Source organism: Pinus tabuliformis, chromosome Q (assembly GCF_031772625.1).
Source record: "Pinus tabuliformis cultivar Carrire ecotype Pingquan chromosome Q, CPIR1, whole genome shotgun sequence".
NCBI lineage: Eukaryota > Viridiplantae > Streptophyta > Pinopsida > Pinales > Pinaceae > Pinus > Pinus tabuliformis.
Window position 1 is genome coordinate 261,726,331 of NC_142296.1, and position 72,089 is coordinate 261,798,419.

The window sequence follows — 72,089 nt, forward strand, 5'->3', positions numbered from 1 at the left end:
CCAGAAGCCACGGAAATCATTTGCAGCAGCTATTCTTGCCTTGAAAGGGCAGAAAAGGGGCGATTTGACAGTTTCAAACACGCCGAGGGAGAGAAAATGGCCCAATTCAAGTGTCAAAGAGTATCAGAGGAAAGATGAAGCCTTGATTAAATTAAAGAGTATCAGATCGAAGCAGGCGAACATTAAAAGCCCCCAAGCAAAGTCAAAGAAAGCGGTACAACCATTTAAAGGCTCTCAGATCATAGTTAATACACATCAAAGCCACTCAAGAGCAGGGGATCAAAGCCCAAAGCACAGTTATGGCTGAATGAACTGCATAGAGCCATAAGGATAGATTTCCACTCATTTTTGAGGCAGCTGCCCCAGTGCGGCACTTAGATATATTCTTGCATTTATTTCATGACAATATTAGATTAAAGAACCCGTTTCCCTCAGATCTGTTTAAGATCTGCTAAAATGAATATTTTTAGATATTTTCCCTATATAAACCACCCTAATTCATTGTTTAAAGGGTTGGTTGGTTGAGTTTCCCCACGAGAGACTCGCTCTGTATATCTGATATGTTTTCTTTAATCAAAGACTGTTTAAAAGCTTGGAGGATGGACTGTATGATGTGTTGTTACTGTTCTGAAGAATGAATATGGAATTCTTGTGCCGCAACATGATCCAATAAGTGTCTCTTATCTCTGTCTTAAATTCATACATGTTTTTATCATACATATATCGCTACCTAAATAGCAGATAAAAAGATTAGTTTAGAATTTGCTTGACTGCACTCTATGCTCAATTTCTGTTGTTTCTTCATGTTTTCCTCTGAATTGGTAATGAATATGAATTCCCTTTCGCTCATATTTCTCCTAATTCATCCATGTTTGACAGTTATCTAGGAATTCTTTGCTGCTCCTAGATAGAGCTCATTCGCCTTCCCTCTGTTAAGTTGAAAGAGAGATTCTTAACTGCCTCTCATTCCTTAGCCTTCAATCCATCTCCATTTACCTTGAAAGTTGTTTCATGTGTAGCTATCTTGCTCCATATTTCTCTTGTGACCAAGAAAACGCGTCAGCAGTCCTAATCCTTGACTCCACGCCCAATGGTTTGAAACTCTCACACTATACTTACCTCTCTACTTGGAAGCTTCATCCATCCCACCAAAATCAAACAAAACCCCTTGAACTCAATAACTAGCCTAAAATCACCATCAACAAAGCTAAATCATAAAGAGAGAGCCCTCTCTGACTGCTGGTAGGCTAGGACATGCAGTCCAAAGATTGGTTTGTGGTTACCTCGGTCGTATCCTTTAAGGAGCTTTAAGGACAACCTGAGTGATAACATGTCCTTCTATCTCTAGAGTTTGAGGAGTGGTAATTTCTTCTAATCCTTTACAAGATATGGTCGGATTCATTTCTTGATGCTCGATGTGATCTTTCACTTCTTGAACATTTTTCTTCTTGATATGTCCTTCTATCTTGATAGTTTGAGGAGTGGTAATTTCGACCAATGAATTACAAGATATGGTTGGATTCATTTCTTCTTTATCGATGTGATCTTTCACTTCTTGCACCTTTGTCTTCTTGATATGTCCTTCTATCTTGAGAGTTTGAGGAGTGGTAATTCTTTCCAATGCTTTACAAGATATGGTCTGATTCATTTCTTTTTTTTCTGGGGTGGGGTCCTGGTGTATATCCTCTTCTTTTGATGTTTCTTGATCCTTTTCTTCCTCCTCTTCATATTCTATGTAAAATAACTTCTTCTCAGCACACTTATGACCTTTAGTGCATTTGTTATCACAATTGTAACAAGGCCCTTTTTCTCTTTTTTCTTCCAATTGTTGTGGTGTAACCCTTGTAGGTTGTGGAAGGTTGGGAGAAACAACACTTCCATCTTTATAGTTGTGAGAGGTATGCTTCCAAGTTTTCATAATTTTGCTTTCCACTATGTCACAAAGCCCTTTTACTCTTTCCAATTGTTGTGGTGTTTCTCTAAAGAAGGTGTTGCTCTTTGTATCCTCATAATGTGCTATCATTTCCTCCATGAAAATTGACCACGTAACAAGTTGTTTACGAGAACAAAGCCCTTCATACCATAAAAATTGATCCAGTTCTAAATATGAAGATGCAATACATACCTTTTGTAATAGTGGTACACCATGTAGATCAAAATATTGCTCCATCTGAAGTATCCAATTTACTGGATCCTTGCCATCAAACTTCCTCATCTTGCTTTTTCTTGATTTTAGGAGCTCGATCTTGAAACGACTGTAACTCTATACTTTCTGATCTTTAAGTTATGAAATTACGACCTGTAGTAGCCCTTTGTGTCCTCTTTCCAATGCCACTAATCTGATCCAAATTGGATTCTCCAAGAAAGAGTTATGCACAATCTCCCAAGATGACTTGATTATAGACCTTTCCAGAATAGTGAACTTATATGAAGTGCCACGTGTCACCGCTTTGACCTTTGGCTCTGAAAAATATATAAAAGCAACCACAGTCCGTCCTCTTTTTGTACCTTCTTACGAAATTTCAATCTGATGCCCAGAGAGAAAGTTATGACTATTTTCCCCAAGTCACCTGTTTGGAATGTAATTCAGGAGTCTGCAAAAAGACCAACTTCCTCAGATCATATCTCCGCAACCATAGCGCGAAAAGCTCTAAAATTCGGACCCGAGCTTCAGTGCGATCTTGTCTCAAATGGGTTTTTTTTTAGCTTCTGAAACGTTGTAGAAAAAAAATTATAGTGAAAATGCCACGATGACCTGTTTGGAGCAGCGAAACCCTAGAATCCAAAGCTCTGATACCAAATGTTATGAAACCAGGTCACAAAAGATAGAAAAGAGAGATCCACGCCTTAGAATTCAGCCTCTTCGAGGGGGAAACCTCCTTTAAATTACATAAATGAGCAATTCTTCGATGATACAAATGAAAATACCTCCTTTCCATATATAGGAGTCTAAGGGGTCATAACATAATCAGAGCCGACATAACAATAATAATGTAAGGGCACAATAATAACAATAGTGGGCTTCTATGGGGCACAATAGTAACAATATGGGCACTACATGGGTACATCAATATAATAAGTGGGTTGTACTAATAACAATAAGGGGTTACACTAGTAGTATAGGGGCCTAATAGTAATATGATGACAAAATCCTTGTATTGTGTTAAAGCTCAGACCCGCGAACTGCCAATGTATGATGGACTAACAGAAGTGGATGAATTCCTGGTTAAATTCGAAAGCATGGTACCAGAGTACCAACAGTTTGATGCACTAAAATGGGCATTACGTATGACACCGGCGCGATGGTGGGGTACCCATGAAGGAACCTTTGAAGATTGGCGAATCTGCAGGTGCATGATGCAGATAAGATTTGGGAAGTCAACGCTACGAATAATGGAGAAATATGATGGACGAGAGAATCCGTGGATACACCTGAGCAAATGGACCAAAGCTTATGGTATGGAGCCTCAACCAAAATGGGTGCACTTATTTTATCATACCTTGGATGTCATTCCAAGGAATTGGTATACGGAAACAGAGCTTCGACATGGCACCAACGAGTGGAATATCCTATGCGAAGGGTTCCTGTCGACATTTCTCTTTAAAGATCAGTGGATGGATACCGTGGATGACACATTACAGTTAGTAAAAATCGCCATCTTTAGAACAACCGCCAGAACCAGAAGAAGTCGTGCCATCAGACTGGCCTTGCCAGTTGAGCCAGGCCTTAGAATGTTACAATGTACAAGTAGAAGATGATGAGGATAACTCGCGTAACATCAATATACCAAAACCCAAAAGTAGTCATGAGGTGCATGGCCCCAAGATAGAAGATCCAGACATCACGACGCCATTGACAACAAAGCAGGTAAATATCGGAACAGAGGAAGAGCAGAAGTATGCTACACTCGGGGAATACTGGGATGATGCCACAATGGAAAAGGTCGTCGAGTTGCTCCGCGAATACCAAAATTTATTCCCTACAAAAATTACGGAGCTGAAAGGGATTCTAGGAGACTTAGGGATGATGAAAATAATTTTGAAGCCAGATGCAAAGCCAGTGAAACAACAACCCTACCGACTGAATCCAAAATACAAAGCAAAGGTCCACGAAGAATTGGACAAAATGCTGGTAGAAGGAATTATTGAACCAGTCGAGGAGTCTGATTGGGTAAGTCCTATGGTCATGCAGGAGAAGAAACAGAAGGGTGAGATTCACATCTGCGTAGATCTGCGGAAACTCAATGATGCTTGTGTTAACGATCTGTTTCCAACACCCTTTACATATGAGGAACTAGAAAATGTGGGCGAACAGGAAGCCTACTCCTTCACGGACAGATTCTCTGGGTACCATCAGATCAAGATCGCGCCAAAGGATCTGTTAGCACTTGAAATTTCACCTCAGGCTGAGAAAGGTAAACCTCAAGGCAACATCAAACCACTTAGCCTCGTAGCTAGCCCTACGGGGTAGGAGAGGGCTCTCTCCGGTCTATCTCGATAAAGATCTTCAATGGGCGAGATAACCAATAGGGTAACACTGATTTTAGGCTAGTAAACTGATCAAAAGGGTTGATTTGGGATTTTTAGGGTTTTTGGTGGAAAATTGGGGAAATCGCAATTGTAGGTGCGGGGATTGGACAAAGTTTTCGCAGGGGGTTCTTTGGGGCGAGGTAGGAAACAGTATTGATGCCTTTAATAGAGGTGAATGGATGAGAAAGATAGGTGAGGAGCTAAGGAGAGCAAACAATAACTTTGAATTCTCCTTAAACAGTTGAAAACATTGATATTAAGCAAACTTAAAAGCAGAGCATGACAGTCATGAATTCTACTTTAACACTTCATTTGCCTAATTTGCAGAAGGAAACGTAAGGAAATGATTCACATAACACACTTACAGTACAAAGAGAAACACACCATCAATACATGTAACCACAAGAATCCCAAAAAGGACTGCAAAACCCTGGTCTTCCTTTGCCAAAAATTGTAGAGATACAGTGAATAATACAATAAGAGCTTCTCCCTCAAGAGTCCAACCATGAAAATGAGAAACAGAGTACATAATATAGATCATCTAACATCTTTCCTTGCCTCTAGGGGTCGAGCTCACTATCCTAGGAGCTGTTTCAACCAATTCTAAACTAAGCACTGAAAACTAGGCAGTCAAAACAACTTGCCTCTATAAACTAGGAAACCAATTCATTCATTTAATTTTCACCTATCTCATGAATGAATCTTCCAGAAGAGATACATAAGTGTAAAAGTGTCATAAATTTACATCATTTACAACAAGAAGGATAAAAATCAACTCCAAAAAGTCAAACACAGTCAAAACTGCGTTTTGCTGAGCTGTAGGCTGAAATCCTGAGCAATTTGCCTGACGGGTCGCGCGCCAAATCCTGACGGGTCGTGCGCCTTTGAGAGCACTTTTGGGGCACTTTCATGTGTCCAAATGAGGCAAGAGTGGGCTTGTTGGAAAGTTCTGTGAGACTACTTTCCAACCCAACTAGAATTTCTGAATTTGGTTGTCATTTGCCCCTCCAAAATTGCAATCTCCCAAGACTGCTTTCTGTGTGTCAAAAAAGTGGCAGAAAGTCATTTTTTGCTTGTTTTTTGACTTTCAGGAGGCCCAAAACTTCATAAAATCTCTTGGCAATGGGTGAGCATGTGTAAATTTTCATGCCAAATCCAGAAATGCTGAGTTTTTTGAAAATAGAGTTTCCAAGTGAAAGGGTCGCGCGGGGGGTGAGACCCATCAAGCGGAAAAACCTGTTTTTTGCCTTAAAAACAAAAAATCACCCAAAATGCTCAAAATTTCTTGGAATTTGTGCTGGGGCTGAGCTATTTAGTGCCATGCTCCTTCAAGGAAGCCTCGGCCAAGATTTGGAGGGGATCGGGCCTTTTTCTCCGTTTTTGTGCTTTGGCCAACCGCCTTTGGAGCACTTTCATCTTCGCCTTGCACACGTGCATCCGTGCCCAATAATGATTTTTCATGTTTCTAAGCAATTTTTATCTTGGTTGGCCTTGGCCAACAACCTCTCGAAATGAGCATTGAGCCGGAGAAGCATAGCCTCTCGATCAACTGGCACTAAATCACCGGGTCTTCTTCGATTCAAGTTGCGGTCACTACGAATCCTCCACAACTCATCAAGAGTTTGCTCATCCTCCAACTGCTTGTTGCGCTGCTCTAAATAGGTGATCGTCCACTGTGCCATCTCTAACTTCTACTGCAACAAGCGGTTCTCAGCCTCCTTTTGCTGAATGATCTCATGAAGCTCCGTGGTAGGAGAGCGGGTGTCAAGATCAATGATATCAATGTCGGGATCACCCGACAGTCCCTCCTCAACCATGGGCTGCTTGCCCCTCTGTAATGCCTGTGCTACTGAACAAGGCGAGGCCCCTTCCACCTGATGTGGAGATAGCACTCGCTGAGCTGATGAAGAAGGCGAGAACCCTTCCACCTGCTGTGGAGAAAATACTCGCCGAGCTGCTGCAAATAAGGCCCTTTGGTCTCTCTGATAAGTGACCAATGGAGGAGAGCTGACATATCTGGTCTCAGGGATATCATGCTGCTGTGATGGTCCTCCCTCCTCATGAACAATCTCAGGGGGTGATGATGGCGCTGTGAAAAACTCACGAGAGATAAACTCCTCCCATGGGATGCCCTGCTGTTTTGACTGTTTGAGATGCTGTTTCAAGGGGACAAATAACACAAGGGAGAAGTTAGGGAGGGGGACTTTTGAGGGGACTTAGGGAAAATATACGTAAGAGGGAATTTAGGGAAGAAATTATGACATATACAACATCACATAATCATAATATGCAAGAGTTTTATGGGAAGTAGGGTTTAGGGTTATGTTATTGATTTTTAGGGGTAGGGGTAGGGTTTTAGGGCTTTTAGTATTTTTGGTAGGGAGATTGGGTAAAAATGATAAGGGAGGTGGTAATAGGATGTGGGGAAAAAGTGGGGATGAAAAGGATGACCTTGAGCACAGCAAAACAAAACCCTAGCTTTACTTGCACTTTGACCTTTTTAAGCACAATACACATGAATTTCCCATTTCATCTTGATGGCATTTGACACATCTTCCATGCTCATTTTTTCTTTACCAAGCAAAATCACCATGATTTAGAGGCCTACCTGAAGAAATTTAGGAGAAAGAAGTTGATTTGTGGTTCACTGGAAAATTTCTGTAGGTGAATCCTGATGGGTCGCGCGCACTACCCAATGGGTCGCGTGCCCTCATTGGGTCGCACCAGTGTAATTTTTGCACTGGCAAAGGCACCCTGATGGGTCGCGCGCCTTCAATGGGTCGCGCGCCAGGTTCAACGGGTCCCGTTTTGCTGAAGGCTTTTGGAGGCCTTCCCTGTGTCAAAATTGGGCGCAGGATAGCTCGTTGGAAAGGTCTTTGAGTCTACTTTCCAACGCAACTTGAATTTTTTAATTTGGAGTTCATTTTCCCTGTCAAAAATCAAATATCCCAAGATTGGTCAAAATGTGCCAAATGAGGCTGCCTCAAGGAAGAGTGCTGTTGCAGTCAACTTTTGAATGCCTTCCTCAACCCCAAATTGAGCTCATGATAGCTCATTGGAAATATATTTGTGTCTAGTTATCATTTTACCCACCATGAAAATCATTTGGCCAACCAAGCTAGGAGAAAACTTGATTTTCCCAAGGTCATTTCAGAGGTGCCTTTGATTCTCCTGAGGCAACGGTATTCTTGGCATTTCTCTCAAACCATGACACTTCTGTAAAAAGTGAAGGAGGTTTTTCTTCCTTGGCATTTTCTAAACAAAAACCTCTCTCAGTTTTCCAAAATTCATCTTTGATTTCTCTGAAACATCGTTTGAGTGAAACTTATCCCGATGTGTGGAACAAGGGATTTTGTCGAAATGAAGCGAAATGAAGGGGATAAGGGGCTTCTAAATTTTTGGGGAAATTTTTGGAAGTAGTGAGGGATGTTAGGAAGCAGGGGAAAGTGGAATCTCAGAGATTGAGTGAGGGGAAGGGGTCCAAAAGGGCAAAACACAGGCCCAACCTAGAAAATTGCCAGGTTGTAGCAAGAAACTAGGGTTTGTGCGACAATGAGGATTTTGGGGGATCTCAGTGATGGGAAGCATTTGATAAGGTACATTAAGGATAGGGAAAGGTGTATGGACATCAGGAAACAAGTTTTGCTGATGATTTGACTGTCCAAAAGAAATTGCCTTCAAAACCCTAGGAGAGGGAAATGACCTTACCTAGGCGCAACTGAAGCATGAACAAGGTGTAAAATGACCCAATGGAAGCTGATATGACGATGACAACCCTATGAATGATGATGGACTCAGCTGAATAGTGACATAGACTGACATTTGGGCAACTTTGAAAAGATTAAAAGCAAACCCTAGACCTAATGCCTAGTGACCAAATTTTGCTTGAAGACTCACTGAAATGACAAAATTTGACCTTGACACTCTGAGATCACTTTGTAAGAGCATATTTGATCACTGGAGGAAGGCTGGAAAGACTGACACTAACATTGGCTCCAATGGGGATGGTAGCTCCTTGGAGGTGCCAAGAACCTCAGACCTCTGGGAGAGCAGACCAGTGCTTTCAACCATTGGGCGATGGAGTCAAAAACTCAAGCTGAAATGCATGACTGAAAACTGATGACTTGACAACAGAAATTGACTCTCACTCAACTAAAACCTGACTCAATACTTAAATACAACTGACAAACTGGAAATGATGCTCAAAGGGGAGCTTATTCATCACAACCTACTCTAACAGTTTCATTCATCACCTGATCAAGTGAAATCAAACAACCAATGCAACCAAGTAAGTATCCCATTTGCTGTTCGAATTCTCCGCAAGTGCTCACTTATGAACAACAAGAGAGAACTAATGAACGACAACTCCCATGATAACTTAGAAACAGATCCATTGAATGATATGAATTCTCTATCCACCTCCAAAAACACTGCATAAGGATCTTGAAATTCAAGCACACTGGAACTTAGCTCATCCAATGGATTACTTCTCTTTTCCTCATACCATGAATGCAAACTTTGATCTGAGCCTTGTGACGAGACCTCTGCTGAAAATGACAAAGAAACCGGCTGCCGGATCAAATTCATATCAGCACATGTTTCAAGCTCACATGTAGTCAATGGAGAAAGACTTTGACTGCAAACCTCATCCAAAACATCAGCTATTGGATCATGAAAAACTTGAAAAGACTGCTGCAATGTATCCATTGAAAATGTATGACATCCTTCTAGCTGTTCATCTTGTTCTTGAGAGATTTTACGAGAATTCTTCCTTATAAACTGAAATGCTTCGAAACAAAAGGGTATAGAATCTTCCTGCATCATCAAATCATGTATTTCGGCTGCCATACCTTCATCTGTAATCTGCCCTTCAAGTTCATTTGGTGGCTGCAAATCTGATGCTACAGGCTGCTCAAGAATTTTGTTATCTGTCTCATCCTCAACATTAACACTGAGAGATTGTTGATTTGTGATAGGCTGTTCATTTGAAGATTTACTATGCAATCTACCCTTCAAAAACTGAAATGATTCAAAACAGAATGGTACGGAGTCACCTTGAATCATTATATCATGTGTGTCCACTTCTAAGTCTTCAGCTGCAACTTGACAATCAATGGCTTTCGGGGGTTGCAAATCTGAATATGAGAAGTCTTGAACAAAATCTTCATTGCTCTCAAGATGATTCAAATCAAGACTTGTTGACATTTGATTTCTGATTGCATGGTAGTTATCTCTGATGAACTGAAATGAATCAAAACAAAAAGGCAAAGATCCTTCACTTACTTCAAACTTTGCTGTACTTTCCTCGTCACTGTCATAGCTGATATGTGATGGTTGAACATTGTTTTCAAACTGCTGAAAATGAACTTCTTCCTCCCACAAACTAGCTGCTGATTTGTCTGTAAGATTAGCTTCTTTTTGGAGAACATAATCATCATCATACTGATCATACTGAGGCAAATCATCGGTATAAAACATATCATCAAGCATGCAGGTCATGTCAACAGTTCTTTCTTCGCCAAGGTGATCTACAAAACAATCATTATCAGATCTATGACGACTAGGATAAGAAACAAAATGTTTTGGATTAGCAACTTGTTCTTCTTCAATCAGCGAGCCATGAGCTTGAACATCATAAGCATTTCCTGCGGTGATCTTGTCCATCATCTTTTCTACTGCACTTACCAAAATGTCAAGCTTCACCTCTAGAGATGTCGATTTTTCCGGATTTATGTTTTTCATCTCTTCTTCCTTCAACCTTGCCCGTCGGATCAGCAGATGTGCCTCTATGTTTACTGCACTGTTTTGCATCTCGTGAAGTGTTGCAATATCCCTTTCTCTCAGCTGAAACTCCATCTCCGGATCAAAAGCACCCGGATAGTGCAAGAGAGCAGATCTAGGAGTAGGCCTTATATCAACTGGAATTGAATAATAAACTTGATTAAATCTAGCTGAAAACTGTTGTACTGTCTCCCCTGGCAATATTTTCAGTTGGTTATACTCTTCTACAATCAAGAAAAGGTTCTGCCCGATCATCCACCTGTCGAGAAAAACTTTGACAAACTGCTGGAAATCTGAAATGCTTGCGTCAGGCAGGGCTTTGAACCAACTCTTCACTTTGGCTTGCAAAGAAAGAGCAAAAAGCCTTATACTAACATCTTCTTCATCAACTTCAAAAAGATCTAGAAAATTCTCAAAATTCTGCACATGTTGCTCAGCGTTGACATTCTTACTTTCACCATCGAACCTCGGCAAGTATAGATCATAGTTTTTGGGGAAAGCATGAAGAACAGAAGGTAAAACAAGAGGTTTATACCGATCTGGAATTTTACAAGGTATAGGGGTATGTACAGCAGGTATAGAATCAGTCTTGGTCTTTTGAGGTTCATCAATCTGAAGATAGTCATCACAGAATTCGGAAAAAGGATCTTGATCAAGCTCAAAGGCATGCAAATCTTTGGTATTCACAATCTTCAAAGGGAAAGAATCAACTGCAGGCCTAGGATCTTTTCTCAAGCATAGTATACTTTGCAAAGAAGTTTTGACATTCTTGCAAAAAGAGAAGAAATAATTTATGACAAAGAACAAAATGTCTTGGATGAAATTCCAACTTGAGTACCTGATCTTGCCATATTCTCCTTTCATGTTTTTGCTGGTCGGGATCATCTTCCAGTGGAGTCTTTGGATCTGATCTCGAAACTGATTTAGAGTCGCCAAGTGAATGATTTCAGCCTTGTCAGTGTCTGATCGTTGTCCACTATCAACAATCAGATCTGAACTTGATACATGTACTGGGGTGAAAGGCAAATGAAGTGCTGTATTCACAAGCTCACGGAGATTGACTGAAGCAGCGTTTATCTACTTCCGCTAATGCAAAGCAAAAGCGTTTCGAAGGCTACCTGGCATAACTTCAGGCTCCGTCTAAGACTTCTGAAACAAACACATCAATCAACAGACAAGCTTGTTCTCCCCAGTATGGTCGCCAATATGTTAGCGCTTGAAATTTCACCTCAGGCTGAGAAAGGTAAACCTCAAGGCAACATCAAACCACTTAGCCTCGTAGCTAGCCCTACGGGGCAGGAGAGGGCTCTCTCCGGTCTATCTCGATAAAGATCTTCAATGGGCGAGATAACCAATAGGGTAACACTGATTTTAGGCTAGTAAACTGATCAAAAGGGTTGATTTGGGATTTTTAGGGTTTTTGGTGGAAAATTGGGGAAATGGCAATTTTAGGTGCGGGGATTGGACACAGTTTTCGCAGGGGGTTCTTTGGGGCGAGGTAGGAAACAATATTGATGCCTTTAATAGAGGTGAATGGATGAGAAAGACAGGTGAGGAGCTAAGGAGAGCAAACAATAACTTTGAATTCTCCTTAAACAGTTGAAAACATTGATATTAAGCAAACTTAAAAGCAGAGCATGACAGTCATGAATTCTACTTTAACACTTCATTTGCCTAATTTGCAGAAGGAAAAGTAAGGAAATGATTCACATAACACACTTACAAGTACAAAGAGAAACACACCATCAATACATGTAACCACAAGAATCCCAAAAAGGACTGCAAAACCCTGGTCTTCCTTTGCCAAAAATTGCAGAGATACAGTGAATAATACAATAAGAGCTTCTCCCTCAAGAGTCCAACCATGAAAATGAGCAAGAGAGTACATAATATAGATCATCTAACATCTTTCCCTGCCTCTAGGGGTCGAGCTCACTATCCTAGGAGCTGTTTCAACCAATTCTAAACTAAGCACTGAAAACTAGGCAGTCAAAACAACTTGCCTCTATAAACTAGGAAACCAATTCATTCATTTAATTTTCACCTATCTCATGAATGAATCTTCCAGAAGAGATACATAAGTGTAAAAGTGTCATAAATTTACATCATTTACAACAGGAAGGATAAAAATCAACTCCAAAAAGTCAAACACAGACAAAATTGCGTTTTGCTGAGCTGTAGGCTGAAATCCTGAGCAATTTGCCTGACGGGTCGCGCGCCTTTGAGAGCACTTTTGGGGCACTTTCAGGTGTCCAAATGAGGCAAGAGTAGGCTTGTTGGAAAGGTCTGCGAGTCTACTTTCCAAACCAACTGGAATTTCTGAATTGGGTTGTCATTTGCCCCTCCAAAATTGCAATCTCCCAAGACTGCTTTCTGTGTGTCAAAAATGTGGCAGAAAGTCATTTTTTGCTTGTTTTTTGACTTTCAGGAGGCCCAAAACTTCATAAAATCTCTTGGCAATGGGTGAGCATGTGTAACTTTTCATGCCAAATCCAGAAATGCTGAGTTTTTTGAAAATAGAGTTGCCAAGTGAAAGGGTCGCGCGGGGGGTGAGACCCGTCAAGCGGAAAAACCTGTTTTTTGCCTTAAAAACCAAAAATCACCCAAAATGCTCAAAATTTCTTGGAATTTGTGCTGGGGCTGAGCTATTTAGTGCCATGCTCCTTCAAGGAAGCCTCGGCCAAGATGTGGAGGGGATCGGGCCTTTTTCTCCGTTTTTGTGCTTTGGCCAACCGCCTTTGGAGCACTTTCATCTTCGCCTTGCACACGTGCATCCGTGCCCAATAATGATTTTTCATGTTTCTAAGCAATTTTTTATCTTGGTTGGCCTTGGCCAACAGCCTCTCCAAATGAGCATTGAGCCGGAGAAGCATAGCCTCTCGCTCAACTGGCACTAAATCACCGGGTCTTCTTCGATTCAAGTTGCGGTCACTACGAATCCTCCACAACTCATCAAGAGTTTGCTCATCCTCCAACTGCTTGTTGCGCTGCTCTAAATAGGTGATCGTCCATTGTGCCATCTCTAACTTCTGCTGCAACAAGCGGTTCTCAGCCTCCTTTTGCTGAATGACCTCATGAAGCTCCGTGCTAGGAGAGCGGATGTCAAGATCAATGATATCAATGTCGGGATCACCTGACAGTCCCTCCTCGATCATGGGCTGCTTGCCCCTCTGTAATGCCTGTGCTGCTGAAGAAGGCGAGGCCCCTTCCACCTGATGTGGAGATAACACTCGCTGAGCTGATGAAGAAGGCGAGACCCCTTCCACCTGCTGTGGAGAAAATACTCGCCGAGCTGCTGCAAATAAGGCCCTGTGGCCTCTCTGATAAGTGACCAATGGAGGAGAGCTGACATATCTGGTCTCAGGGATATCATGCTGCTGTGATGGTCCTCCCTCCTCATGAACAATCTCAGGGGGTGATGATGGCGCTGTGAAAAACTCATGAGAGATAAACTCCTCCCATGGGATGCCCTGCTGTTTTTACTGTTTGAGATGCTGTTTCAAGGGGACAAATAACACAAGGGAGAAGTTAGGGAGGGGGACTTTTGAGGGGACTTAGGGAAAATATACGTAAGAGGGAATTTAGGGAAGAAATTATGACATATACAACATCACATAATCATAATATGCAAGGGTTTTATGGGAAGTAGGGTTTAGGGTTATGTTATTGATTTTTAGGGGTAGGGGTAGGGTTTTAGGGCTTTTAGTATTTTTGGTAGGGAGATTGGGTAAAAATGATAAGGGAGGTGGTAATAGGATGTGGGGAAAAAGTGGGGATGAAAAGGATGACCTTGAGCACAGCAAAACAAAACCCTAGCTTTACTTGCACTTTGACCTTTTTAAGCACAATACACATGAATTTCCCATTTCATCTTGATGGCATTTGACACATCTTCCATGCTCATTTTTTCTTTACCAAGCAAAATCACCATGATTTAGAGGCCTACCTGAAGAAATTTAGGAGAAAGAAGTTGATTTGTGGCTCACTGGAAAATTTCTGTAGGTGAATCCTGATGGGTCGCGCACACTGCCCAACGGGTCGCGCGCCCTCAATGGGTCGCACCAGTGTAATTTTTGCACTGGCAAAGGCACCCTGATGGGTCGTGCGCCTTCAATGGGTCGCGCGCCAGGCTCAACGGGTCGTGTTTTTCAGGAGGCTTTTGGAGGCCTTCCCGGTGTCGAAATCGGGCGCAGGATAGCTCGTTGGAAAGGTCTTTGAGTCTAATTTCCAACCCAACTGGAACTTTTCATTTTGGAGTTCATTTTCCCTGTCAAAAATCAAATCTCCCAAGACTGGTCAAAATGTGCCAAATGAGGCTGCCTCAAAGAAGAGTGTTGTTGCAGTCAACTTTTGAATGCCTTCCTCAACCCCAAATTGAGCTCATGATAGCTCATTGGAAATCTATTTATGTCTAGTTATCATTTTACCCACCAAGAAAATCATTTGGCCAACCAAGCTAGGAGAAAACTTGATTTTCCCAAGGTCATTTCAGAGGTGCCTTTGATTCTCCTGAGGCAACGGTATTCTTGACATTTCTCTCAAACCATGACACCTGTGTAAAAAGTGAAGGAGGTTTTTCTTCCTTGGCATGTTTTAAACAAAAACCTCTCTAAATTTTCTAAAATTCATCTTTTATTGCTCTGAAACATCGTTTGAGTGAAACTTATCCCGATGTGTGGAACAAGGGATTTTGTCGAAATGAAGCGAAATGAAGGGGATAAGGGGATTCTAAATTTTTGGGGAAATTTTTGGAAGTAGGGAGGGATGTTAGGAAGCAGGGGAAAGTGGAATCTCAGAGATTGAGTGAGGGGAAGGGGTCCAAAAGGGAAAAACACAGGCCCAACCTAGAAAATTGCCAGGTTGTAGCAAGAAACTAGGGTTTGTGCGACAATGAGGATTTTGGGGGATCTCAGTGATGGGAAGCATTTGATAAGGTACATTAAGGATAGGGAAAGGTGTATGGACATCAGGAAACAAGTTTTGCTGATGATTTGACTGTCCAAAAGAAATTGCCTTCAAAACCCTAAGAGAGGGAAATGACCTTACCTAGGCGCAACTGAAGCATGAACAAGGTGTAAAATGACCCAATGGAAGCTGATATGACGATGACAACCCTATGAATGATGATGGACTCAGCTGAATAGTGACATAGACTGACATTTGGGCAACTTTGAAAAGAGTAAAAGCAAACCCTAGACCTAATGCCTAGTGACCAAATTTTGCTTGAAGACTCACTGAAATGACAAAATTTGACCTTGACACTCTGAGATCACTTTGTAAGAGCATATTTGATCACTGGAGGAAGGCTGGAAAGACTGACACTAACAGGATCGAAGCAAGACAATTTTTGCTACCGAATGGGGTTGTTTTTAGTATACGGTAATGCCCTTTGGGCTGAAGAATGCGCCGGCGATATTTTCCCGTATTGTGGTAGCTGCATTCAAAGAATTTATCCACAAGTTCTTAGAAGTCTACCTGGATGACTGGACCGTATTTGGCTTGGTTAAGAAACATGTCGTGAGTTTACGATTGATGCTGGATACCTGCCGCTAGCACCAGATTGCGTTCAATCTAAAGAAGTGTACTTTCCTCGTCCCTTTTGGGAACTTGCTAGGCCATGTGGTTTGTATGCAAGGACTGATGGTAGATCCGGCAAAAATCATTGTCATACTAAATTTGCAAGCATCACAAAGTGTAAAGCAGTTACACGCTACATTGGGACACACGGGCTACTACAGGAAGTTTATAAAAAACTACGCGCAGATCACGGTTCCAATGGAACAGTTACTGAAGAAGGATGCTACGTATTGCTAGAACAAGGAATGTAACAAAAACCTAGAAACGCTTAAGGAAAAGATGGCATCTGCCCCTATCTTGGTCTTCCCAAAGTGGGACATTGAATTTCATGTACATGTCGACATGTCGTGTATCGCGTTGGGTGCGGTACTCACTCAAGAAGGCGCAGAAGGAATTGATCACCCGATTGCGTTCGCAAGTCACAGGTTGTCCAAAGTAGAAAAGAATTACTCTACTACTGAGTGAGAGGGATTGGCAATGGTATATGCACTCCAAAAGTTACATCACTATCTACTCAGCGGACATTTTAAGATGTATACTGATCACTCTGTGCTCAAATACATAGTGAATAAGCCTGTGTTCGGGGGGTGCATATGTCGATGGTTGCTACTATTTCAAGAATATGACTTTGAGGTTGTTGTAAAGCCGGGACGTCTGAATGCAGGTCCGGATCACCTGTCCTGAATTGAGACTGGCAAAGAACCAACAAATCTAGAGGAGGGACTCCCAGACGCCTAGTTATACGACGTGCGTGTTTCAAATGGCCACTTTGAAAATATTATCCACTTTTTAACTACGGGCACTGCGCCGCAGGGGTATTCTATCCAGCAAAAGAAATAATTAGTGATACGCGCATCAGATTTTACCATAATTGCAGGCCACCTCTACAAGATGGGCAACAACGAAATATTGCGTCAATATGCACCAAAATTCGAGCGTGGATAGATCCTAGCCAAAGCACATGGGGGGGTTGCTGGCGAACATTATGCGGGCTGCGCCATAGCCCAGAAGATTCTTCGCACCAGATTATGGTGGCCTACTCTACATCAAGATTCGAAAGCATACTGTTGGGCCTGTGATGTATGTCAACGGACGGGCAAAACGTCGTGAAGGGATGAAATGCCACTTCAGCCACAGATAATGCTATAGCCATTTGAGAAATGGGTGATCGACTTCGTCGGGCCTATTGAACCGTGAGGAAAGACGGGCACGTGTTATATCATCACTGCGATTGAATATTTGACCCAATGGGTTGAGGTGCAACCAGTTAAGGATTGCACGGCTGTGACAACAGCAAAATTTTTGTTCAAGAATGTCCTGACCAGGTTTGGCTGCCCCAAAATTCTCATGAGTGATAGGGGAACACATTTTCTGAGTAAAACGATTAGCGCACTCACGGAGGAATTTCAGATATATCACCAACAAAGTACGCCCTACCATCCGCAAGAAAATTTGACTGTCGAGGCCTTCAACAAAATTTTGGAGATCGCGTTGACTAAGGTCTATAATGCACGATGCAATGACTAGGACTTGCGTATCCCTGTTGTGCTATGGGCATACCAAATGACATGTAAGAAGCTAATAGGCCAGACACAGTTTCGCTTAGTCTATGGCAAGGAGGCTGTTATGCCTATGGAATATATTGTGCCTAGTCTACGGATCGCGGCAACCATAGGTATGGCATACCGCGGGGCCTTGGTAGAGAGGCTCGCACAACTAGAAGAACTGGAGGAGGAACGATTTTTGGTTAGATTCCATCAGCAGGTACAGAAACAACGCGAGAAAGCGTGGCACGGTCGCCATATCAAGGTGCGCATGTTCAAGGAGAACGATCTAGTATTGCTTTATGACAGTAAGTTCGAAAAATTCCTAAGAAAACTCTGCATGCACTGGTTGGGACCCTATGTCGTTAAAGAAATCACCGACGGGGGCACGGTTCAATTGGATAAACTCAACGGAGACCCCTTCCTGGAAAGAGTGAATGGCAGTCGCCTCAAGCTCTACACGTGCGAGCTGACCGTCTGACTAGCCGTTCAGAAGATAGTCTCACTGCTCCACCCAGTTGCAAGAGAGTGAGGAATGATAAAGCAGCCTGGGGGATAGATGTGTGAGTACTATGGTGCATGTACATTTGACCAAACACAAGGGTCGCGGTTGCACGAGAAGGCTCATACGAACGCGCTAATAAAAGGAATGATGACCGTTGATATCACTATTCATGAAAAGATGTCTGCATCATGGCAAAAGGGAGCGGGCGGCAGGCAATTAAGAGAAACAGTACGAACCAGATATGGAACAAGCTGCCACAGGTTTTACACAAAAATTTTACACGAACTGGAGCAGCGGGCAATCAGTGCATTCGAAAATTGCATGGCTTATAAATCACCAAGGGGAATCCACTGGGTGGCCTACACTTCGGAAACATAGATGGAGTTGTTCATTATCTCTGCACAAGGCATGCACCTAAAGGTATTAATCTAGCCAACAGAGCAGCAAGACTTTCTAAGAAGTATGGGGGTGATAGCTGCGGGCATCCCACAAGCTGCAGCATCACTAGTAGGGGATGTACCGGAAAAGAGGGAATATGAAGTAGAATTGGTACGGATGTCGTCACCTCGCCTAGGGGAAAGATGGCGCACTACAATAGAACAATGAAAGGATAGACAAATGGCGACCACGGGTAGATATGTAGTTAATAAGTCTTCTCTGATGTCCCTTGAAGATTGGGATCTTGCGGACAATAGCCAGGGTCTTGCAAAATTGCAACACAAGTTGCGGCAGACAGTGTGAAGAGAAGATACGACGGTCGGAAGTGGCTGCGGTGGTACCAGGAGGTCCCGTATGCGGCTCCCCCACTCGTGTTAGAATACTATGAAGGGGTGTTCTATGTTAACCAAGCAGAGCAGAATGAGCATCATCGGTTGCGAGATGTGGTAGAAACACCAAAGTAGGAGCCGGACGAAGCATTGCAGGAAACAATAAAGGAGCAGCAAGACAACAAGTGCCACTCACAGGGAGGCAAACTGCGAAGCCAAGGCAGAGCATCTAGCCGCGTCAACGAGTGACTTGGGATGAGTCACGATGATTGTGTTGGGGGACTATTGGGTAGCGGAAGCCCCATCCAACGATTAGAGAACACAAAGCCGAACATTTTGGGTAAAGACTCAGCTGAAAGCGTGGAGCACGAATTATAATAGGTTGAGTCAAAGGGTAGTCCACCCGAAAATAATGTAACGAAACATAAATAGGGTCAGCCCGCACAGGGGTCGCGGGCCAAGGAAGGGTATAAATAGAGCGAGGCTCTATGGGTAGAGAGGGTAGAGTTTTGATAATATGAAATGTAATGGGTTCGTGAAGAAGATAATTGGAAAGCGTCTGGAAGTCCGAGTTGAGGGATTGGGGTAGTAGGTAGAGGCCCTGAAGCTGTGTGTGCAGAACCCTGTAGCTGAGTGCACAGGGTGGATCTAGATGTATTAAGGACAAAGTGGAAATAAAGATAAGTTTCTTCTGGAATTCTGTGTTTCTTTTGAACTGTCATAATATCTGTTTAATCTTACCTGCTTATGGTTGGAATGAGTATAAATCTGCGTTTATTTTAATACGCGAATCAATGGTGTTGGTTAAATGTTTGCTTAAATACCTTGGTAATTAATAACCACATCATCTAATAGAATAAGTGCACTAACAAGAAATATATACTCAAGCTGGATCTATGCGAATATCGAGCAGTGCGATGCTGTAAACCAGTGTACGAAACCTCTAGACCACACCAAGACATCCCTAGGGTGCAAAAACCTAGTTCCAGCACCCTCCCCTGCTACCTTGGGTGAGACCTTAGTTTGCGCCCCGCGGGCTGTTGCCGAAAGGGCCGGTAGCTACGGGATTTGTTTGGTTAAATAACTCTTCCAAACATGGGTTAGCCCCATATAAGCCAACACCACCTTTCACTCCTTCCCAATGAATGGCATTATGATCCATCTGGTTACCAAGCTAGCACAATGACTTCCATCCTGACATCACAAGGTACTTTCCTAGGCATACATAAAGTATTATGGTTCCAAAGGGTGAAAAAGCAACTTTGTCAAGGTTATAAACACCTGTGGGCAACAGAGCTCTGCTGATGGTATTGGAGTCATGTGTTTCAAACATCAATAGTAATTATAAACCCTTTTCTTATATCTTTGTCTTTATTTCAAAAGAGATTATGTTCCCAATTCCTTTTGAACCTTTATGCATGAAATATCGTTTAAAAAGTCAATCATAATGGTTTAATTGGAATAAATGACTGCTTAGAATTTTACCCACGTCAAATGTCCTTTTCCATTTTCAAATTATTCCATGTTATCTCTATATTTATTCATAATTCTCATGCTATGCATCGATTTTAGCAACTCGATATTTTTTGTGATCTTGTCATAAATATGTACATCTTACCATTTTTACCGTTGTACGACTGTCGTCATTATGTTGTTCCTACATTTAACCGGTCGAAGGCGACCTATCATTTTTTAGGGGGGCACGGGTGACTTCCAAAGCACTTTTGCATATGTGTCAGTCTTTTATTTGGTTGTACTAGGCTGCATGATATCCCATAATAGCAAGCTTTAACGGTATCTATGTTATTAAAAAGGTATTATCTGATATTTACAGTTTGTTGTTCCATTGTTGGCTCTGTGCATTGCTGTGTAAAAATAACAGTGTGCAAAATTCAGACAAAATGGGAGGATGATTAGTACGCAACGAGCCATAGACACTAGCAGTTCCGGATGCCGCATGAGAAATTCTAGTAAGGGATGGATGGGTCGCATATTTTACACGACTCCAACAACCCAATGAAACCATGGCTATCAAATTTTTACACAATTTGCAGGATGATCATTCTATAGTAAGAGGAAGACGAATAACAGTGAAGGATACAGTAATAGCTGAGGTATCTAGACTACCAGTAGTCGGACCCATATGGAATTCGTTTGTGAACTTGTAATGAGGTTAAATTCATGGTTGTCTTTCGGGATGAGGGACAAAACCTGATTGTCAAAGGTAAAGGAGTCTAGCCTTCATCTCTGCGAGAACCATGGACAGAGTTGGCTAGAGTAGTTCAGAGCTACATTACATGTGACAGAAGAAAGGATGTGGTAAGACCACGCCACCTTAAATTACTAGCAATTTAAAATAGAAATGTTCTGTAAACTTGTCTGCATATTTGAATTTTTTGTTGCATGACGCTACTCAAAGCATAAAGAAATCTCAGCATATAGATACAGTTTTAAGTCATCACTGTCTAATTCGGTTGATAGTAAGCTACAATCTTATCCAGCAGCAAACCAGTTTGGAAGATCTAGTGTTTGCTATAGATGGGGGGTTAGCCTTACCTACCCCCAAAAAAGGACCACCAGCATAGCAAACAGACCACAAAAACATAGACACTCTTCCAGATTTAGAACAAGCATGGGAACAGCTGAAAACCTCCAGGGTAGTAGCAGCCAACCCTTAGAATTATCTAGCCCTGAAAATGAGCAACCCTTACAACTGGAAGGAAGAGACAACCAAGAATCAGAAGTTGAGGAGGAAACAGACATACTAGTGAAGAAGAGAGGGATGAAGTAGAACTTCCCCTAACTCCCAGCACAAGTCCACCGTAAGACCCATTATATGAGGAGGAATTGGCCTAGATTTTGGCCAATATGAGTGAATATATTTAGCCCGAAAGTCCGCTCAACCTCAATGTTGATGTTGGACACCTAATCCTAAATGGGTTAGTGTGGAATTCGAATGGACAAAAGCAGTCCAAGAGACCTTGGGATCTGAAACCCAAGAGTCACATATTGTACTATAAATGTATATCTGATGTTAATAAAAAATGTACTCACTGATTTATCTTTCCTATTCTTTGTTGTCCATGTGTGTTTAACATGGTATCAGAGCAGGCGATCTCCTACCCTGCTCAAACATGAGCCACTTGTTTTCTGTGGCCTTTCTTACATGTCAGTCCTGTACATTCATATAATTGTCAGTACTGCTATATTAGGAGGTGCCTGACAGTCCCTGCGATTCTTGACCTACCACTCTGCTGTTTACCAAATATGCATCTGTTAGCGTGCATGCAATTCTGAAATTACTCAGAAATTTGTGGCGACCATAACGCATCTGCCATAACGCTCTGGCGCATCAGCGCTGTCATCTTCCATAACCGCTCCTGCATGAAATCATTTGCTGTCGGTCTGTCCACTGTTCTGCTCCGTCTCTGGGCTCTGTCCACTAACGCATCTGCCACGCCTGTGCTGCCCTAACGCTCTCTCACCTAACGTTCTCTCACCTAACGCTCTCACCGGTCTGAGAGACTCCATACGCAGTTGGATTGTTGAACGCTGCCTGACAAAGAATTGTGGAAGAGCTTTTGGGTCATATTTCTCATCTGGGTGTTCTGGATAATCAGTCTTAATTACAATTCCCACTCGAACAGTATCAAATGTGAGATTGCTGTAAAATATTTCTCGCACATAACCCCCTCTTCCAGGACTAGTTTTGATCCTCATGCCACGTCTTGACTGCCAAACATGAACATTATCAACCGTGACATTGGAGACTCCTCCAGACATTTCACTCCAAATTGATACTGCTGCACTTACTCTGCTTCGAAGCACGAGATTCCGGATAAAAATGTTTGCAGATGGCCGAGCATATGCTATTCCATATTGATCCCAACCACTCTTTATTGCTATGCAATCATCGCCAACGCTTATGTAGCAGTTTTCAATAGTAACATTTTGACAAGAATCTGGATCAATTCCATCCGTATTTGGAGCATCAAGTGGGGCCAAGATAGTCAGCCCACTAATACGAACATTTTGACAGTCATATGGGTGAAGTGTCCAAAATGGAGAATTGCGCAGTGTGATGTTTGAAATCTCAATGTCGCTGCACCACATGAACTGTAGAAGAAGCCCTCTAATGTGTGTTTAACATCTTGAAGCTTTGGTCTACCACCGCTAGCATAACGTTTCCTACATTGCCTCAATGCTTCAGTTTTTTCCTACACGTTGTAACCTCCAACACCTCCCCGTCGACGTCACGGGTTCGAACCACCGCGCTTCGGTTTTCCTGCCGTCGTCTTTGGGTCCCTACTGAATATTGTGTTGGTTGAAATTCTCAAGTGGTAAAACTCAAATTCAAGGTTCGAGCTTCTAAAGTGCTACTTTGAAGAAATCATCGATGCTTTTGAGGACCAACAACGGAACATGCAACCTTCCTTTGCAAGCGTAACTCCTATCTACTGTCATTTTTCTGTTAAAATATGTCCCTGCGAACCAACAGAAGTTTAATGCATACAGTTCTATTTGCAATGAACGTTGAATGTACACTGGTGAAGCCGACTTGGGACAATCGAATTCGTGCGACGGTGTTGGGGATGTGCAGTGCTTCATGAGGCCCTGGTAAGGATTTTCAAGGGCCGATTTGGTGAGTCCACCCCTCCAAAAGGCATATCAAGTGATCTTCTTTCATGTCAACATCAAGAAGTTGCAAGTTCTTCATTTTGTAGCACTTCAGTCTTTCAGAAGTTTTCTCTGCAACGAAGGTATAGAGATTGCTGCCGCTGCGTTGGAGGTCTCTAAGTTTAGTGTGCGTTGAATAGTTTGTGTTGAGGAAGAGAATTGTTGGTCATTTCTATTCAAGTCATTTTGAATAGTTTGTGTTGACAAAGAGCATTTGTGCGTCGTTTATGTTCAAGTCATTCTGTGCTGAGGAAGAGCATCATATCATGTTGAAGTGATTGGCCAGCAACGAATCACCATGAGGCTGAGAATAGCAGCGTAGGTATGTTGAGCTTATTCCCTGGACTGGCCAAGATCTCCTGAAGACAAAGAAACTGAACATTATTCTGGGGTGGTGTGACTTGTCTGAACATAGTTCGCTGGAGTAGATCGTGATCCTTCTGAGATAGGCATCTGAAGTGGTGTGAGTTATCGGTAGCTGCAGTACACTTCTAAAACTGATATCGGTTGATTCTGTGGTCAACATTTTTGTCAAATCTTGAAACCATGCGACTATCATCGACGGTTGCATAGAACGATCTTCTGAGTAGTGCTGGGCATTGGTTGATTTCGCGGGTCCATGCTCTGGTCAACTATTCTTTGTGGAAGCGTGGAACAATTTTGTGTGCATTTTGTAAATCAATCGATCTAACTTGTTTAGTGTTCCTGGAGCTGACTTAACTGTAGAATGACTATTCTCTGTGGCTGCAGCATGAAGCAACTCGGAAGCTGCACTGATTGATTGTTGAAGCAGTCTGACCTCCTTGGTAGCGATTCTAGAGTAGATTAATTGCAGATCGAATGCACGTTGGAGCTGTCATTGTCGTGAGGCACAAGCACAAAACCGAACTGGATAAATGTACAATGATCCTATGTTTCAAATGAATGAAGAGGGACAACAAATCTGATATGAAGGAGACCATCGTCGTATATATAGGTTCACATGCACCAGATTTGAGTATTCTGCCATAATTCTGTAGCAGACTGCCTATACAGAAGATTGAGTTTATTTCAGTGGCGTATGCAATCAGCTTGTTCAATTTCTTAATAGAAGGAGCCTATACTAGGTGTACTCCTCCAATAGCTTTGTAACTTCCTGGCCTAAAGCAATCTTTCTAAAGTTGGTTTGTGACCTGCATAGGCCAACTTTGTATTTTCTACAGCGACTTCCATAAAGAATGATCTAGCCCCAAGGCTACAAACTTGTATTTTCTGTGGTTGTTTCAGTTGAGCAGCATATCACTGTACCTGTGCTTGAAATCTTAATGAGTATAGACTATTGGAAGTGATGTTTGGTGATGTACCTCTGCTATAAAGGATCCCAAACTTCCTCATCTCATTGGATGTGTGGCTGCGAATATATTGAAGACACTCCATATTTATTTCCCTGTCTTGGAGCTGAATACGTTGCATATATTATCACTGTGGTGTCTTCTCTGTAATGATGGAGCTTCTTTGATGTTATAACACTTATCTACAGCCACTGTTCTTCCTAACATTTGCTGGTATATTCTACTTCAGATCTCTGTTATTATTAGAGTTGATATATCAGAGGTATATGTAATCCATTCCTGTAGTTGAAGTTCGAATTTCAAAGAAGGAAGAAGTCATTTAGTTGTGCATCCATACAAAGCGTATCTTGGTATACCTGAGCATTTTAAGGGTGAAACATATCTATTGTATCTGTGTTGGAAGGACTTTGAGCCTCTCATTCTTGCTGGACACAAATCTGTTTGTGGTTGGCTAAATTCTTAGCTGGAATTAGTTGAGTGTTCATTTCTTTGTTGAGACAATGGCTAGATTTCATGATGTATTAGAGTTACTGAATACACTAATACACTCCACTATTGGTGGGAAGGTAAATGTTAGAAAAGACACTCTTTGTGACATTCAGACCTGCCTGCATGATGCACAAGAAAAGATTGATTTTTTGCAGCTTGAATCACAACTACAGCAAGAAGAGTTACATCAAAATAGACATCATTCTGAACTTGTTTTTGTTCAGAACATTGATACAATCACCCATCAGCAGCAAGTCAATAATGTTACTGTTCATTCAAATAAAGCAACAGTTGTACATGCAGATGCAGAAACTTAGTCTGCACTTCCCAAGCCCATCATCAGACCTTGGGAATAGCTTGTCCACAACAAGCACAGAACTGGTCTTGGATATGACAAGGACTTGTCCTTTCATATTCCAGACTATGCCAAGCCCATTCAGTTTCAGAGTGCCGGATTCATTGATGACAGTTCAGCTGCTCCTCATGACAGTTCAGCTTCAGCTGTTCCAGACTCTGCCCCTCTTCTACAGCAACAACAACAACAACAAAAACAACAGATCGTGAAATGCCAACACTGTGATCGAGTTGGCCATCTGAAAGATCACTGTTTTGATCTTCATCCATGTGAGCACTGTCATAAAACCAGCCATTCTTCACACAGATGCTTCAAAAAAAAACGTCCTGCAAGAACAAAGATTCATCTTGGATGGATCGCTTCTTGGCAATGGGCATCAACAGCCAAGAAGATATTCCAAACACATGTCAGAACTTGTTCCAGAATATTGAACAGTCTTGCAGTTGAGTTTTCTCCATCTTCTCACCTTGTACCTGACAAGGGGGGGAATGATGGTCATCTACAAGCTTCAAAGCCATATCAAGCGAGCCTGAGCCACAACCTGCCACACCAGTTTCAGAGTTGTAGCCAGAGACAAAGATGCCCTTGAACATGCCTTCAATTGGCAATCTGGGACACTTCCTCTAGTAGAAGACTTCAGCTTCTTGCCAGTTTTGGAAGCATTCCAGGAATTGTAGAGTTGTTGGTCATCCTTAAACCATCACAGATTAAGAACACTTCCTCTAGCAGAAGACTCCAGCTTCTCGCCAGTTTTGGAAGAGTTCCAGGAATTGCATTAAGCATTCCAGAGTTGTTGGTTATCCTTAAACCATCACAGGTTGAGACTTCCCTTTTCAGGTTGAAGTTTTACCTTTTATGTGGGGTGAGACCTCCCTTTTATGGTTGAAGGTTTCCCTCTTTAAAACAATAGGATCACTTCCTCTAGCAGAAAACTTCAGTTTCTTGCCAGTTTTGGAAGAGTTCCGGGAACTGTGCTAAGCGTTCCAGTGTTGGTGGTCATCCTTAAACCACTGCCCTTATACCAACATTTCATAGAGCACATTCAGCCTAGTGCTGCCATGCATTTTTTGCACATTTTGTATTACAACTCTCTTCTTGGACTCATACATAACCCTTCGGATTAAGGGGGGGAATGTTGGACACCTAATCCTAAATGGGTTAGTGTGGAATTCGAATGGACAAAAGCAGTCCAAGAGACCTTGGGATCTGAAACCCAAGAGTCACATATTGTACTATAAATGTATATCTGATGTTAATAAAAAATGTACTCACTGATTTATCTTTCCTATTCTTTGTTGTCCATGTGTGTTTAACAGTTGAAGTAGAACAATCAAAAGAAAACTATCCCCATAATAGGAGTATATCAGAAGAAATAGTTGGTGAAGTAGAAATAGGGGCAGAAACCACTCAGGAAAAGGCAGACCAAACTAGGGTTACCTCTCCTGAAGAACCTAGTCAAGTCGATGTAAGCACAAAAGATGTGGGCCAAATAGAGGAAAATGGAAACTAGTCAGGGCAAAGACACAACCCTTGGAGAACAAAACCCAACTGAGCAACCAAGCTCAGTAAGAGTAGAAGCGATTAGTGAAATAGTTGTTCCTACCAAGAAGAAGAAAAGCGAAATTAAGAGGTTGCAAAAGGAATAGCAAAAGCTACAGAGCTTAGTGAAAAGACTTAGACAAGATATAAGAATATTAAAAAGGATAAAAATCACAAATAGAACCCCGAAAATGGTGAATGAAGCCATTCAAACTGAATTCCATGATACAAGGTCTATGGAGACTCAATCCGAGTCCATACTCATTCAAAACGATAAGGAACAACATACACCCATTATAGAAGTGGTTGCCCAAATAGAGACTGCACATTTCTGCAATACAGTTGTTCAAATGGAGGCAATACCCTCCAATAGTGTAGACACCCAGATAGATATCCAAGCCAATGATTTTTTGATAAGCAGTGATCCTGGTATAACAAATCTTTAAGAGAAGCTGGCATAGGCTCAGCTAACTATAGAAAGGCTTGAGGAAGAAACTATTCCCCAACAAGGGTACCAGGAATTACAAAGGCAATTCCGGAATATCAACGCGTCAAAAAGTGAGGCCTTTGAGAAATGTCAAAGGGCAAAAGAAAGAACTGAAAAGATAAAGAGAAGACTGGAAACAATCATGTGTCAGATGGATACTCTCTGTTCCCTTTACACAGATATTTTAGCATGCAGGTCCCCTGCCAAGAACTATGCTTTATTTTTGTTAGAAAGTTATTTACAGTTAAAAATTAAGGATGTTAGGGCAGGGAAACCCATAGAATTAAAAACTGTGGAAGATTTCATAAATTGTTGTAAACACCATGGAGTGAAAGTTCAATGATTACTCTGCGAATTTTATTTGCATAATTTTGTATTGGAAGAAGAAATGGAGAAGAACTGCAGCCCTTTTTTGGGCGATGTACAATTTCAAGCATTCATTTCATTTGTTGTTAACCAGTTGAAGTGTTTCAAAGTCCATAACACTTTCCAGAGGTAAGAAAATGGGTTGGACCTTTGGGTCAAGGGTGAACCGAAAAACCAATTACAATTGCTGACCAAACATAAGAGTCTAATGCAAAAGGAAGGAGTAATCTAGACCTTGGGACCCATCCACAAAGGAATTGTCCAGTAGGGGGTAGAGTATTTTCTCTCTATCAAAGACAACTCCTTTGCAATAGCTAAATTCAGATGGAAAGTTTCCAATTGTAATGTGCAGGACAAAGAACCATTCAAATACAAAAACTTGAAATTGGCCGCATATTGCTTTGTTACTTATAGAAACCTCATCTTGAGGGAAGGTCCATATTGGTTAGGCTATAGATTTCGTAGTCCTATTGTCTGGTATCCTGCAGAAGACTATAAAGCTATATATGAATTACCTGAAAGACAGACAGGACACATTTTTGAAACTTTGGCTAAAAATCATGGTTTTAGACCACCTCATGACATCCCTTCTCCAGCCTATTCTTTGACTGCTTTGCACACAAACTACATGGTTTTCATGAGGGCATGAAAAAGGGTAAGTAGGGGAGTGTGTTGAGCTATGAAAAAGGTATGAATTTTCCATTTATTTCATCATCCTTTCCTTTAATTATATCCCCTTTATGTTCTAAAGATATTCATATATCAAAGCATTATAGTAAAAACTAGGGAACTATTTATTATTACAATTTAGCTAATTATTGTCTTTTCTCATGTAGGAAAAAGATGAAATGAGAAAACTACCATTCCCTACCCGAGAGAAGGAAAAAGACAAAGTGGAGTAACTACTATTCCTTCACTAGGAAGCAACGTACAAGCAACAAGCCAAGAATGGAGCATGTAGTTATGGATAAGGACAAAGGAGATCACAACATCAGCGCAAAAGACAAGAAGTTAACTAAAGATGGAAGATTGCACGAATCCCTCAGGATCTCTTGATCCTGAGGGATCACTATTACTATTTTACCCTTCTTATCACTTAGCCATTATAAAGGGACAACGATTGTAAAGAAGGGGGAGAGGAGAGATTATTCAGAAATTACTTTTGTATTTTTACTTTGATCATCGACTCTCGTTGTTGAAACAGAGTACGAATTGGCTATAACCTTTTGCATATGATTAATATATAATATAGTTGCTATTCCTTCTTTCATACTGAAGTAATCTGGTGGTGTTGACTAGTGACTAAAGGCCAGACCCTGGTAGATTCACTTGTTGTTCTTGTATCATCCCTTTACGATTTCTGCCATGTGATGGTTTGGTTTCATTTCTATCTATTGTAGTTGCATCACTTTACTGTTTCATATTTTCAGGTCTAATGAATTGATCTATTTTATATGCTGTAATTGAATTGTGTTGTTGTTCATTTCCCTCATAACAAGATCATTTCTTTTTGCAAGTATATTGTTGTGTTGTTCATTTTACTTACAGAGCTTCATTGTTCATTTCAGTAACTTAGCTTTGTTGTTCATTGCAGTTACATAAGTTTTGTTGTTAATTTCTATTATATAGCATTGCTGCTCATTTACTTTCTGCAATCATTTAGGTTTTCCTTTTAGCATTCTTACAGTTAGCATAATTATCTCATTTTGATCAGTGGCAGTAGCATTATTGATTTAATTCATTTCCATTTCCAATTGGTTATTTAGTGTGGTGTGTGTGAGATCAACAACTGTAAAGAACATTGGCTATTACTGTTAAAGCTCTCAGATTGAGGATCTTATTTATGCTTGATTTAGTTTACATCAGTTAAACAAGGAATAAGTTATTGCTACTGTATCCTTGACTGATAATTGTTGTTACTTTGTCGAATAAATAATTTAGTTTCAGAGCATTGAGTTTCCTTTAATTGCAAGTAAGTTTTATTTAAAGCATCTGTTTAGTCTTGTAGTTGAAAGCATTGTACTGCAACTTAGAAACATTACTCTTGAGTAAATAGCCGCCACAAACTGTGTACACTCTTGAAATAGAAAATCTTGCCCAGATTGATAACTTATGTGAAGATAATTAGGAGTTAAAAAGACACCTATTATACCTCAACAGTTGTGTACAACCAAGATGTGGTGTTCAGAGAGGTGAAAGATGTTATTAAACATGAATTCCAACCAAAGGAACCTGATAAGATAGATTTTGAGCTTAAGGAGGAAGAATCAGACTCTACAATAGAGGAGGAATCAGAAGATGAAGAGCCACAAACTCCGGGTGTGAGAAGATCAGTTCAAGAAAGAAGGCAACCATAAAGGTATAGTCCATCTACTTTCTATTCAAATTTTGCTTTATCTATTACTGATGATGATCCAAGAACTGTGAAGGAAGCAGTAGATTCAGAGGATGGAAAACTTTGGAAAGAGGCCATGGTTGATGAAATGGCATCTTTGCACAAAAATGAGGCTTGGGATCTGGTGGAGTTGTCGGTTGGAGGGAAACCCATTGGCAGCAAATGGGTGTTCAAGAAGAAGACAAATGCAGAAGGAAAGGTGGAGAAATACAATGCTCAGTTGGTAGAAAAAGGTTATTCCCATGTGCCGGGAATTGATTTTGGTGATATTTTTTCTCCTGTTGCCAAGGTAACTTCTATTAGATTACTTTTATCTATTTTTGCTGCTTTTGATTTTGAGGTAGAAAAGATGGATGTGAAGACATCATTTCTTCATGGGGATATGGAAGAGGAAATCTACATGAAGCAACCTGAAGGCTTTGCAGTGAAGGGTAAGAAAGAACTAGTATGCAAGTTAAAGAAGTCTCTATATGGGTTAAAACAGTCACCAAGAATGTGGTATCAGAAATTTGATACATTTATACGGGGACTTGGCTTCACAAGAAGCAAAGCAGATCACTGTGTGTATTTTAAATTAATTGGTGACCATGTTATTTATCTGGTCTTGTATGTGGATGATATATTGCTGGTTGGACATGACAAAGAAATTATCCAGGATTTGAAGACCCAATTGTCCTCCAAATTCGACATGAAAGATCTTGGTGTTGCAAACTATATTTTGGGCATGGAAATTAAAAGAGACCGGGAAAAGAGGAAGCTCTGGTTAAACCAGAGGATGTTGAGAAAATACTACAGAGGTTTAATATGTAGGATACTAAACCGGTGAAGGTTCCTATTCCTATAGGTGTGAGGTTGTTTGTTGAACAGTGTCCCAAGACACAAGAAGAGGAAGAGAACATGTCCCGTGTTCCATACGCAAGTGCAGTTGGTAGCCTGATGTATGCAATGGTCTGTACTAGACCAGACATTTCACATGTAGTGGGAGTATTGAGTAGGTTTATGTCAAAACCAGGGAAGGAGCATTGGACAGTAGTGAAGCGAGTTTTCAGGTATTTGCGTGGCACTAATGATTATGGTTTGTGCTACCAAGGAAGACCAAGATTGGACAAAGTGTTCGATATTCGTGGCTTTGTTGATGTAGACTAGGCTGGAGATCTAGATCAGAGAAGATCTACAAGTGGGTATGTGTTTAACCTCTTTGGAGGTGCAGTTAGTTGGATGAGTAAGAAACAATCTGTAGTGGCACTATCAACTGCAGATGCAAAATACATGGCAGCCACTCATGCAAGCAAGGAAGCAGTTTGTTTGCAAAGATTGTGTTCAAGTATGGGGTTGGTACAGGGAGCTATAAGGATAGATTGTGACAGCCAAAGTGCAATTTTCTTGGCAAAGAACCTTGCATATCATTCAAAGACAAAACACATTGAAGGTCAGTATCACTTTGTGAGGGATATGATAGAAGGAAAAAAGGTGTTGCTGGTAAAGGTGGACACTTTGAAGAATACTGCAAATACATTAACAAAATCTGTGAGCTATGAGAAGTTCTCTTGGTGTAGAGAAACAATGGGTGTTGCAGGGCTGGATAAATGACTAAGCTCTCCTATGGCCCACTGTGGAAAGAAAACAACAAGTGGGAGAATGTTGGGTTGTGTTATATTCTTTCCACGACTAGCTAACGTAGTTAACCAGGGGGTTAGAAGGGGAGATGATCCCCCCTTCGTTGCGTCGATTGTGTAGCGAGGGGGGTCACAAGGGGTTTGAGGGTTTGGACCCTATATTAGGTTGGGCGGACCTACCTATGGTTTTGTGCATGATTTTCACACATGGTTTTGGACACGATGGTTTTCTGTCCATGGTGTTGGATGCTTCAACATGTATAAATGTGTATTGTAACATTGAAAGGAACACAATGAAAAATCAAGCTGGTAGTCCTGGTTTTGGGATCCAGGGGAAAATATTTGTGTATCTGTGTTTTATGTGTTATGCTCTCTCGTTGTTTATTTTCTGTGTTTTAGAATTCATATGCAGGTGATTTTTGTACGGGGTTAAAACCTTCTGGGAGCATTTTTTGAGGCATCAAATGATGTTTTTTGGGGTAAAACTTTTCTTCTTAAATACAACACCTTTTCATGCTATTATACACACATATATATTTCCAACGACACAAGAAGCACATCAATCAGAGTCTGTATGAAAAAATTATGCTACTCAGAAGTTGACCTTCCTATTTTCACACCTATAGTTCAAGAGGATGCCACATCAACCCCTATTACTCATGGAAAAGGGGTTAGCCACGTGTTTTTAATCTAAAAGACTTTAGAAGATTCTATATTGTAACTTATTAGTTAAGAGTTTATGTAGTCAAAATTAACAACTAGTAGGCTATTGGGTTGTGTTATAACCGAGCCACTACAAGGAAGAGGCATTCCATTCTTTCAAGATAATTTTGTTCCATAGTTGAGAAATGATAGCTAGGAGAGATAGGAGGTAGAGAACACATAGAGGATTTGTGAACTGTAGCAACCCACAAGCCATAGGCATTACTTCTTTGTACCTATAACCTTATTTTCTAGACAGAGAAAGAGAGTGAAGCGACCTCACCTTCCTGCCAGGTTTTCTCCTGAAAGGGTTTCCCAGAGCATATCTTGTGTCTTATGTGTGTGTGAGATTATTTTTTCGCTCTCTAATTTTCTGCATAATTTCCATTCACATGTATGCACCATTTACAATTAAATTTAAGATCTTGATGTTTAATAAAAATATAATAGTGTAAAAAATTCAGAATTTTAATATATTATTATCAAATTTGTTGTAACGAACTGTCTAGTGGAATAACCACAGTAGTTTATGGATCACCCTAGGTAGGCCTTAGCAGCCTCTAGCTCAACCTTCAATTCCTTAATGAGCCTATCTAACTATTTTGGGAATGAGAATGGGTACAACTAAAGTTGAACCTTGTTCTTTTATTTCTTTTTGTGGTAGTGGGCTCGATGCCCTTGGTGATCTGGTCTCTACATGTATCTCCTTTTTTAGTTGTTTTCCCCACTCCTCATAATTATCACCTTCCCCACTTTGAATTTTATATTTTGCATGGCTGGCTAAGTAGACTACAACTTTACTATTCGAAGGTGGCCAAGTTTACTGACCACCTCCAGCCTGTAAAAACTCTATCGTCACTCATTAAAATCATTGTTTAATCACTGAGCACATAGGGTAAGAGGTGATGGGTTTCATACTTGAGCCTACCTATGTTGTCGAGTCATTGTAGATGCATGCATGTTATTGTTGAACTAGTGGTCTATCAATTTCCCTCTAAAGGTGCTATCTTCAAAATGTTTTCTTGTGCATAGGTCCTCATTTGAATAAAACAATTTGATGATGTTGTTTGATATGTATTTAACTGATGAAGTCTCTCTTTCATACAGGTTCTTCCAGTGTTTGATTTTTTGTTGTTGGAGTGGGTTAGTGACCTTGCAGTTTCCTCTCAAGGATGGTGTGAATTCTTTAAGTATCAAGGATGGCCTCTTGATGCTTTAGGGTGGCCAAATACAACAGTCCTCTACCTCTAGTTTTGTTGGATCTGTGCAGGCTGCTACAAGATTGGTCTCCTTCCTGTAGTAGTCACACAGTCCCTTCCAAAACCTCATATTTCTTCATTAACTGCATTCAGTGACTTGGATAATTAATGGTGATCCTAGGGATAGGAATATGAGCTATGGTGGTGGTGAAATCTTGTGAAGAAGAGGTGAAGGAAGAGATATTTTTATTTTTTGTATGAACAAATATGGAATTTTGGGAAGGAAATTGGTTAAATGGAATGGGTGAGGGGTGAATGAGGCTTTATGAACCTATCCTGACATTTCTCAAAGGAGAACATTAGTATTGACCCCTTTCCCTAAGCAGATATCAAGCCTATAGCACTTGTGTTCAATCCTATAGTAGTTTGGGACAATCCTGTAGCAATTCAGGATAATCCTATAGCGCTGTCACATTGAAGTGTAGTTTTTTGCTAGGTTATGAAGGGGTGTAGGGATATGGGTGACATGATGGAGGAAATGCAGTGGCTAGGTTGGGAAATGGAAAAATGGGATGTGTACTTTGTTCCTTCAACTGTTGTCCCTTTGATTGTTTGGAATCCTGCAAAAGAAAAGTGTTAGCAGAACTGATGTAAGGACTCCTTGACCTCTATGTGCTTCCTCCTTTTGTTTCATTTTTTCTCCTACATTTTTTTTTAGACATGCAAACTACCTCTGAACAGTTTTTCAATCTGCAAGCCTGCCCTAGGTGCCTCAGAGTAGGTTTTCACCTAGGGATTTTTTCATCTTATTTTCCTTCTTTTCTTTTCCCTTGGGCTACCTCATGGAGGTTTTAAACCCTAGAGTTTACCTTAGGTTCCTCATGGAGGTTTTCACCTAGGCCCCTTATTTTCCTTTTTATTTATTCTTATTTTTCTAATCAGAGGTTAGGTGAACTAAGCATTGTGAGACCCCCAATTACATTCATCTCCTTTATTATTGGACTAGTAAACTCCTCTTTTGATAGAAGTATTTTCTATAACTTCAACCTATAACCATTAACAGGAAATGGAATACCTTGTATTAGGGTCATTAGTTTTCATTGTCAATTTCATTTTCATTGTCCATTAATTTTCACTTTTTAAATAGTTGAGTCTATGGTTGCTGCTATTGTCATAGTATTCATATCATTGTCTAACATTGTTGATTTTTTTCCATCAGGGTTTCACCCAAAACATGGAGTGTCAAGTTAATGGGAGTCATGATCGTTGCACAATCACTGCGCAAATGGGTATCAACCATTTAGGAGGTTTTCAAGAGTTGGAGAGCTTACTTAAAGAGTTATAAAAAATCACATATCCATTTCAAGCCTACCCATTTTATCCACGCTACGCAAAATACCTTGTTTTAGTCATCAGTTTGAAACACTAGTTCTAACCACATGGAGCTGAATGTGTTAGGTCCCTATAATACTAGTGATTCCCCATTACTATTGTCATTCTATCCCTTATTGTTACTGTTGTGCCCCTATTGTCCCTATATTTTTTTTATTGTTCCCCATAGAAGCCCACTATGGTTATTGTTGTGCCCTTATATTATTTTTGTTATGTCAGCTTTGATTATATTTTGACCCCTTAGACTCCTATATATAGAAATGAGGTTTTGTCATTTTTATCATTGAGGAATTTTTCATTTTTGTAATGTAAAGGAGGTTTCCCCCTCGAAGAGGCTGATTTAAGGCATTGATCTATCTTTTCTTCTATTTTGTGAGCTGGTTGCATAACATTTGGTATCAGAGCTTTGAATTCTAGGGTTTTGCTACTCCAAACAGGTCATCGTGGAATTTTTGCTATGCCTTTTTTCTATGAAATTTCAGAGGCTAAAAAAAACCCATTTGAGCCAAAATCTATCTGAACCTCAGGTCCAAATTTCAGATCTTGTCTCGCTATATTTTTGGAGATATGATCCAAGGAAGTTAGCGTTTTTGTAGGATCCCGAATTATATCTCAAATAGGTGACCTGGGGAAAATTGTCATAACTTTCTTTCTGAGCATCAGATTGAAATTTCGTAAGAAGTTACAGAAATAGGAAGGCCTCTATTTTTCTTTATATCAGTTTCAAGTCCCAAGGTCGAAATAGTCACACGTGGAACTTTGTACAAGTTCGCTCTACTAAATTAGTCTATAATCAGGCTATTGTGGGAGATTTGGAATAACTCTTGCTTGGAGAATCCCATATTGATCAGATTTGCGGGGTTGGAAAGAGGACTCATAGGGCTACCACAAAATGAAATTTCAGACCTTAGAGATCCGAAATTACAGAGATACAATAGATTCAATATTGAGCTCCTACAAAGTGAAAAAAGGTGTATAGTTTTTTTTTTTTAATTTTGCATAAGTTTGGTTTGAAAAATTAGTTTGAAGGAAGTCAAAGGGCATAGTGAAGAATTATTATCATTAATTCATGCCCCGGAGAAATAAAATGGAAACACCTAGTAAGTAACCTGAAAGCTCTAGCATGACTCATGAAGAAGAGGAAGAAATGCAACATGATATATCAAAATTACGAGACCAAGTGCAACAAAATTCACTCTCACAAAAAGTAACAGAAGCTAAGATAGATAGTTTAAGGAAAGGCATGGAAGCTAAGATGGATGGCATGGAAACTAATATGGATGGCCTAGAAGCTAAGATGGATGGTTTAAAGAAAGTTGTGGAATCTAAGATGGATGGTATAGAAGAAAAACTTAAAGGCAACATGGAAGATTTGAAGATAGGCATGGAAGCTAAGATGGATGGTATAGAGGAAAAACTTAAAGGAAACATGAAAGATTTGAACAATTTTCTACAAGAAATGATTATTAATGGCTAAAGGGTAGTAAAGGAAACTCATGAGGAGAACAAAAGAAATGTTAATAATGATTCATAGACTCCAACGGTGGATTGAAGACCCACCATGTTCCAAATATCGATATGAGGAAGTTTGATGGAAAGGATCCCGTAACATGGATACTACAGATGGAGAAATATTTTGATCTCCATAATGTGCAAAACACACAAAAGGTACACATTGCAACTTTATATTTGGAACCAAATTAGTTTCTATCGTATCGATGGCTTTTCTCTCATAAACAAATTGTCACTTAGGTAATTTTTACGGAAGAAATGATGGCACATTATGAGGATACAAAAAGCAACACTTTTTTTAGCCAATTGATAAATCTCAAACAAAAGGGTTAAATCATGGAGCACATTGAGGACTTAAATACAAGGGTAAAAGATATTCTAGAGGAGCATAGGATTGATGTGTTCATAGGGACTTTAAAGGATAACATCCAACATGAGGTTCAACTTTGGGAACCTGATTCATTGGAGAAGGCATTTGGGTTGGAAAGAAAAATTAGGGCCACAAGGAAGCCTACCACTCACAACTATAAAGATGAAAGTGTTGTTTCCCCTAGCCATCCACAACCTACAAGGTTGAAACCACAACAATTGGAATAAAAAAGAGCAAAAGGGCTTTGTTACATTTGTGATAACAAATACACTAAAGGTCATAAGTGTGCTGAGAAGAAATTATTTTACATATATTGTGAAGAGGACAAAGAAAAAGAATAAGAAACATCAAAAGAAGAGGATATACACCAGGAAAAAACCCTAGAGAAAGAAGAAATGAATCCGGCCATATATTGTAATTCATTGGCCAAAATTACCACTCCTCAAACTATCAAGATAGAAGGGCATTTTTGTATCTCTAAGATGATAATGGTCAGCTATCATGCCAGGGCATCTAAAATAATTGTTTTTGGGGTTTTGTTTTAATTTGGAGGACCAATGTAGGAGACAGATTTAAAACAGTGATGCTTAACCTTTTGAATAATATTAATATCTAAACAAAGGGTTGTTACTAAAATTCACACAGTGATTTTAGCTTGTGAGATGGTGGTGAGAAGAAACAGAGAAATGATATGATTATCAATCTTCAGATTGAAAATTAAATAATCATAAGTATGAAAACCTTTAAACTATGTTCAGAAGGTTTAATAGAATATGCTTAATCTTACAAAAGATGCTGATGATTTATTGATTTAGAGGGAATTAATTAAACAAATAGGTCATTAATTCATTCTCTTTATAGATTATCACTTCAGAAGCTTATAGGAATAGATTGAAACCCAATTATTCCTACCTAGTTATCTCTATAAGACATAAGAATATAAAAAAACACATAATAAATAATACTGGAAAAACTTACAGGAAACACAAAACTGTGTAAGTCAGAATTCAGAATCCTTTGCTTTTATATTAATGATCCAGAAAAGTCAAGTACATTTGAGGCTCAAAAATGCTTCTTCAAGGGTGTAACCCTTGATAACTCATGAAGAGAGTTATTTATACAATAGTAGAATTGAGAAAATATCCTAAATTGTTTTTACAAAAATAGATTATTACAAAATAAAAATAAAAACTGCTAGTTGATCTAGCACTATTTTGGTGTTGAGGTGTTGATGACTGTCGCTGGAAAAGTTGAAAATTGTTGAAGCTAGCTGACTGTTCCTCCAAAAACTGAATGTTGTTAGATCACCCTTTAGTCAAGTAAATCTGTCAACTCTTCCCAGTGTTTCTTTTCTAGGATAGATATCTTAATTACTCTTCTATAGATTTCATCCATCTCTATATATTTAGTAAAAGTGGGTTTTACTAAAAATATGTTTGATTTCATTCAAAATAAACAAAGTATCCTTGAGTGTATTTACTATTAGTGGTGGTGTTGTTGAACCTCTGATGTTTGAAACTGAAGTTGCATGTTTGCCCACCTCTGTCAGCTTTTGAACATAATCCTCAATTGGCATAATTTTTTCATTGATCATAAGCATAGAGAGTAAACCCTTGCTGGTCAAGGGTTCTATCCTGCTGAAAAACCTCTGAACTATGGCATTGACATTGGTGCACTTTTCCTGTAGCTAAAGGATGAGGTTTTTCTTGGTGATGATCTTCTTTACCTCCAATATAGTTGTTGTTCTGTCACTTATGCCTAATTCCTCAAGCTCATAGTTGTCTTTAGAATTTAGGAACTTGATTATATCAACGGTAATTTCTAGCATATCCACCAATTGGTTGGTAATGGTTTCAATTGCTTCCTGGGATTTCTCTAAGAGACCTTTCTGATCAAACACTATCCTGATATAGGGCCAAATATCCTTGATTGATTCTATAATTTCTTCCCACAGAATTTCCTTTTTCTAAACCTAATTTGTTTCCAATGAAAGATTCCTTGATTTCCCTTTGTAGTACTTCAATCTGACCTTTGACTCTGTTCAACTCAGCTGCATGTGAACTGTCTGCTACTGACTTCATAAGCCATAACTCCTTGAGTTCATCCTTCAGTTTATTAATTTCTCCTGTCTGGATAGACAGGTTTTGAACAGCTTCAGCAAGCTGTTCAACTCCTTCTGTTGCACTTGTAGTCGATGTTGTAGCTGAAGTGGAAACTTTGGTGGTGGGAATTGCTGTAAGGGGGACTATATCCATTGGATTTTGAGCCTTGTTAATAACTTCCTCTTTTTCCTTTACCAGTTTCTCCATCTGCTCCTCCATTTGTTTGATTTGCAGATTTTGTTCTATGATGAGCTTCATCATATCAAACTTCTAAGTTTCTGTCTCCTCAATTTCTTTGGCCATTGGGTCCTCCGAAGCTGGCAATTTCAGCTGCTTCTTTAATGTTGCAACTTCAACATTATTTTTCTTAATAATCTCTTCTGCAACATTTATGTTTGAGGGATCATATCCCATTTTCAGCACTAGATTCTCCAAGGATTGAATCTTGGTATCCTTTGCTAATGAAGAGACTTTCTCCAACTTAAGCTGTGACTGAGTGTTGGCCAAGGTAACCTGAATTTTTGACAAACTCATGGCAGTGTTTGTCAAGGTTGAAGCAATCATCTGCCTAGTATTTTTGTGCACCTCAATTTGATCAATTGGATGCACATCCTTCACATTGAACTCAAAAGAGGTCTGCTTTTGATATTGAGCAGCAGGCCTAGGCTATGGAACCTGAGCATGCAGATAAGCCAACTGCATTTTACCCTTCTCAGAGTCAAAGACTGAAATAAGTATGGCCTGAGAACTGGAGGAATGTTTCCAAGACTGTGTGTAGGTGTTCAACCTCAACTCTTCATTCTTCTTTTTGATCTCACTGAAAACATGAAAGATGTCTTCCTCCTTGTCCTTTTGAGTGCTTCCACTAGTCTGGGTTATCTGTCGTTCCTGAGAAGTAGTGGAATGAGTTGGGGACTGTGTAGGTTGTGCACCCAACTGTGTATGGAGCATAGTCTCTCCAATTCCATCAAATGTGGTTTTCATAGACTCATGTGTTACACCTACAATCACAAAGATTCTAGGTCTCTTCTTTTTGTGCACAATCCTAAAACCTTGGCTTGATGCTTCAGTTGTAGGGGATGACTATTCTTCCCTCCATCTCTTGGTTGTCTTTTCTTGTGCAAGTGGATTTTTCACGTTTGATGTAGAAACTGTTTTCTCTTCAGCCTCTTGGAGGGTGTTCTCTACCCATTCCAACTAATTTTTATATTGTTCTATCTCAAGCCTGGCTCTGTGATGATATGCTGTAAATTTGTTCTCCATCCTGAGCTTGGAAACTATTCCCATTGGGTCATAAGACCAAGTGAAACTCAGACCAAACTTCATCTCCTTTAGTAATTTGTATGCTTCCTCTCCAACTGCCCTGGTGTTACAGATGAATGGACTAACTTGGGCTTTTAGCTTGAATTATGATTTCTTCTTTGTAGCCACAAAGTGCACTTCATTTGCATTTAACCTCTGCCTTATATATTCCAGTGCAAAGATTATGATAGGCAGGTACTTGGGTAGTTTGTAGGGTGGAAGCTCACAACCATAAACCCTGATCTCTATATATTTTTGGTAGCAATACCAATCCCCTATTGTAGTTTGATCAACCAACTGTAATATTTTGACAATATCCTCATTGATCCTTGGTAATGGAATGTTGTTCATAAGGCTGATAGATGGATCAATAAATAGTTCTATGAACTATTTATATGTAAATTCTTATTTCTCCTTCATCCCCATTGAAGTCTAGAATATCATTGATTGTTGATTTCCTTCCTCATCTAGCTTTTGTAAAGAAAATGGTAATTTGTATCCCTGAAAATATATAAAAAGGTAAACAAGTACTGAACCATACCTGAATACTTCTTTAGTATTAAATTTGACAAATTTCTCATGTATTGATTCAGCTAATGATTGACTGAAATCATAAATGACAGAAGGTTTAGAATCAACAGAAAAGATTGACAAGAAACCAAGGATGACTTCATTAACATTTTGATCAGAGTTGTAACCAAGCAAATAGGAAAAGATAGAGGTGATTTTCTTGGTTCTATCAAGGAAAATGGATGAATCATAAGGATGATTTATTTTAGGCAAAGGACTATCAATAGCTAGAAAGAGTGCAAGGGTCTGGGATCTTTTATTAAAGTCTAGTTTTTGATAGGCTTATATCAGGTTTTCATGGGAAAAAGGATGGGTTGGTGTAGTAGCAGGGGCCTACAACATTTTTTTCAATGGAATCAGAATTGATTAAGCAAAGGATTTCACCTATGGGTGAAATAACTGCTCCCTGAATGGGATCATAAGATTCATGGCATTTCCTCACAAATTCAGGTGCTCTGTGTATTTGAGGAAAAATATAATGAGGAAGTTGGGAGTCCCAAAGCCCTATCTCATCTGTTTGGTTAATTAGTTGATCTTCCATCCAACAATAGATTTCATATAAATCAAATTGAGAAGAAGTCTCAATGATTTTACAATCTCTATCGACTAATGGGGTACGATGGAAGTTGACCTGTGGATGAATCAGAGTATTTGGGACTTCTGCAAATTATTTTCCCTTGGGAGGCATTTTGTTAAACAAATTGCAGACTGAAGATGACAGAAATTGGCCTGAAACATAGTGATTACAATCAAAACAGTATAACTGTAAAATGAGCAAGTGGGCCTGAATGCTAGTTTTCTAAACAAGAAAAACAATTGCTTAATGTCGGACAATGGTCGAGCTATGGTGAAGAAACCTCCAATGATCAGCTTTGGTTACAGAAATGGACTGTGTAACCGTTTTCATGAATTAGTAGGGTTTATAATGGAAAAATTGAAGCAGGGGTGGTAATGAATGTTTGAATTTTGCATTAATAACCCAACAAGATTAATTAAAAAGTATTTGAATCATAAATTTGTGGGAGAGACATTGAATGGATAATGGATAGGAAGAAATTGATTGGATGGTAGGCATGAGGCGGAGCGTGATGTGGAGCGGCAGTAAATGGTCACTTGATATATCACATTCGGGGGTAAGGTGAGGGGGTAAGTAGTTTCGGGATTTTAAGTCCCGAAACATTAAAAAGAGGAAAAGATTGTTTATGTTGGCGGTATTGGAAACTGCCCATTTCAAACCCCCCCTGCCGATAAAGTTCAGACAATGAATGAGGGGCAAGGAGGAACGTGGGCCATTAGATCTTGGGTGCACATGTAGAATTAAAGGTGAGGTGAGGGGGATTTAACACATAAGTGGAAGTGATGGTGGGGTCATGACTTTGAGGGCGAATGTGACAGCTGTAGGTTATGGTGATAAATGGATGGATGGAAATATTTATGAAACAACATTACAACTTTAAAACTTTAGGTTAATTAAAGTCCATCATTGAATGTATGTTTTTCCAATGTTACAGCTTAGGATAAAAACATTTGATGCTCCAATTACATTTTACATGTCCACCTACCCCTTTTACTCCTAACATTTTCACTTATTATTGAGAATGCATTTAATCTAGCAACTCAACATTTCATTTTTATGCCTAATCTACCTCTATCCCTTATTTCCTCAATTGGCTCAATTTAAAATGTTGGGCTAATTTTATTTGTTACCTCTTGCTACCTATTAACAAAAATTTAATACAAATCCAATCATGATTAAATTGTATAACTGGATTGTATAAACAAGTGTGGCATTTTAAACAAACTGCACACAACTTTTATCTGCAGAAGTAAACTAGACTAAAGTAGTGGCATTTAGACTTGCAACACTTTCAGAGTTTATTGTTTTCTACTTTTCTTTCTAACCTAACATTTTATTCTTTCCTTCATTTTTTACGGCATCTATTCTAACATTTTATTTGATATGGACATATTTATCAAAATATTTCCTAACATTTTTTACTCAATATTCTTTTGTCCATATCCTAGCTTAACATTTTTTTGAAATATATTTTCATTTTTGGACTAATTGATTCTAATTTACCAAAACCAAAAAAATTCCACAACATTGGCTCCAACTGGGGATTGCTTTCTCCTATAGAATGTAGAGAACCTGCAGATCCATGTGCCTTCTCCTCAGGTTATGGAGTCTTTGCTGTAAAAAATCATACTGACAGCTTGAAATGTAAAATAAACAAGATTTTTACAATTGTAGTAATGAAATCTTCTTCAACTTCCTAGTACTAAATGTAATGTTTGAGAAACCGTCCATTAACAGGGTAAGTGGAATACAGCCCCTCAAGATTTTGTAGCACAAAAGTGTTGTTTCCATTCACTTTAGCAATTGCTAAAGGTTCAAACCATAGGTTGTCAAACTTGCCATGTTTTCCCTTATCTTCTCTTCTGGAATCCCATCTTAGAACTAGATCACCTTCCTTGAAATCCCTTTCCCTAGCTCTTCTTTCAAACAAGCTCTTCATATTGCTTTGATATTTTTTTCAATTTGTATTGAACTTCATCTCTATTTTCATTTAGTTCAATAATCTGATTTATTCTCCTTGAAAAGTCATCAAGTTCGTCTATTGAATCCTGCAAGAATTTTAGAATAGGGAAGGCCAAGATGGTAGGGAAGATTGCATCTTTCCCATAGACTAACTGAAAATAATATTTTCCAGTAGATCTTTTTGGAGTAATCACGTTTTCCCATACTGCATAAATTAGGTGAGAATCCCAACTCTTTTTATGATCTGCTATAGTCTTCTTGATTACCTTCACCAGACTTTTATTTGAGGATTCTGCAAGGCCATTACCTTGAGGGTAATATGGAGTTGAATGATGCAACAAAATCTAATATTTCTGGAAAAACTCAATCATTTTAACACTAGAAAAAGATGTTGCATTATCAGTAACAATTTGAGTTGGGCAACCAAATCTAGATAAGATGTTTTCTTCAATGAATTGGATTACTATTGAATTAGTAGCATTTCTTACTGGGATTTCTTCCACCCATTTAGTGAAGTAGTCTATTGTAGTGAGGATCCATCTATGCTGATTACTTGAAGTAGGATGCATCTCTCCAATAAAATCTAATCCCCAATGGAGAAAAGGTGTTGAAACTATAGTTGGGATCAATGGGAGAGCTGTTAATTTTTGCTTACCAGAAAACATTTGACAAGGCACACAACTTTTGACCTTTGCTCCTACCTGTAAGAATAGTGTGGGCCAATAAAATCTTGCCCTTAATATCTTATATGTTGTTACTCTCCAAGCATAATGCCCTCCACAAAATCTGTGTGAAACTGGTCAATGATTCCTTCAGTCTTTGATTTTGTTAAACACAATAGAAAAATATTAAGTGGGTCTTTCCAGTATATATTTTCATTTATGATATAGTACTTGACTGCTTCCAATTTGAGAGTTTTACACTGACTTTTGGAGAATGATGTTGGACATTCAAAATTGATAAAGCAATTTACAATGTCCTCATACCAATTTGATAACAGAAATTTATCATCAATGTGTATGGGGCTGATCTGATCTGAAGGTAAAGGTTCTTGTGGATTCTTTTCTTTAGGGTGAAGGGAAGGTTCTTGTGGATTCTCCCCTTCTGCAAGAATAGAAGGTTATTGTGTATTCTTCTTATTTGAACTTTGAGAAGGTTCTTGTGGATTCTTCTCATTCAAATTTTGGGAAGGTTCTTGTGGATTCTTCCCTTGTATTTCCAAAACAGGATTGATTTCGAGCACTTTACAGTTGGATTCAGCTAAAATCTTAGCTAATCCTTGACCCTTTACTAGCTTTGTGGTTTTGATAGTCAGATCAAACTCCAGAATTTGAGTGATCCATCTACCTCTCTTCCCATCCGATTTAGGCTGGGTTAAAACAATATTCACAACACTATTAGGAACATAAGAAGTAATGGGTGAATGCATGATCCGGATTTAAACATGAACAAAACAAATTACAGAGATAACCATAAACACAAAGATGCAGTGGAAATAATACTTCATTTCATTAATGTAAAATACTGAAATATGCTTACAAACAGAAATGGAAATAAACCAGCTAGGGAAATGTTAGCTTATCTCTGAGAAGAGATGTGGTGGCTACATGCCTCTGAACTGCCTTACAATGAGGCTCAAGGGCCTTTTTATTATTGGACAATAAGAGAAAACCCTAAACAACCAAAACCCTAACCCGAGGAGATGTAACACCAAGAGTTTATGGGCCCCGTTGGGGTGAGTTGGAAAGCCAACTTCTTGGGGTCATGACTTGGTCATATTATCTCCGTTTGATGCGCATGATAACCCGTTGGAAATATATCTCCGAGGACTACGACAAGAAAGACAATATTAGAATCCTAATCGCTTGTGTTAGATTTCCAAAAAAACGTCGTTTAGGGCCTCAAAACGGCTCCGAAAGTTTAGGACCTGAAAAACTACTAAAAAAACAATTAAGGAAACTGAAAAACTGAAGAAGCAATGGTGGGGGTCCAAGTGGAATTGGTAGGTGGCCACCAATATCCACCTAAATCATTCCTCCCCCCTTAGGAAGCAATGCTCCCGATTGCATTGAGTTCCTCCATGAGATGAGGAAACTTCTGCTGAACTTGGTCCCTGGTGAGCCACTTGCCCTGGTGAAGGAGTTGGCCTGCTTTGACAACTCGATACAGTTGGATATTCTGCTGGCGAGTGTGCTTGATCTGTGTGTCCATGATCCAATCAGTTGCATCTTGTTCCATGCAATCTGGATTTAACTCTGTGGGTGTGAGTTGTTCTGCAATGTCGGATGTGTCTAGTAATGGTGGAAAGTATGGCCGAAGGCGGTCCACATTGAACACTGGGTGCAGGCCAAGGAATGGGGGAATGCTGAGCTCAAATGCATTATCTCCCATAGCCTTGGTAATGGTGTAAGGACCATATCAGAGTGATCTAAGTTTCTGATAAGCTCTAGTAAGGCGTTCCTTTTGCAAATGCAACCAGACTTTGTCGCCCACCTGAAACTTGTGTGGCACCCAATGTTGATCATGTCATTGCTTGTACTTGGCATTTGATTTCTCTAGAATGTTATGGACTTGCTGGCGAATATGTTGGATGTTATCAATGAATTTGTTTGCCTTATCTGCTTTGGACTGGACAATAGTTGAATCTGCGTGAGTAGTTGCAAATGGCATGGCCACATCAATGGGACATAGTGGCTGGAATCCTAAGCCCGCTTGAAAAGGGTTGTGGCCAATCGAGCTATGGAGAACCTGGTTGTAGTTGTGCTAAACATAGGGGAGGCTCTCGTCCCATGTGCGTGGATGCTTTGAGTTGTACATGTGCAAAATGTGTACGATCATCATGTTGACAACCTCTATCTGGCCATCAGTTTGAGGATGGAAGGCTGTGGACTTAATGAGATCGGTGTCCAACATCGACCAGATACTGGACCAAAATGTACGGAGGAACCTTTTGTCCTGATCTAGGATGATAGATTATGGGATCCCAAAGTGTACCCACACTCGTTCAAAGAAGAGTTTAGCATGGCTTCAATTGTGATATTCTTCTTGCAGGCTGCCATAATGGCCATCTTCAAGAACCTATGGGCGACCACAAAAACACAGTCGTTTCCATGCTTAGTGGAAGGAAGGAATGACATGTAATCCATGGAGATGGATTCCCAAGGTCGAATAGGGGTAGGCAGCGGGGTATAGAGGCCTTGCTTCTCGATGGTCGTTTTGGTAATGGCGCAGGCAATGCATGATCTGATGTACTTCCTGACATCCTATCGAAGATTCGGCCAATAGAAATACTTCTACAATATTGCCACCATTTTCTCGACCCTGAAATGCCCAACAGCCCGATTGTAGTGTGCTTCCCAAATCATCTTCGCACGCTCGCTTGAAGGAACACAAAGGTGACCCAGGTGGCATAACCGAGCATCCTGGAGGTGAAAATCTTGAACATGCTAACCCTCCAAGAGTGTTTGATATGTGTGGCCGAATTCTGGGTTGCTTTGTAGAGAAGTGGCCAATCAGAAGTCTCGTGCCCACAAGAGTTGAGCACGGTGGTTAACGCCATGATTGGTGGTCGACTAAAATAATCTGCAACATTATTGGTGTTGCCCTTCTTATACTTGATATTCAAATGGAACTATTGCAGGTATGTGGACCACTTCCGATGGCAATAGTTTTGCAATTTCCCTTGGGTCTATATGAACTGCAGGGGTCGGTGATCTATGTGGATGACCGTTTCTTTCCCCAAAATGTAATGCATCCATTGTTAGCAAGCATGCACAATGGAATACATCTCTTTGTCATAAGTTGGATACTTCCAGATTGTGGCTAAAAGTTTCTCACTGTGATATGCCACTAGATGCTCGTGTTGAGTAAGGACTGCCCCAATAGCATAGTCAGAGGCATCTGTCTCAACCTCAAATGGTTGTTGCAAGTCTGGTAATGCGAGCACTGGTGCTAAGAAGAGGCGATCTTTCAACTCTATGAATGCCTTCTGTTGAGATTCAAACCAAAAGAATTTTTCTTTCACTCCTCCCTTGGTGACTTGACTCAAGGGCTAAGTGATATGAGAAAATCCCAACATGAACTTGTGGTAGAAGTTGGCAAGACCTAGAAAGTTGTAGAGCTCTATCAGAGTGGTTGGAGATGGCCAATCCTGAATGACTTGGATCTTGGCTAGATCCACATGCACCCCCTTTTCATCAGTAATGTATCCCAGATACTAAACCTGGGTCATGCCAAAAGTGCATTTCTCCAAATTGGCACATAACTTGTGTTGTCGCAGTGTTTGGAGAACCTTTCAGATGTGGTGGAGGTGCTCTTCCCAGCTCTGGATGAAGATCAGGATGTCATCCAAGTATACCACTACAAATGAGTTGGTGAATGGCTGCAAGATGTCATCCATTAGCCTCATGAAGGTTGCAGGAGCATTCGTCAATCTGAAAGGCATAACCAACCATTCGAAAAGGCCCTCCTTGGCTTTGAAGGTAGTCTTCCACACATCGGAGGGTTCGATTGGTACCTGCTGATATCCTGACTTCAAATCGATTTTGCTGAAATATTTTTCCCCCTTTATTTGGTCCAAGAGGTCATCAATCCATGGGATCGGGTACCTATTACGGATAATGATCTTGTTCAGCGCTTGATATTCAATACAAAGTCTCCAAGTCCCATCCTTCTTCTGTACCAACACGATTGGGCTCCCACAGGGCGATGAACTCAAATGGATGTGACCTTTTTGCAACAGCTCCTGAATCTGCCTCTTGATTTCATCGTTCTCCAGAACGGAGCACCGATAGATTGGTCCATTGGGTAGCGGCGCACCTAGGGTCAAACCGATGGATTACTTGACCTGATAATGCAGAGGAACCCTTGCGGGGGAGGTGAAGATGTCCTTGTACTCCTCCACGACCTTGTCCACTTGTAGTTTTCGTGCGGAGGGGCGCTGTCTAGAGGTCATGGCCACCATATTCTTCTTTCCTTGAGGGTGTATCATCAGGAAAACAAATTTCCTGGTTTTGGAAATGAGCTTACTGCATTGTTTTGCAGTAACCAAAGAGATGACGGTAGGTGGTGCTACCTCCGATATCCTGTACAACTTATTTCCAAAAGTAACAATAACAACACGAGGCCTTGATTCATACACAGCATGTCATTTCCATAAGTATGGTTGTCCTAATAATACATCAGAAACTTCAAGGGGAGCAATGTCACACAATACCTCATCCGTGAAGGGCTTGATGTTGTATGGAAGGTGACAATGCTAGCTCACGTGAAGATCCCTTCCTTGGTGAAGCCATCTGATGATGTACAGTTGTGGATGCGCTGTGGTCGGTAAGCCCAGCCACTTCATGACCTCTGCCGAAATGAGGTTCTTTTGGCTCCCGATGTCAATAATGAACTGTAGCGGGGAGCCCTCTACCCACATCTTGGAGTGGAAGAGACGCTTCTCCTCCTATGGATCTTCGGGTTCCTCCTTATGGATCTTCATGGTGGCAACGGTGGCGTTGGGCTCCACATTGATAATCTGCTTCCCTTTGTCATTCCCCTTGTTGGGTTCTGACTCAAAGTCGGAACATGCATCTGATTCTGAAACCTTAGCTCGGCCACCAGTGACTGCTTGGCCTGACACTCACTTGTTTTGTGAGTGGAGCTCTTATGGAACTCACACCACTTTCCCGTGTCCTTTTTCGACTTTACGGCACTGTTCTTTGCTTTCAGCTTTGGCAGGTTGTCTTGGGCTGCCCCACCTTGGATTTGTCCTTTGTTCTGCGGTTTTGGGGCACCTTTCCCTTGCTTCAGATTTGCAGATCCAAAGTCTCGGTTCTTCTGTTCAAACTTTTTCTCGACCTTGACGGCATATCGGTATGCCGTGCCGAGTGAGGAGATGTTCAAGAATTTTATTTCTTCCTGGATGTACTTGTGCAGGAAGCCACGGTATTTGAGTACCAAATGCTGCTCTGAATCCTTGATACCCAACTTTGTGTTTAGGGTATGGAAAATATTGGTAAACTTTGGCACGTCTTGGTCCCTTCCCTACTGCAGCGTGGTCTACTTTATGTATTGATCCTCATAGATTCCGACAGGGTAGTACTACTTAATGGCATCCCGGAATGAATTCCAAGTGGGTGTGGTTGAAAATAGTGAACCTGTACTGTCAACCTTCTGCTCGCAGTAGGTTTCCCACCAGTCCTTGACATGGGGGGCTGCTTTGAGAAGAGCGAAAATAATCTTTCCTGACTGGAAAAATCATGAACAAAAAAATAACCCTCTAGCAAATTTAAACATTTTTCAACAGCATATGCATCAATCTGAACCTCGAATATGTAGATTTCAAAATTAACTTGACCTTAAATGGTGTGGCATTTCCAGAGAAGCTGTTGGAAGTCGATGCGTCGCCCCTGGGTAGCCGTTGAAGGATTTGTGCAAAGTTGTCCATCATCGTGTTCCTTTGTCACTCGAGGGCTTCTTCGAGCAAGATTTTGATAGGATCTTTGCCCCTTCGTCTTTATTTTCATTTTCCATGGGAGGCTGTCAGGATTTGCGAGGTTGGTCTTGCAAAGGTTTGACCAGTTCAAGCCCTAACTCCTTATATGTTGACCTTGTTGGGGACATGCAAAGAAAAATAGAGAAGAAAAAGAAGACCGCTTTGAAACCACTAATCCGGAGTTAAACAGGAATGCAACAAATTACAGAGATAACCATAAACACAGAGATACAGTGGAAATAATACTTCATTTCATTAATGTAAAATACTGAAATATGCTTACAAACATAAATGGAAATAAACCAGCTAGGGTGATGGTAGCTTATCTCTGAGAAGAGATGTGGTGGCTACATGCCTCTGAACTGCCTTAAAATGAGGCTCAGGGGCCTTTTTATTATTGGACAATAAGAGCAAACCCTAAACAACCAAAACTCTAACCCGAGGAGATGTAACACCAAGAGTTTATGGGCCCGTTGGGGTGAGTTGGATAGCCAACTTCCCGAGGTCATGACTTGGTCATATTATCTCCGTTTGACGCGCATGATAATGCATTGGAAAGATCTCTCCGAGGTCTATGATTAAAAAGACAATTTTAGTCACAAAAAAAATGGTGGTAGATTTCCAAAAAAATGTTGTTTAGGGCCTCAAAATAGCTCCAGAAGTTTAGGACCCAAAAAACTGCTAAAAATAGTAAATTGTGCTACAATTAAGGAAACTGAAAAACTGAAAGAAGCAATGGTGGGGGTCCAAGTGGAATTGGCAAGTGGTCACCAATATCCACCTGGATCAATGTAGGACATACATTCTGAATGATTTCAGGTCTTGAATAAGGGCATAAGCTTGCTTCTCAATTATGTCATACTTAAGCTCAGCATTTCTCATAACCTTACTGAAAAATGCTATGGGTTGGTCATGGAAATCTTCATTCTTTTGTCATAAAACAATAGCAAGGGTTGTTTTTGAGGCAAAGGAAAAGATACTGGATGGTTTGGTATAATCAAGGCTGGCCAAGGTTGGAGCTTCAGAGATAGCTTTCTTGATCTGATCAAATGCATATCTTGAAGAGACAATCCATTTAACTTCATGGTCCTTTCAAATCATATCAGTTATGTCTTTTACAATTTCAGCATAATTAGGGATGAATCTCATTAAAAAATTAATCTTTCCTAGAAAAGCTTGAATCTCCTTCTTATTTCTAGGTAAGGACAATGTTTTAATGGAAGATACACGTTTGGGATCATTCACCACTCCTTCCTTTCAGATTATGTGGCCCAACAATTTTCCTTCTTTGATAGCAAACAGAGACTTTTTTGGATTCAGTGATATCTTGAATTTTCTACACCTGTCAAAAACCTTCCTAAAATGCTTAAGTTGTTTCTGAATGGAATTAGAAAAAACAGTTATGTCTTCAAGATAAATGACTACAAATTTATTCACCTTACCCATAAAATATATGTCCATAGCTCTCTGAAATGTTGCTCGAGAATTAGATAATACAAAGGGCATTATAGAGTACATAAATGTACCCCAGGGTGTAGTAAAGGTTGTTTTCTCTCTGTCTGTTGGATCAAAATTTACCTGATTATAACCTAAAAAACCATCAAGCATAGAAAGTGTGCTCCTGAAACAATTTGAAGTAACTGATCCATTTTTGGTAAAGGATAGTTATCTTTTAGTGATGCTTTGTTCAAATTTCTAAAATCCACACACAGTCTAATTTCTCCACTCTTCTTTCTAACAGGAACTAAATTAGCAACCCAATTAGAATACCTCAGAGGGAGAATGATCTAGGCATCTAGCATTTTCCTAATTTCCTTTTCTACAGTTGGTAGAAGAGCAGTATTAATCCTCCTAAGTTTTTGTTGATAAGGTTTTGCTTTTGGTTTTAAAGGAATCTTATGATGTATCAATGAAGTGTCATAAGTCTTTAGATCAGTGTAATTCCATACAAAAACATCTTTGTATTTTTCAAGTAACTTAAGATATTGAGTTTTGATTTCAGGATCTAGAGATGCATAGATTTTAATGTTTTTAATATCATCATTTGTTTGAATGTTAATTTCCTCTATGTCATCTGGTGAAGAAATTGACTATGGGTTTTTGAGGACATCATTTTGATCAAACAAATTCTCTAAAGGAATTAGACCTTTAGGAATGAAATTGTTAGATAATTGAATGATATCATGTTCAACAATTTTTGAATTAAAATTTGAATTATCATTTTCATTTATGCTTTCTTTTGCCTCTGTTCTATCTTCATCGATTTGTAGATCTGAAAATTCATCTATAACTTGCAAAAAAGATTTTATTTGTTCATCATCTTCAAATATCTGCTAGTATTTGAGATTATTTGGGATGGATGGTCTATATTTGACTTGTATTTGATAGAGTACATTAGTCTGATCAGGAATTTTAAATGAACTAGCAGAAACAGCTAAGGAATCTGCATGAATATTCTAATCTCTTGGAATATAAGTCAAATTAAAAGCATTAAAGAAATTATCAACTGAATCCCAAACTTCATTTCAGTAAGACCTAAGCCTAGGATGCTTGGTCTAGAAAATATTTCTTACTTGTTTGACAATAAGTTTTGAGTCAGTAAAAACACTTAAGTTTTGAACCTTTAAGCTTTTGGCTAATTGCAGTCCTAAAAGGAAAGCTTCATATTCAGCCACATTATTTGTAACTTCAAAGTCGATTTTTGCATGATTGGGTAGTATTTTATTTTTTTGGTGAGATTTAAACTACCCTAGCTCCTACTCCATCTTTTGTACAAGAACCATCAAAGAATAGTTTCCATACATCAGTTTGATTTGGTACAAGACTTTCAACTACATCTTCAATTTTTACTTGAGTTGCATGTGTTTTTTTTTAAGAAAGTTGAAAACAACCAAAATCTTGATCAATTTAATAAATGGGATGGTTCCTTGGTTGGTTCGTTTTGCAAATAGTGTGCACAAATCTCACCTCTCTATATAACCTTAGTTTCTCTCCCCCATAAACAGGAATAGTGGCATAAGACATGTCCATCTGAAGAGTTCCCCCTAATTTGGCACAACAAGACCTAGAAAGGAGCATTCCAAATTTGGGAGGGATATCTGTGACAACTATGTCAAGCACCACACTTTTCACTGGAATTTGGGCAAGGTTGACTACTAAATCCTTAATAAATACTAAGCAAGGCACCCTTTTGGAATCAAAAGTGTAGAAATCATGATAGGATCTAGTTATGTCAAGTTTTAAATGGTCCATGATAGTTTTTGGCATGAGGTTATGTGATGCTCCAGAATCAAGCATACAATTGTATAACATGGAATCATTTGTCTTAAGAGTTACATAGAAAGGAGGCACTATTTCATTGATCATATCTGAACTAGGACCAAAGACAACTGCTGGTTTTTCATCTTGAAGACTAATGATGTCACTTTCAACATCAATCGAGGTGTTTTGTATCCATTTGGAGACTTGATTTTTATACCCAGGGTTTTTGGAAAGCTTTGAAAGTGGAATTGGTATTTTAACTCTTTCTAACTCCTTTTCAATGTTAAATGTAGTCAAAACATTCTCTTCATTTTGAGTAGTATTAGTTGACTGATTTAATGGTCGAATAATAGCTTTTTACGTTTCAACAACTTTGGTACGGGGTTCAATTATTAGAGGTTCCTTAGGAGGTATTCCAGAGCTAGGTCTAGGCCTAAGATCATATCTTTTGTTCAACTTTGAAATTAGGAATTCAGAGAAGGCATGGTATTTGGAAACCTGTGAGGATTCTTGATCTTCTTGAACCTATTTTTGTTGTGAGAGGGGAATAATAGCACTCTGATCAGGAGAAGTTTCCATATTATTAATGTCTTCAGTGATAGTCATAATATTGTCATCAAGTTGCTAATCATCTATCAGTAAAGGAGTTGGAACCTGTTGATCATCACTAGGTCTCTGAAGAATTTGTAATTGTGGATTCCTTTTATATTAACCTTGATTTTGATTTTAGGGTCTAGTAACTATTTGTTGAACTATCCTAGGTTGAGTCTCAATCTTGGAAATCCTATTAGACATATTTCTAAGAAGTGAAGTTATTTCATCTATTTTAGAATAGTCATTTTTAGCTTTAGAGGAAGTAGAGGCATCTTGACTAGTTTTAAGTTTTCTCTGTGTCTTTTTCTCTTTAGCCTTTAAAGGGGTTGAGGCAGCTCTATTTTCTTCTACCTCTATAGCATTAGTTTGCATATCTTCAAGAGTTCTTGAAGTTATTTCTCTTAGCATAGTAGCAAAATCATCTTCAAAAGCTTTTGAAAATCTTGATTTGGCTGCTGCTACAGGGGGTTTACAATCAATAGGCATCTTATGGTAAAGTTTGTTGAACCTTTTGATAAAATCAGAGACAAGTTCACCATACTTTCTTTTAAGTTCATCAAACTCATTTAAAAAGTAAAGAGTATGTTTCTTCACTCTCCATTGATTTTTAAATATATTTGTTAGTTTTTCCCAGTTTCTAATGGAATTTGCAGGTAACTGCCTAAACCAAGTTCTTACATTTCCTTCAAGAGACTAAACAAACAACCTCATGTAAACATTCTCTTGTTCTATGTTCATGTTGTCTGCAAAGTCTAGGAATGCTTGAAGATTGTCTTCAGCTGAAGTACTAGTTTCTCCATTATACCTAGGGAGATGTTTCAAATATCCATTAGGGAAAGAATCAAGGACTTGTGGTAAAACTAAAGCTGCATATCTTGCATGTACAATGGGTTGGAATTCCATAGTAGAAGATGATATATGAGATGTTTGTGAGGATGATGATAAAGAAGAGGAAGATGGTGAAAGAGGGGGTGAACTACTATGTGGGGGTGAATTAGGAGGAGATAGAGAAGGTGGAGACTTTCTGAATGATTTTAGAGGAGTTTTAATTACTAGCTTGTGGACTTGAGATTGAATATCCTCTTTTGTTTCAAAAAGTGGATTTGAATATACAGAAAAGGTCCCTTCAGGTTGTCTAGAGGTAGAAGATTCAGGTTGTTCAGAAGTGGAATGAAATGAATAAGTGGTGGGGGAAATAAAGTCTGTAGGTGTGTATTCAGGTAAGTGAACACCCAGGTCAGACTCAGATTTAGGAGATCCCAGTGGAAGTGGGGGTTCTGGATGAGATTCAAGTGAATGAATAAGGAAATCTGATTTGAAATCAACTCCCCTATCTAATAGTTCAGCAACCCTACGTGATAAATGAGTGGTATCTGGATAAGATGGAATGTTACTATAGGGATCAAAATATATAGTATCTTCAGACTGTAATGCTGAAGTCGAAGAAGATGGTTGATGTCTTCTTTTGGAACTAGTCCTTTTCAGAAGTTTCTCTGGATCTGACGAAGGATTAACTTTGTCAAACCCAGAATGGGATCTTATGTTCTTAAAAGGTGCCATTTTGGCACAGTGGAGTCGCTAGGTGAAGGATTTTGACCTATCTAAACCTTTAGTCACCTTAAAGAAATAGGATTAATATCGGCGTCTTAGGGAAAACTTAATGAAATTAGAATCCTCGGCAACAACGCTAGATTGATGTTGTATCTCTGAGATGATAATGGTCAGCTATCATGCCAGGGCATCTAAAATAATTGTTTTTGGGGTTTTGTTTTAATTTGGAGGACCAATGTAGGAGAAAGATTTAAAATAGTGAGGATTAACCTTTTGAATAATATTAATATCTAAATAGAGGGTTGCTATTAAAATTCACACAGTGATTTTAGCTTGTGAGATGGTGGTGAGCGGAAATAGAGAAATGATATGATTATCAGTCTTCAAATTGAAAATTAAACAATCATAAGTATGAAAACCTTTAAACTATGTTCAGAAGGTTTAACAGCATATGCTTAAGCTTACAAAAGATGTTGATGATTTATTGATTTAGAGGGAATTAATTAAACAAACAATTCATTAATTCATTCTCTTTACAGATTATCACTTCAGAAGCTTATAGGAATAGATTGAAACCAATTATTCCTACCTAGTTATCTCTGTAAGACATAAGAATATCAAGAAAAACATAATAAATAATACTAGAAAAACTTACAAAAAACACAAAACTGTCTAAATCAAAATTCAAAATCCTTTGCTTTTATATTAATGATCCAGAAAAGTAAAGTACATTTGAGGCTTAAAAATGCTTCTTCAAGGGTGCAACCCTTGATAACTCATGAAGAGAGTTATTTATACAATAGTAGAACTGAGAAAATAACCTAAACTATTTTTACAAAAATAGATTATTACAAAATAAAAATAAAAACCGCTAGTTGATCTGGCACTATTTTGTTGTTGAGGTGTTGATGACTGTCGCTCGAAAAGTTGAAAATTGTTGAAGCTAGCTGATTGTTCCTCCAAAAACTGAATGATGTTAGATCACCCTTCAATCAAGTAAATCTGTCAACTCTTCCCAGCATTTCTTTTCTGGGATAGATATCTTAATTACTCTTCTATAGATTTCATCCATCTTTGTATATTTAGTAAAAGTGGGTTTTACTAAAAATATGTGTCTGATTTCATTCAAAATAAAGAAAGTATCCCTGAGTGTATTTACTATTAGTGCTAGTGTTTCTGAACCTCTAATATTTGAAACTGAAGTTGCATGTTTTCCCACCTCTATCAGCTTCTGAACATAATCCTCAATTGGCATCAATTTGTCATTGATCACAAGCATAGAGGGTAAACTCTTGTTGGTCAAGGGTTCTATCCTATTGAAAAACCTATAAACTATGGCATTGACATTGCTACACTTTTCCTGTAGCTGAAGGATGAGGTTTTTCTTGGTGATGATCTTCTTTACCTCCAATATAGTTGTTGTTCTATCACTTATGCCTAATTCCTCAAGCTCATAGGTGTCTTTGGAATTTAGGAACTTGATTATATGAGAGGTAATTTATGGAATATCCTCAATCTATTTTGTAATGGTTTCAACTACTTCCTAGGCTTCCTCTAAGAGATATTTTTTATCAAACACTATCATGATATAGGACCAAATATCCTTGATTGATTCTGTAATTTCTTCCCACAAAATTTCCTTTGTTAAACCTAATTTGTTTCCAATGAAAGATTCCTCGAGTTCCCTTTGTATTACTTCAATCTGACCTTTGACTCTGTTCAACTCAGCTGCATGTGAACTGTTTACTACTAACTTCATAAGTCGTAACTCCTTGAGTTCGTCCTTCAGTTTATTAATTTCTCCTATCTGGATAGACAGGTTCCGAATGGCTTCAACAAGCTATTCAGCTCCTTTTGCTGCACCTGTAGTTGATGTTGTAGCTAAAGTGGAAACTTTGGTGGTGGGAATTGTTGTAAGGGGGACTATATCCATTGGAGTTTGAGCCTTGTTAACAACTTCCTCTTTTTCCTTTACCAATTTCTCCATTTGTTTGATCTACAGATTTTGTTCTATGATGAGCTTCATCATATCAGACTTCTGAGTTTCTATCTCCTCAATTTCTTTGGCCATTGGGCCCTCCAAAGCTGGCAATTTTAGCTGCTTCTTTAATGTTGCAACTTCAACATTCTTTTTCTTAATAAGCTCTTCTGTAGCGTTTATGTTTGAGGGATCATATCCCATTTTCAGCACTAGATTCTCCAAGGATTGAATCTTGGTATCCTTTTCTAATGAGGCGAATTTCTCCAACTTGAGCTTTGAATGGGTGTTGGCCAAGGTAGCCTGCATTTTTGAGAAACTCATGGTAGTGTTTTTCAAGGTTGAAGCAATCATCTGCCCAGTTTGTTTGTGCATCACAATTTGATCAATTTGATGCACATCCTTCACATTTAACTCAAAAGAGGTCTACTTTTGATATTGAGCAGTAGTCCTAGGCTGTGGAACCTAATCCTACAGATAATAAAACTACATTTTACCCTTCTCAGAGTCAAAGACTGAAAGAAGTCTGGCGTGAGAACTGGAGGAATGTTTCTAGAACTGTGTGTAGGTGTTCAACTTCAACTCTGCATTCTTCTTTTTTATCTCACTGAAAACATGAAATATGTCTTCCTCATTCTCCTTCTTAATGCTTCCACTGGTCAAGGTTATCTGTTGTTCCTGAGAAGTAGTGGAATGAGTTGGGGACTGTGTAGACTGTGCACCAGAATGTGTATGGAGCACAGTCTCTCCAAGTCCATCAAATGTGGTTTTCATATACTCATGTGTTTCACCTACAATCATAGAGATTCTAGATCTCTTCTTTCTGTACACAATCCTAAAACCCTGGCTTGATGCTTTAGTTGTAGGGGATGACTATTCTCCCTCCCTCTCTTGGCTTTCTTTTCTTGTGCAAGTGGAGTTTGCACGTTTGATGTAGAAAATGTCTGCTCTTCAGCCTCTTGGAGGGTGTTCTCTACCCATTCCAACTGACTTTTATATTGTTCTATCTCAGTCCTAGCTGTGTGATGATATGCTGTACATTTTTTCTCCATCCCGAGCTTGGAAACTATTCCCATTGGGTCATAAGACCAAGTGAAGCTCAAACCAAACTTCATCTCCTTTAGTAATTTGTCTTCTTCCTCTCCTACTACCCTGGTGTTACAAATGAATGGACCAACTTGGGCTTTCAGCTTGAATTGTGATTTCTTCTTTGCAGCCACAAAGTGCACTTCATCTGCATTTATCCTCTGCCCTATATATTCTAGTGCAAAGATTCTGATAGGTAGGTACTTGGGTAGTTTGTAGGGTGGAAGCTCACAACCATAAACCCTGATCTATGTATATTTTTGGTAGCAATACCAATCCCATGTTGCAGCTTGATCAACCAACTGTAATATTTTGAAAATCTCCTCATTGATCCTTGGTACTGGAATTCTGCTCACAAGACTGATACTTGGATGAATAGACAGTTCTATGAACTATTTATATGTAAATTCTTCTTTCTCCTTCATCCCCATTGAAGTCCAGAATATCATTGATTGTTGATTTCCTTCCTCATCTAGCTTCTATAAAGAAAATGAGAATTTGTCTCCCTGAAAATATATGAAAAGGTAAACAAGTACTGAAGCATACTTGAATACTTCTTTAGTATTGAACTTGACAAATTTCTCATGTATTGATTCAACTAGGAATTGACTGAAATCATAAATGACAGAGGGTTTAGAATCAACAGAAAAGATTGATAAGAAACCAAGGATGCTTCATTAACATTTTGATCAGAGTTGTAATCAAGCAAATAGGACAAAATAGAGGTGATTTGCTTGGTTCTATCAAGTAGAGGACTATCAATAGCTAGAAAGAGCTCAAGGGTCTTGTATCTTTTAGTAAAGTCTAGTTTTTGATAGGCTTCTATCAGTTTTTCATGGGAAAAAGGATGGGTTGGTGTAGTAGCTTTGGGCCTGCAGCATTTTTTCAATGGAATCAAAATTGATTAAGCAAAGGATTTCACCTGTGGGTGAAATAGTTTCTCTCTGAATGGGATCATAATATTCATGGCATTTCCTCACAAATTCAGGTGCTCTGTGTATCTAAGGAAAAATATAATGAGGGAGTTGGGAGTCCCAAAGCCCTATCTCATCTGTCTGTTCAATTAGCTAATCTTCCATCCAACAATAGATTTCATATAAATAAAATTGAGAAGAAGTCTCAATGATTTTACAATCTATGTCGACTAATGGGGTATGATGGAAGTCGACCTGTGGATGCATCAGAGGATTTAGGACTTCTGCAAGTTATTTTCCCTTGGGAGTCATTTTGTCAAACAAGTTGCAGACTGAAGATGATAGAAATAGGCCTTAAACAGAGTGATTATAGTCAAAATAGTATAACTATAAAATGAGCAAGTGGGCCTGAATGTCAGTTTCCTGAAAAGGAAAAACAATTGCTTAATGTCGAACAATGGTCGCGCTGTGATGAAGAAACCTCCAATGATAAGATTTGGTTACAGAAATGGACTGTGTAACCATTTTCATGAATTAATAGGGTTTATAATGGAAAAATTGGAGCGAGGGTGGCAATGAACATTTGAATTTTACATTAATAACCGAACGAGATTAATTAACAGGTCTTTGAATCATAAATTCGTGGGAGCGACATTGAATGGATAACAGATAGGCAACAATTGATTGGACAATAGGCATGAAGTGGTGCGTGACGTGGAGTGGCGGTAAACGGTCACTTGATATACTGCATTCGGGGGTAAGGTGAGGCGGTAAGTACTTTCGGGACTTTAAGTCCCGAAACATTAAAAAGTGAAAAAGGTTGTTTATGTCGGCAGTATTGGAAACTGCCCATTTCAGACCCTTCACCCCCCCCCCCCCCCCACCGATAAAGTTCGAACGGTGAATGAGGGCCGAGCAGGGACGTGGGCCATCAAATCTTGGGTGCGCATGTGGGATGAAAGGTGAGGTGAGGAGGATTTAACACATAAGCAGAAGTGATGGTGGGGTCATGACTTTGAGGGCGAATATGACAGTTGTGGGTTATGGTGATAAATGGATGGATGGAAATATTTATGAAAGAACATTACAACTTTAAAATTTTAGGTTAATTAAAACCCATCATCGAATGTATGTTTTTCAAATGTTACAGCTTAGGATAAAAAAATTTGATGCTCCAATTACATTTTACATGTCTACCTACCCCTTTTACTCCTAACATTTTCACTTATTCTTGAGAGTGAATTTAAGCTAGAAACTAAACATTTCATTTTCATGCCTAATCTACCTCTATCCCTTATTTCCTCGATTGGCTCAGTTTAAACTATTGGGCCAATTTTATTTGCTAACTATTTATACCTATTAACAAAAATTTAATACAAATCCAATCATGATTAAACTGTATAGCTGGATTGTATAAACAAGTGTGGCATTTTAAACAAAATGCACAGAACTTTTATTTGCAGAAGTAAACTAGACTAAAGTATTGGCATTTAGACTTGCAACACTTTTAGAGTTTATTGTTTTTTGCTTTTCTTTCTAACCTAACATTTTATTTTTGCCTTCATTTTTTAGGGCATCTATTCTAACATTTTATTTGATATGGACATATTTATAAAAATATTTCCTAACATTTTTTATTCAATATTCTTTTGTCCATATCCTAGCTTAACATTTTTTTTAAATATATTTTCATTTTTTGACTAATTGAGTCTAACTTACCAAAACCAAAAAAATGCTACAACAGGCGTATCAAGAAGAAAAAGGTATTAGTGGTGATTGATTCAGGAAGTACCCATAATTTTATTCATTATAAGACAACCAAGGAATTGAATTTCTTCCTATATCCATCACTAGAGTGTCAAGTGATGGTTGCAAGTGGAGGAACCATAAATTACTCTGGAAAGTTCCATAATATCAAGCTATCCATGGGAGAATATGTATTGAATAGCCCAATTCTTTCCATTCCAATCAGTGGTGCTACTGTTGTATTAGGAGTCCAATGGCTACAATCCTTGGGTAGAATAGATTTTAATTTTCAATAAATTTTCACAAAATTTTATTCGGAAGGAAAGGAAGTTGAATTAAGGGGTATCATAGGGAAACCAAGAAAGATAATCAGCTCTAACGGAATGACAAAGCTTCTAAAGAAAGAACAATGAGGTGTAATTTCACAATTATGTTCTCTAGAGGTTCCCGCATCGAAATCATCTATTTCTCCAGATATCCAAAAAGTCTTGGACAATCATTCCAAGGTATTTGAGACTTCCAAAGGCCTCCCACCTATTTGTGATCATGATCATGCTATTCATTTTATTCTAGGAAGTGTTCGTCCAAACATCAGCCCTTATAGATATCCCTATGCCCAAAAGAGTGAAATTGAACATATGGTTGCAGAAATGCTAGAGGCTGGTATAATTCAACCTAGACAAAGTTCTTTCTCTGCTCCAGTAGTCTTGGTGCACAAGAAGGATGGGTCATGGCGCATGTGTCCAGAACAATCTCAATATTAAAGATAAATTTCCCATTCCTAACATTCATGAATTATTGGATGAATTACATGGATCAATTTACTTCAACAAGTTGGATCTTCATTTAGGATATCATCAAATCAGAATGAAGACTATAGACATTCCAAAAACAACATTTAAAACTCATGAGGGTCATTATGAATTTTTGGTCATGCCTTTTGGCCTTACCAATGCACCTTCTACATTTCAAGGTTTGACGAATTCCATTTTCAAACCCTTCCTTATAAAATTTGTGTTAGTATTTTTTTTAAATATACTAATTTATAGCAAGTCTAGGAAGGATCATGTTCAACATGTTGACAGGGTGCTTAAACTATTGGAGAAGAAACAATTATATGCAAAAAGCTCCAAATATTTCTTTGGAGTACAAGAGGTGGAATATCTGGGTCATATTGTATCTCATGAATGTGTGAAGGTAGACCCTAGAAAAATTAAAGCCATTAAGGAATGGAAAATCCCCACATCCATAAAGCATGTGCGAGGATTTGTCAGGTTGACAGAGTATTATCGCAAGTTTGTTAATAATTATGGGCGAATAGAAACACCTCTAATAACATTATTGAAGAAAGATGCATTTTCATGGACTCTAGAAGCAACGAAAGCCTTTGAACATCTTAAAGAGGCAATGTGCCAAGCATCGGTCTTAGCTATGCCAGACTTCACAAAAACCTTAATTGTGGAATGTGATGCCTTAGGAAATCGAATTGGTGTTGTTTTAATGCAAAAATAAAGACCCATTGTTTTCGAAAGTCGTCAAATCAAAGGAAAGTATTTACACAAAGCTATTTTTTAGAAGGAAATGTTGGAAATGATACATGCACTTAAGAAATGCAGACCCTACCTAATGGGAAGACACTTCAAGGTAAAAACGGATCATGATAGTCTTAAATACCTTTTAGAACAAAGATTATCTTCAGAAGAGCAGCATAAATGGGTCACAAAGATGTTGGGTTATGACTTTGAAATCATCTACAAAAAAGGGAAGCAAAATGTTGTGGCAGATGCACTCTCAAGAAAGGACGAGGATGTGGAAGCATTGCTTTGCGCCATTTCTATTATCCAGCCAGATTGGATAAATGTAGCAAGGGATGAATGGAAGAATGACGAAGAAGTGTGGGAACTCATTCAAAAGTTATAACAAGATCCTAGTATATCTAATACATTTAGTTAGAAAAATGATTCGTTATGGTACAAATTCCCAACTCAAACAAAATATTCTTATGAAATTGCACACCTCTCCCTTAAGAGGGCACTCAGGATTTTTAAAAACTTACCACAGGGTTAAGAAGGAATTTTTTTGGGATGGCATTAAATCAGATATTCAAAAGTTTGTGGCAAAATGTTTGGTTTTCCAACAAAATAAAGTTGAAAAATTAAGACCCCGAGTATATTACAACCTTTATCCATTCCAATCCAATGTTGGGAGGAGGTTTCAATGGATTTTATCATAGGCTTACCCAAGTCCGAAGGAAAGAGTGTCATCATGGTGGTAGTTGAAAGACTTACCAAGTATGCACATTTTTGTGCACTATCACATCCATTTAAAGCCAATACAGTTTCTATTTAATTTATGGAAACAATTCCAAAGCTACATGGAAACCGAAAGACTATTGTAGGCGACAGAGATCCCATTTTCACGGGAAATTTTTGGACATAATTATTTTCTTGCCTTGGTACTCAGTTAGCTCATAGCTCATTTTATCATCCTTAATCTGATGGGAAAATTGAGATAGTAAACAAATGTTTGGAAGGATATCCTCGTTGCTTTGTATTTGATAGACAAACACAATTGGTCAAATGGTTGCCTTCGATTGAATGGTGGTATAACACTTCCTTCCATATTGCAGCAAAAATGACCCCATTTATGGCACTTTATGGACCATCCACCATCCATCACATCATATTTAAGAGAAAAATATAAGGTTCAAGCAGTGGAAGATCACATCGAGCATCAACAACAAGTTCTCCAACTCTTAAAGGATAACCTCACTTTGGCACAGAATAGAATGAAACAAAAAGCAGATCAACATCACACTAAAATAAGTTTTGATGTAGGTGACTGGGTATTCCTACGACTACAACCATATAAAGAAATGTTCCTCAAGTAAGCTAAGAAGGATAATAAATTATCACCAAAGTATTATGGTCCGTACAAGGTGTTGCAAAAGATTGGTACTATGGCATAAAAATTGGAGCTTCCTGCAACTTCAAGAGTGCACCCAATTTTCCATGTTTCATGCTTAAAGAAGGTTATAGGCGAAAAAATCCCAGTTCAAACAATACTTCTAGAAATTGACGAGGAAGGAAAAATCATATTGGAACCTAAAGTAGTCATAGAAACAAGAACTCGATAGCTATGAAATCGATCAATCTTGGAGTATCTCATCAAGTGGAAGAACTTACCCACTGAATATTCCACTTGGGAGGGTGAGAATTTTTATAGAAGCATCCATAACTACTCAAGTGTTGAGGACAACACTTTTTTGAAGGAGAGGGGCACGTTAGGTCCCTATAACACTAGTGATTCCCCTTTTACTATTGTCATTGTATCCCTTATTGTTATTGTTGTGCCCCTATTGTCCCCATATTGTTATTATTGTGCCCCATAGAAGCCACTATTGTTATTGTTGTGCCCTTATATTAGTATTGTTATGTCGGCTTTGATTATATTGTGACCCTTTAGACTCCTATATATAGAAAGGAGGTTTTTTCATTTTTATCATCCAAGAATTGTTCATTTTGTAAAGTAAAGGAGGTTGCCCCTTCGAAGAGGTTGATTTTTAAGGCGTTGATCTATATTTTCATCTATTTTCTGAGCTGGCTGCATAAAAAAAATGTCAAAAAATTAAAAAGAGAATTTTCTCAAGAAAAAACCAAATCATAATAACCTCTTCTAGTTTCTGCACAAGTGTCACATATAGGGTGTTTCGAATGCATCTCTAAGGCCTATTTTTTGGACAGTGTATTTGCCTGTTTTAGTCATGATTTTGCAGAACCGTTTCTGACAATCTAGGGAATAATTTGAAGAAACCGAGAGAGATTTTTATTCAAAACAATATCATATACAAAAATGTATCTCATATGTTACACATGTGCTACCATTTTGGAGTTACATGTGTCACTTGGTGGCCCATTTTCATAGTTTTTTTTGATAGAATGATGAAATTTTTGGATTTCGGTTTGAAAATGTGGAAATGTATAGCTATTTTTGCACTCTGGAGGTTTCTGGTGTATAATAAAACTTGAATGGAGTATATATAACCACCTTGTTTGATTTGAGTGAGAAGGTATAGTGCAACAACAATTTGAAATTTATGTTACACAATTGTTATGTACCTGCTACACAACTGTTGTGCATGTGTTGCACACAGGGGAAATGGAATGTTTTGAAGGTGCCAAGTGTCAAAAGGTTGTGGAATAATTAACTTCCTACTCAGATCCCTACTATGTAACATAGTATAAGCTTCCTTTTCTAATTTCATCATCAGTCCAAGATTTTAATGTTAAGATAGGATCTTGTGAAATAAGTGTGTTATCTAGATAAGTCAAATGGACATATATAAAATATTTTTTTATGCTTTTTCTCTTTGAAAGATAAGGATGTTGTATAAAATTGTTTTATCTAATTTTTTATCAAAAAACAATGGGTTGATGGATCGAAATATACATTGAACCTAGCTATGATATATCTTTATGAAATGTATTTAATATGGTAATGGAAAAGGAATAAGGGTTTGGTTGATTGATGGAACGATCCTTGTATATGTGATCCTATTTTCAGAATGAAATATTCAGTGTAGAGTTTTGCTAATTACTGTCAGAGATTCCTATGGTGTGTGGTTTCAATTTTGTGTTTTCTTATGTTAATTTGATATCCACTTTTGAAGTTGTTGTCTTGAACTCATCCTTAGATGCTCAGGATAATTGTGGATCTCATATATGATGGAATTATTCATTTCTTTTTCATGGTTCTTCTGAATATTTGGTCATTAGTTATGTAGAATAATTCATAATCATATGCTTTGTTGCATTTGACTGGATATGTTTATGTTTCCCTCATTCTTCACTATACTACAATTGCTGATTAACTTGCAATATGTCCCTACCTTGACTGCGTTATCTACATGGCTCATTCATGCCCTGATGTTCTATGATCTTTTACTTCAGTGGACCTCTCTCCCAACAATTTTCATTAAATCTTATGTCATCTACCTTATGAGCTTAATAACCAATTTAAAATCCATATCGTATTAGTCTTTGATTGATAGTTGATCCAGCAAGAGAACCCTCTCCAAGGTTAGGGGGACTGGACCTTAACCTACAAGTGGTCTATGGTCACCTCAAGGATTTCTCTCCTCAACCTAGGGAAATTTATTGAGTGCTAACACCTTCCTCGTCGATTCTTTTGATTTGGACAAATCCATTTTCATAACATTTTTCCAATAGATAGGGGCCCAACCATCTTGTCATTAATTTCCCTTTGAAATACTTGAATCTTGAATCATACGGAAGGACCCAATCACCCTCTTGGAAGGATCTCATATTGATGTGTTTGTCATGCCAAACCTTCATTTATAGTTGGACTACCTTAGTTTGCATGAGAGCCTGCAATCTGAGCTCATCCAATCCATTGAGCTAGAGAAACCTTTCCTATTGTGTTGTAGTATGGTCTAATTCTAATTGAGCTGCCACCCTTAGGGTATTATATTCAAACTCAATGGATAATAGGGCATTCTATCCATAAACTAATTCAAATTGGGTTAATACAGTGGTGGTATTCCAAGTGGTATTGTAGGCCCAAGTGGCTTCTATAAGTCGATATGCCCAATATTTTCTACTACTGCTAACAACCTTGGTCAAAATCTTCTCCAAGGCCCTATTTGTGACCTCCACTTTCCCATTTTCCTAAGGGTAATAGGAAGTTGATTTCATGTGCTTGATGTAGTGTTGCTCCATGATTCCTTCAATCAAATTTGATGTGAGTTGTGTCACTTGATCAATGACCAACTCCATCAAAAAGCCAAACATGAAAAAGATGTTTCCTTCAATAATTCAACCATTTTTTTCTTAGTTGTTTCCTTCACTGCCTTTTCTTTATCCTATTTAGTCAAGTAATCAGTGCACACAATGATGTACTTCTCCTGTCCCGATGGTGGATCAATGGGCCTAATGAAATCCATGCCCCACTTCTCAAATGACTCTAGAGTCACTTGAGGTTGCATGGGTATCTCATCCTTGGGTTTAGGATTTCCCATCCTTTGGCATTGATCACACCTGGTGGTGTACCTTCTTGCATATTGATGTAGAGTAGGCGACACTCTTTCTAACAATATTCCTCTTCTCATTGGAGGATAGATTATGAGGGAAACTCCCAGCAACCAATTAATTTTCTATATCATCAAACCAAGGAGATAGCACCGAGATGACAAAGTGGTGTTAATTTGGAAGATGATCATCCACCATCTCCTCATTTCCTATAGGAAACATCAGTCTTGACAAAAAATTTGCAACCACATTCTCTTTCCATGGCTGGTTAACAATTGATAAATCAAATTGCTGCAATAGTAACAACCATCTAATGGTTTTGGCATTGACATCGATTTCATTCACGAAATACGTAATGGTTGCATAATCAATGTGAACAAAAGTTTGATATCTAGTGATATAGTTCCTACACTTATTCAAAGAGTGCAACATAACCAGGAGTTATTTTTAATGATTGTATAGTTAATTTCAACCTTAGAAAGGTTCTTACTGGTGAAATATATAACATAGGGCAGCTTGTTTTCCACTTCTCCTAAGGTTTCTCCTATAGCTTTATCTAATGCATTTGTGTGGGTATGGAAAGAAAATGCACATTTGGGACCCCTAAGGATGGGTGTCGTGGTAAAATTTCCCTTCAGTACTTTGAAGGCAACTTGACATTTACTTGTCCAATAGAAATCCAATTCTTTAGCTAGTAATCCAAACATAGGTGAAGCCAATTTACTAAATTCCTTAATGAACCTTCTATAATACCCAACAAATCCAAGGAAGATTTTGACATCCCTTTGTTTTTCATGGATAGGGATCCTTTTAATGATAATAAATTTGTTGGGGTCAACCTATATCCCTTCCTTAGATATGGAACGAGCAAAGACAGTCCCTACATTCATAAAAAATCACATTTCTCGAGACTTGATGAAAGATTCATCTCAATGCATTTATTTAAGATTTTAAATAGATTAGAAAGAGCTTCCTAGAAGTCACATATATGAATAAAGTCATCCATGCATATCTCAATAGTGTCATGAACAAGGTCAACAAAGATACTCAGAACTACCCTCTGGAAGGTCGCAGGAGCATTACATAAAACAAATGGAATGAATCTATAGGGAAAGGTACCCCAAGGACATGTGAATTTGGTCTTGTTTTGGTCCTTAGGGTTGATCTGTATTTGGTTGTACCCACTAAATCAATCTAGGAAGGAAAATAATCTCTTCCCTGCAAGGCCATATAGGACTTGGTCAATGAAAGGCAAAGGGAAATGGTCCTTCTTTGTATCATTGTTAAGCTCTCTAAAGTAAACACAAATCCTCCCCTTCACATTCTTCTTGGGGACTATGAGAATAGGGGACACCCACTCACTATCTGAGATGGGGTCTATGAACTTGCATCCAACAATTTTTGCATTTCTTCTTTTACAATATCCTTAAGGGTGGGATTCATGCTCCTATGGGGTTGGTACATAGGTTTGCATCCTTCCTTGATGTAAATATATGATGAGTACAAATTGAGGCATTCACACCTTTCATTTCCTTAGAGTCCTAAGAAAAATAATTAGAGTTTTGGATGGGCTATGTTCCAAAATATTGCCATGATATAGATGAGGGTCAACAGAGAACAACTTAGTCCATGGATTCCATTCATATTGCTCCAAATATTCTTCCACCATTTCATCAATTGGCATGGAAATGGGAGGTTGATTCTGTAAGATATGGTCAATAAGGTAATCTTCATCAACTTTCCTACCTCCCAAAGTGGTGTCTAGAGTAAAAACTGGGTAGAGGGGTGTTTGATAAAAGTATTCTTATTCCTCATCCTCTAGCCATGAGGGAAAGTCATAGAAGGTTGAGTAGGGGAATACAGTATGATCTGGTTTGAGAGATGCCCATTCTTGATGGTCATGTTCCCAACCCTGCAACTAATGTAGGCATCTGCGATGGCCAACCAAGGTCTTCCTAGGATAAAAGGGTAACCATTAGACTTTGTTTTGGGTTGGAGGTCAATGAAATCTATTGGATACTCTCAAGATTCGATGGATACCATCATGTCCTCAATAACCTCTTCAAGGGATACTATGGACCTATCTGCAAACTGCATTACTGTGGTTGTTTTTCTCAAAGCTCCTTGGAGATTGAGCTTTAGCATGGTTTCTTTGGTCATAACATTGATTGCAACAAAAAATTCAATCAAGGTATTGGGGATCATAATGCTATCAATGTGCGCATCCACTACTAGGCTACCAAAATCCAATTACTTTAGGGAGATCACCCTCCCAAGCGTTAGATCAGACAACTGCCCAATAAATTAATATTTTGTGAATATCTTATTCTTCTCCCAAGCCTCTTGAAGAATTATTCTCTAATAAGCTTTTTATAGATGGAGACATCCTTAATGGCCTAGAGAAGGGGTATTTTGACACAAAAATTATTCATTTCTACCATAATTTTAGCCTCTTTCGAAGTGTGTTGTTTAGGTTCGACCAATATTTTAGGATAGGGAGGTGCATTGGCTTGAGGGGTACTATCTTCCTTCTCTTCTTCAATTTATTCAGGTGGAGAAGGCAGGTGAGAATTTGGAAGAACCTTCCCATACCAAAGGTGGATCTCTTGAATTTCCACAACATAAGCAGGATATGATATCTCCCAACTATAAACTTGTTTTTATTGCTTATTGTTCAAGTTTAGATTAGGTTGGATTGGCATTTTAAGTTTCTCAGGTGGGTTGTTGTGAGGTAATTGTGGTTGAGGTGGAGGAGGAGGCATTAGGGTAGGAGGTTCAGCTACAATAGACTCCATCCTTGTGAAGGGTTACTCCATTAAGGAGGTTGAGGTGGATATGGCTGGAAAGGAGGGCTGATTGGATGAGGAGGATATTGTGGAGCATAGGACCAAGGAGAGGGTATGGACCATGATGGATGATTTGAAGGGTAGCAAGGTTGGAAAGGTGCATTATGATTTGGATTATAAGGAGGATATTGTGCACCTTGCATGCCTTGTTGATATGGCCTAGGGCCTTGGGGCCTCCTCTGGTTGATGAAGTAGAGTTGCTCCAACCCATTTTATACCCCTTGGTATATAGCCTTTATGCCTAGAAAAGAGGGAAATTTTTCTGTTCCATGGTTTTCCTCACAGACAGAGCAGACTTCTATGCTAATTAGTGGGCATTCATGGGATGCCTCTTAGTGCATCTAGGGGAAAATATAACTAGTTCCCTTTCTTCCTCCTCTTGCTTCCTTTTAATCTGCATATTGTCTACCTATAGGGAAAAGGTATGAATCATTTCACTTTTGAAGTCCTCCAACATGCTCCCTATATCATTTTTTATGGTTGAGGTTGAGGAAGAGGATTTAGTCAAGATTTGGTTGTACCTTCCCTTTTTCCTAGCAGCCCTAGAATGGTTCTTGAATACTGTCTTGATGTCATCATAGGTCAACTGGTAAATGTATCCTCCAGACAACATATTGAGGGTCTCCAAGACATCCTCCCCGATACCTCAGATAAGTACTTTTTGAGTGACTCAGGGTTAAGGGTACAATTAGCCCTCCTATAGTTGAGTTGGAATCTTTACTCATAGTCCTCTAAGGATTCATCTGGTCTTATGGTCATCCTAAAGATTTCCTCCTTTTTCTCTTTATACCTATAGTAATCCTTGTAATTCTCATTAAAGGCATGCTTCATTTGTGCCCAGGTAGTGATGTTGCCTCTAGGTAAGCCCATAAACCAGCACAATGCTACATCTTTGAGGTTGGATGGAAACAACATTAGCTTTTGTCCATAAGAGGTATAGTCATAGGTCCTGTAGACAACATAAAACTCAAACATGAATGTGTCAAGGTCCTTATAAGTTAGGCCATGGAAGTGTGGAAGGGAAGTAGGGTTTATATTCTTCATCCTAGCCTCCCCATTAGTCTCTCAGATGGGAAAGAACTCATTTTTTCTATTTTCAACCATGTCTTGGATAGGTGATATAGGATCCTCCTCCCCTAGGGGTTTTTCAAAGGTTTCAGGTTGCTCACCCAAAGGAAGTTCACAACTACCAAAGAAGAATGATGGTTGGCTGCTTGAAGGGGTGGGGGTTTTTGGTAGGAATTTCCCTTGATTATCCCTACTCTTATGAGGCATGAAAGAACTAGCTCTTGTTTTATTTTTTTGAATTTATTGAATTTATTTTTGAATTTTTCAAATCAATAGTACTGATGCAAATAAAAAAAATATACACAACTTCTAAGTAGAAACAATACCTACTTGGACACCTCCCCAGTAAAAGTGCCAAAAAGGGATCATCCCCAGAATTGCAACAAGAATGATGTAACTACTGAGGGCTACCAACTTAAATTATCAACCCGGGGTTCATACAAACTTTGAGGTGACTATGCTATATGCATAGTAGGTCAAGATCTACTCATTTCACCTTCAGTTGTTGAATAAAATCAAGGTATGCATGGACCACTCCTCCAACTAGATTACTAAGAGAACTTGCATGAAGAGACAAGATTCTACTCTAATTTTAGGAAGTAAACATCATCCTAATTGCAGAAATGAAAGTGTCATTCATCCAATGTAAAGGCTAACTACAATTGCAGGAAGGGAAATAATGTACTAATTGCAAAAATGAACCATGCTATTCTACTTGAAAAAATTATATCAATATTCCACTTGCAGAATGTAAATCATTACTCTACTTTCAGAATGTGAAAAAAATCTTGAAAAAGGAAACTTGATCTAAAGAGTATGACTAGAAAACTTAAGGACATAAATTTTAAAAAAATTGGGTCTAATCTACTT

At 39.0% G+C, this 72,089-nt stretch overlaps 1 pseudogene; it reads right to left on the reverse strand.

The window, feature by feature from the left end:
* Nucleotides 1–22,094: 22,094 nt before the first annotated feature.
* LOC149219172 (putative polygalacturonase pseudogene) lies at nucleotides 22,095–22,817 on the reverse strand (annotated as a pseudogene).
* Between the last annotated feature and the right edge of the window lie 49,272 nt (nucleotides 22,818–72,089).